The sequence below is a fragment of the Phoenix dactylifera genome, chromosome 12, assembly GCF_009389715.1.
Source record: "Phoenix dactylifera cultivar Barhee BC4 chromosome 12, palm_55x_up_171113_PBpolish2nd_filt_p, whole genome shotgun sequence".
NCBI lineage: Eukaryota > Viridiplantae > Streptophyta > Magnoliopsida > Arecales > Arecaceae > Phoenix > Phoenix dactylifera.
In genome coordinates, this window is record NC_052403.1 from 8,953,808 (window position 1) to 9,014,755 (window position 60,948).

At 38.1% G+C, this 60,948-nt stretch overlaps 3 protein-coding genes across 17 annotated transcripts; 1 reads left to right on the top strand and 2 right to left on the bottom strand.

Moving 5' to 3' along the window:
• Positions 1-7,596: 7,596 nt before the first annotated feature.
• Positions 7,597-10,038, top strand: LOC103722031 (polygalacturonase QRT3-like). The gene is made up of 3 exons (XM_039132571.1): positions 7,597-8,010; positions 8,443-8,679; positions 8,798-10,038. The coding sequence occupies exons 1-3, from the start codon at positions 7,714-7,716 to the stop codon at positions 9,830-9,832; spliced, it is 1,569 nt and encodes a 522-aa protein (XP_038988499.1). The 5' UTR covers positions 7,597-7,713; the 3' UTR covers positions 9,833-10,038.
• A 676-nt stretch (positions 10,039-10,714) lies between these two features.
• Positions 10,715-25,611, bottom strand: LOC103722030. Of its 13 annotated transcripts, XR_003388518.2 has the most exons (5): positions 25,117-25,611; positions 24,474-25,024; positions 22,052-22,331; positions 12,382-12,484; positions 10,804-11,013 (listed from the first exon to the last, which is right to left on the bottom strand). XR_003388518.2 is itself a non-coding variant. In XM_008812448.3 (3 exons), the coding sequence occupies exons 1-2, from the start codon at positions 25,554-25,556 to the stop codon at positions 24,514-24,516; spliced, it is 951 nt and encodes a 316-aa protein (XP_008810670.2). In that variant the 5' UTR covers positions 25,557-25,611; the 3' UTR covers positions 10,804-11,013; positions 24,474-24,513. The 13 variants fall into 13 exon arrangements, 3 of the variants coding, with proteins under 3 accessions (XP_008810670.2, XP_026666188.2, XP_008810669.2); XR_606400.3 differs by lacking the exon at positions 12,382-12,484 and having other exon boundaries at positions 10,715-11,094; XR_606403.3 differs by lacking the exon at positions 12,382-12,484 and having other exon boundaries at positions 22,085-22,331.
• A 15,585-nt stretch (positions 25,612-41,196) lies between these two features.
• On the bottom strand, positions 41,197-55,564 carry LOC103722029 (choline-phosphate cytidylyltransferase 2-like). 3 transcript variants are annotated; one of them, XM_008812443.3, is made up of 8 exons: positions 55,155-55,563; positions 50,729-50,842; positions 43,929-44,024; positions 43,587-43,629; positions 43,297-43,452; positions 43,059-43,127; positions 41,659-41,769; positions 41,197-41,576 (listed from the first exon to the last, which is right to left on the bottom strand). In XM_008812443.3, the coding sequence occupies exons 1-8, from the start codon at positions 55,286-55,288 to the stop codon at positions 41,481-41,483; spliced, it is 819 nt and encodes a 272-aa protein (XP_008810665.2). In that variant the 5' UTR covers positions 55,289-55,563; the 3' UTR covers positions 41,197-41,480. The 3 variants fall into 3 exon arrangements, with proteins under 3 accessions (XP_008810665.2, XP_008810667.2, XP_038988500.1); XM_008812445.4 differs by having other exon boundaries at positions 43,047-43,127; positions 55,155-55,560; XM_039132572.1 differs by lacking the exon at positions 50,729-50,842 and having other exon boundaries at positions 43,047-43,127; positions 55,155-55,564.
• Between the last annotated feature and the right edge of the window lie 5,384 nt (positions 55,565-60,948).

Genomic DNA, 60,948 nt, shown 5'->3' on the forward strand with positions numbered 1-60,948 from the left:
CGCTTCGAACGTCGAAGCGCCCCATCGGATCGTGCGGAAAGGCGTCCGCAATCGAAGATCGTGCGGCCCCATCATGAGCCCACGACGCGAGGACGCTTCGCAAAAGGTGTCCCAATAATGAGGCTCTTCGGGAAAGAAGAGACGCCGCCTATTAAAGGCACCTCGAAGCGTTCGATAACTCAAAACGCACAGTAAATCAAAATTTTCGGAATTCGTGATGACCCAATTAAAGCTACTTCCCGCGCTCCAGCTGATAGCCAACTGGAGCTCGGAAGTCGGGGGGTAGTGTTAGGGGAAAAACCCTAAGTCATATCCACGGAGGCGCTCGGCCGAAGAGCGCCGACCGGAAAGCTGTTCGGCCAAGGAGTGCCGACCGGAAAGCCGCTCGGCCGAAGAGCGCCGACCGGAAAGCTGCTCGGCCAAGGAGTGCCGACCGGAAAGCCGCTCGGCCGAAGAGCGCCGACCGGAAAGCTGCTCGGCCAAAGGATGCCGACCAGGAAGGCGCTCGACTAGAGGGCGTTGACCAGAGCGCGCGCCAAGAGGTGCCCCACCCAAAGCTGCTCGGTTAGAAAGTGCCGACCAAAGACAGCGCCAAGGCGCTCTGCTAGAAGGTGCTCGCCTAAAGGGCGCCGACCAGGAGTACTTGAAGCAACCCCGCCACAGGGCGCCCCATTGGGCGACCAGCTCGGCTCGGCACCCTTGCCGAGCCGATGCCTTAACCAAATGTTCAACCTCCGCCTAAAGTCCAAGGGACTTGACAACTCCTACGACTTGCGACCTGCCACTATCTCCAAGCCATCAAGGCATAAGATCTCCGCAGGCGTTCGGCACGACCTGCCATTAATGCATGAGACTCCCTCAAGTCTCCGATGCACTCAGGCATTTAATGAACACGGCCCAAGACGATCTCCGGATCACTGAACCGTCAGAGCGCATGGCTCTACTTGACCGCCGGTTCATTCGGTAATAAATGCACTTACCATCCACAGACCCCAGGCCCGCTACGGCCGGCGGTTCAACCACTCCAACAGGTCCGATCGACCGTGACAACTCCCTAGTTCCGGTCTGATCCGGCCCCGTTCTCCACTATGCCATAAATGGGCCAAATCGTGCCCAATTATCACAGACAGGGACAAATCCCCCGGTTACCTCCCAGGTAACGTAATCCCCTCCTATAAAAGGGAAGCTGGGAGAACCAAGGGGGGGACAACAAAAAACGGAAACAGATCCCCGGGAACGAACCCGCCGGGAAGCACAGACACAATTGAGGACATCATCCTCTTCGTCTTCTTTATCTTACCCAGATGTTCTTGCTGTCTTCTCCATATACTCTCTTCCCTGCTCTCTCCACATATTGGCCCCCTCTGACTTAGGCATCGGAGGGCCGGCGCCGGGGAGCCCGGCCACCGGCTTTTTGCAGGACTTACACCCTCCAGGAGGACGTCGCCGGCCGGCGCACCGCCGTCCGCCCCCTGTAGCAGCGGAGCTCCTCCTTCCCCGGCTTCGCGGCGGCCCCCGGGTCCAATTTCCAGCAACAGCATTGATCATAGACATTAAGAATTTTGGTGAAAAAGAATTTGGAGGTTGATAGGGTTAATTCCTACTCATAGTGATATTGGCTCAACAGTTCTAACCCATTGAAATTGAAGTAAATTCTGTTGGAAGGAAATCAATGTAGATTTTCTAATTAAATTGCTAAGGGAATACAAGAATTACCCCCTTTAAATTAAACTTAGAAATTTTGGATTCTAAGAAGGTTATGGAGATCACGTAGTGACCTTAAACTTGACCAAAGGATTGGGGGTTAGTTATGGTAAGTACACTCTATATAAATTGAGGACAAAAAGATCTAGAGGTTTTGCTCTAGTTCTATTTGAAAATTTAAAATTTGGATTTTCTTAGTCTCGGTGCAAAGTGATGCTTTGGTTAGAAATCATTTTGTGACTTTAAAGAATTTGATGAGTTAGATCAGAGTGCGCAGCGGAAGTGTAGTGGCTTGAGTTATTTTGAAATCGAAAAAAAAAATAATAATACCTTGATCTGAAAGGTATTATTATAGAAGACTTGAGTTAGTTTTCTAGTAGAGGGGAATGTCGTTGATTCTTTGCCTACTGGAAGTAGCTATGGGCTCTCCTATTTTTGATAATTCTACGAAGAATTTTGGAGCATTTTAAATTTAGCATTAATGGATTGATAGCTATGTGATTACGCTTGGGCCTGGAATGATTTAATATAGTTCTTCGACTCCTAGCTATGACATTGTTAATATACCTATTTGAACAGGTTTGCGGTTTTTCTAAGATAAAGGTTGATCATCTAATCACAGGCAAAGTTAAGAAAAGAAAAATGATTATAGAATATTAAGAGCATTTGATACTAAGGATTTCTCCTATTTCTGTCAAGCCAATTATGATCTATGTGTAGAATCAAGAGAAATTAATTTCTTTGGGATATAATTATGGCATTTTAATCCATGGTTGGGAGTTTGAAATTCTTTTGAAGGAGATCAAAAGAACTTACTACGTGTGGTAAATAGAAAGGATAAGTTTTGAGATGCTGTGATTTTTTTTTTTTTTGTATGTCACAATCTTATGAGTAGGTACTCCGAGAGGGAGACTATTTGAGATCTCAGGGATGATATAATGGATGCATATTTTTAAAAGTTTGAGGCTTCAAGTAAGTTAATTTCGTGGACGAAATTTTTTTTAGGAGGGGAGAATGTGAAAACCCAGAAAAAAAAAGAAAAAAAAAAAGGAAAGGGTGACGGGCCGGCCCGAAAAGACCGGGCCCATCCCCCTTATAACGATCGTGCCCTAGGAACGATCGTGGAAGAAGAAGGGTGAAGGGGCTGCGGCGGCGTTCGGCGGCGTGAGTCGATCGCCGGAGGAGACGAGCGCCGGAGATAAGATCTGGCCGGCCGCAGAGGGAGCCTTATTCCTTCGGTGAAAGACCCCACAAAAGCTTGGGATCCGTGGGTTTCATCCGAGCTCGCTTACGGACTTCCTCCTCCGATTTCACGCCGGAAAGGTTGCCGGAATACTCAACGGATGGAGGTAAGCATGGCTCGCTCTTTTTCATTTCATTTGCTTAGTTTTTGGGTCGTGTGGGTGAAGTTTTGGCCGGTGAATCGTCGGAGAAGAGTCCGAAACAGGGGTCTTCTCCGAAACAGGGTACCCCTGTTTCGGCCTCTCTCTTCCAGATTCCCCCGCCGCCGGCCGCCGGGTTGGCCGGGATTCATGGCGGTTGGGGTTGGTCGGGTCTGTGAGGGGGTCAGAGAGGGTTTTCTAGGCTGTGTATGTGATGAGGGAGGGTGGATCCGAGGTCTTCTTCCTCGGGATCCCATCCTCTCCTCCTCTTCCCCTCGTCGGTTGGCCATCGGCGACGACGACGGCGGTTGGGTGCCGTTGGGTGGGGGGCCGAGCCACCATCACGGTGGCTGTGAGGAGCCGTGCGGGTCTTCCGTGGATGATGAAGGAGGGGGAAGGGAGGAATGAGGCCCTGCCTGTTCTTGGGAGAAGAAGAGGAAGGGACCACCTTTTCCTCCCTCTCTTGGCCGGCCATCATCGCCGAAGTGGTGGCCGATGATGGTTCGGCCAATGGTGGCCGAGTTGTTGTCGGGTTGGGGAATGAGAGGGCACAGCCACCATGGCTGTTGCCCTTGGATCAAAAAGATTTGAGGAAGAGAGATGTACTCCCAACCATGAAGAGAGGGATCTTCCTTTCTCTTGGTTTCTTCACCGGGACCGGCTATCGTCGTCGGCGTGGCTGCGATCACGGCTGGCGACGATATAGGCCGGTGATACAAGGGTGGGAGTCGGGCGACCCCGACTGCCCTAGATTTGGAGGGATTGAGATGTTTGGAGACCTGGTGATGGACCCCATAGTAGATGTGAATTATGGTTCAGAATATTTTAATATTAAATAATTTAGTTTGTGATTTATAATTAATGTTGTAGGGGAAGAGTCAGCGGTGCCAGGAGATTTTGATCAGGGGACTCAGCACTCCAGCGCGTAGGTTGTGATTCAGATCCGTGGTAACGTCAGTCTACAATTCCTGTAAGAATCCCTACATCTGAGCACCTCTATTTATGCATTTGTTGGTTTTATCGTTGGATATATTTTTATAATTATGTTGTTATTTGTTTTATGAGCTGATATGACACATATGAGATGTGCATTTTGTTATGAAAATATTGAAATAATTAAATTGGGAAGAATTGACATATTTTTGAGAATTTAAGAAAATATGTGATGTGATTGGAATTTGATTAAACATGTAAAACTAGACATGTAGAATGGGTTGGACTAACCTTGTCATGAGATAGCCTCTACAAGCTTATTCGTAGGATAGCTGCCACGAGCTGATGCATGGGATAGCCTCCACGGGCTTACGCGTGGGATAGCCTCTACGAGCTTATGCGTAGGATAGCCTCCACGGGCTTACACGTGGGATAGCTGCCACGAGCTTATGCGTGGGATTTGTGCAGTCTTGGACTGGGACATGAACTTGGTTAGTCCAAAGCTAGAAGTGAAAAACTTTGAAACTTGGGAATCAGAGTAATACGGAAATGGATCACATAATGTGAAAAAGAATTTATGTATATGAAATGGTTATATATATTTGTTGCTTGTTGAGTTTTTGAATGATGAAATAGCATTTATTTGATGCTTGATTTATTTTATTATTATTACTGTGTGTGGCTGTTGGGATTCTTACTGGGCTGGAAAAGCTCATATTACTCTTACTTTCTTTTTCAGAGGCACTGGATTTGTAGAGTCCATCGGGTGGGACGAGAAATGAGATCAGCATGGAGTTTGACTGCTAGATAGATAGAAATTAATTTATCTTTTGCTTATGGACATTTGAATTTATGTAATCATTCAGTACATTTTGGTTGGTTGGTTTAATTACATTAATCATGGAATTATTGGAATTAATTGTTTATCTTAGGCCTTGCATGATCTTTAGGGCACTGCTCTAGGGCTCATGCGGCCGGTCGCGTACCGGACCCGGATGATGGGTTTGGGGCGTGACACATATCTTGATCCGACTTGACCTATATATTTACAGCTCTAGATAGAAGTCATTTTATACAAAAATTGTACCATTTTAGGGAGTAGGAAGTAAGAGAAAGCGCCACCATGCGCGCCTCATGCAAATGATTCAGACCTGTAGTTAGGTACACGAGCAATGGTCCCAAGTCCAAGAAAACAGCAGGGGCTTTATTTCTTTTGAGGAGCAGCTGAAACAACGTTAACTCACCCCACCTAACTCCATCCACCTCCCATGATTACTCCTACCACAACGTCAAAATAATTAATGCTATTTTCTTGTTACCATTGTAGTTCTTTCCATCCACATTAGCTTATGATGGGATTTTGGTTTAATTGTGACGGGAAACCAACTTGTTGGTGTTGGGTTAATGACCCATGGAGTGCCAACCAACTAAAAATAGTTCACATTTTTTTTCTAGCATAAAGTGTTACATAAGGTGTCATTTTTTTTTTTAATTTCAAGCATCTGTCCTTTTGTATCACAGCTATATATCGATGTCTCTAGCAGGAAACATGATACAAATTTTGGTTTAAAAAATAGGAAAATAACTATGGCACTCCTTGTATTGTTTTAGATGTCAAGGTGCAAAGTGATACATTATTCTGAGTTACTAAAGCACAACAAAGATGGAGAATTGATCCCAACAAATTATTTGTTTGTTTGTTTATTTATTTTTTGGCAAGGGAGAACGATTTAAATTTGAAAACCACGTTATGAAACGTTCAGAAACAACGTTCTTCTCTCAACGGTCAAGTTTGAAACAGTGTTCAAGGCTGATCTAAGGAGGGCTTAAGCAGGGGGACTTCATGTTATGGCTAAACCAATCAATGGACTGACTTTGGATAGCGATGGCCACCTAATTGCACCAAATTATATTAGTGAGCAAAGAAGTCATGTCCATATCTCATCTCCTATGAAGGGGAAAACAAGCATTTCGTGTTACAGCCAACTTTCTAGGAAGAGCAAAGGTTGAATTAAATCACCTCCTCTTTCAACTTTTCAAACATCAGCTAGCTCATATCTGTCTCTTAAAGAATAGACCACAATAGCACCAAGGATGATTTCGGAAGCAAAGCTCATAATATCTCAACCAAAATTAATCACAAAACCGCATGTTTCAAGTTTTGGGACATCAAATTAATTCGCTTCTTAGTTGCATGGGAGACGTGATTCATCGAATTTAGGGTCAAATTAGTTACAAATCGTTTTGTGCTTTTGCACATATCAAACTTGTTCAAAAGTCGAAACAAGAGACTTCAAATTTTTGATTTTTGTTTAAATCACATTTGTATTAGTTTAATTCCTTGCACCTATGACTGTCTTGGATCAGTTTTCGCCTATTTACACTAATCCATTTTTTAACCTTCTAGTCCAAGCCTAAGTAATTTACAACAAAGCATGGAGACCATAATCGCTTTTTTTTTTTTGGTAAGCAGTGACACTTTTGTTGAAAAAAAAAAGAAACCTAGAAAGCTTTGGACTTTGTTATTTGCCACAACATTTTGGTTCTCCCAATTCATCAGTCAGCACACCACCATACCTGACAGAGAGAATAAAGATTAGGAAAGACCTTTGAAGGAAGAAAAGAGAGACAGAGGAGGCAAAAAAGAAAAACAAAAAAGGAATACCCCAGAACAAAGCAACTTTTGTGCCCTCACTAAAGCTGGATAACACGTTCCACGTGTCAAAGCCCACCCATGTCCTCTCTGATCAAGCCACTCCCCATCCAAGGCCCTAAATTCTCACAACAAAACATCTTACCATTAACAAACAGAAGCCCAAGGGGCAAACAAAATTCATATGGGGCGGGCAATATAGAATTATATTATGGGGCGGGATTTTTGTTTTACTATGTTTTCTCTAGTGCCCATTTAAAAAAAAAATCCAAAAGTCAAATAAGAATAAGTCTGCTGCTAATGAAGTCCGTTAATCTCATAACTTAAAAAAAATAAATGCATGATAATTAATTACTTAGCATGTAATATTAGTATGTATTGATACAAAGCATGATTTGAAAATTGTGTATCAAATAAGCTTGCAGTATGTATCAGAAATTCGACTACTAGCTATATAATATGTATTAGTAAATATGATATTATGAAAACCATGTATTAATTTACTTGGAAGTATGTATTAGGTTGTTATATGACTAATTTGCTAGGTATGTATCATTTTGACCATATACTATGCATTGATGAACATCATGTTCTAGAAATTATATATCAATTTAACTAGATGTGTATTGATTTGCTGAATAACTAATTTACTTGATGTATATTATTTGGCCAGGTAGTACATATGTACTATAATTTTTTTGGGTTTCCTCCTGTGCTTTAAAAGAAACATGGCAAAATAGGAAGCTCAATCTATGTTTTTTTTAATGAGCAGCTCTTTGCAGCCGTGTGATCTTCCAAACAAAAGGCACATGAAAAGGTCCACTCTCTTTTTTTCTTTCCCTTGGTGATCCTTTATTCCTCCATTGGGACCCTTCTATTCACATGCACTCTACATTATTATAATCCATGTAGTTAGCATATCACTATCTCGTACACATATAAACCTCCTACCCCCCACCCCATCTCTTTCTTTTATTACTGTCATTCTCTCTTCTCTCATGTCCATTTCCTTCAGCAGAACCACAACAAGAAGGCAAAGGGATGGATGAAGGGAGAGGGCTAGTTGTGTGTCGAGGACCTGCCAAGCTCCTCTCGAGAATGATGGTGAAAAGAAAAGGTGGTGGGTTGCTGCAGCACCATCTCAGGGTTATTGGCCTAATGGGCCTTGTGGGCCTTTTCGCGGTGGCCGGCGTCGACGGCGGCTATCCGTTGGTGGGCGGCGCCGCCAAGCTTGGCCTCTCAAGCAACCCGTTTCGCCACCGCGAGCATGCAGTTCGTCGAATGGAGAGCCTCAAGGCCTCCCTCACCGCCGTGCCGTCCCCTTCGCCGAGTCCCCCGGTAACTCCTCTCTCTCCCTCTCTCTCGATTCCTCTTCTCTTCTTTCTCTTCTTCTCTTCTTCTCTTCCTTAGTCCTCTTGGACTTCTTTGGTTGTGTTTGGTCCGCGGTCTCCGCGGCGTGGTGTCATGAAAGACTTCTGCTGGGGTCATCAATGTTGGTCTCATCATAGACCATTTTGTCGCCGGGAAACACGGTTCCCATGAACTATTTATTCGAAGTTTCTTTGGTTCGGGACTGGAACAGTATAACCCAAGCCATCTCTTTTTCTCATTTCCGCCTCCCAAGATCGTTTCTTTAATTGCATCTCCTTAGTTTAAATAACTAAAATTAAAATATCATTTAAATAACTAATATTTCTATTAGTTTTATGAATCCATTTGTTTTAAAGTTTCTTTGTGAATTGTGAATGATGATGGTAACGAACGGTGCAGATTTCATCGAGATCGCGAGTGTACCATGTGACAGACTACGGTGCCGACCCGACCGGGAAGACTGATTCCAGTGAAGCCATCGGTAAAGCCATCTCTGATGCCTTCCGAGACCCGTCTGATCGTGTTTTGATGGCCGGCGTCGCCGATCTTGGCGGCGCTGAAATCCATTTAGGTGGGGGCTCATACTTGATTAGTTCTCCTGTAACATTGCCGGCCACTGGAGGTGGCAATCTTAAGGTAACATTCCTAATTCATGTCCTTAGTTTTCTTCTTCAAAAAATTGTGCACTTTTTGATGCTTTATTTTCCTTGAAACTACGCAAGACTCGATGTTAATTCGACTTTAATTGGAGCAGATCCACAGCGGATCATTACGAGCGTCCGATGACTTTCCAACCGACCGTTATCTAATTGAGCTATGGGCTTCACGCTCATCAGGCTCAGACTCCACCAATGGAGACTCCAATGGCTACAAATATGAGTACATCACCCTTAGTGGCCTGATGCTGGACTCCAATTTCCGTGGCGGGGGCACCGCCATCGAGAACTCCCTCCGAACGACGATCGATGATTGCTACATCGTCCATTTCATGTCCGATGGCATCCTGGTCCAATCAGGGCATGAAACCTACATTAGAAATTCATTTATCGGCCAGCACATCACCGCCGGAAATGACCCCGGTGAAAAGGATTTCTCCGGCACTGGGATCAATTTGATGGGCAACGACAATGCCGTCACCGACGTCGTCATTTTCTCGGCCGCAATAGGAATTCTAGTCTCCGGCCAGGCCAACACCCTGACAGGGGTCCATTGTTACAATAAGGCAACAGGATGGGGAGGAACTGGCATTTATTTGAAATCGCCCGGGCTAACTCAAACTCGAATCATTAACTGTTATTTAGACTATACCAGTATCGTCTCAGAGGACCCGGTCCAGCTCCATGTATCGGGTTCATTCTTCTTAGGCGATGCCAACGTGGTGCTCAAATCAGTGAAAGGTGTGATCAATGGCGTTGATATCGTGGACAATATATTTTCTGGTGGTGGTAATGGTGTCGATATCGTCCAATTGGATGAATCGAATGGAAAATTTGGAGACGTTGATCAGGTAATTGTGCAGCATAATGTTGTTAAGGGTATGACGTTACGATCGACGGTGGCGAAGGCCTCAATGGATGGGAATGCGAAGGTGTGGACCGTCGATTTCTCACCAGTGCTGTTGCTCCCGGACCGGATCCAGCATGTACAGTACACGCTGCTTGCAGACTCAATGTTTCCAAACCATGCGCTGCGGAACACGTCAGGGAATCAGGTGGTGATCGAGACTGAGGTGGCAGTGGCGGCGAGTGTCCACGTGGCAGTGGATCAGTGTGTAACAAGTATTGGGTGAATTCTAGTTTTAAGCGGCATCAGGGATAGAACACAGCCATTCTGATTAAATTGTTTCTGTTATTTTCTTTGTTCCCACAATTCAAATTGAAAATAACAGTAAAAATCCTTACTGAAGGAAAATAAGTGATGTATTTCTTTGTATACATTGATTCTTCCTTCATTTTATTTTGGGATTTGATATAACAGTTGATGAGGTTCTTTCCATGCTCATTCCCCTGCGTTGTTTCATGGACAATGGCAATGCACTACAACCACTGCAATGGCTAAGATTGTGTACTGTTACTGTTTGAATATACTAAAACTAATTTGCATGTTAATCTTAAATGCATACATCTATTATACAGATTTAAAATATAAGTCATCTATACTTAACCTATTCATACCATCTTCTGAACTTATTTTGATGAGCCATTAAATGTCATTATATTATCTGATAACAATCGATACATTAGAGCAATATTTTAGTCCTGAAAATTATATTAAAAATAAAACAAGCTCCAAAACCATTATAAATAACTTCATGGTTTGACCCCTAAATGTGATTTGAGAGATTCTAGAAACTTTACCATGGTACCAGCCTCTGTTTCACTGTCCGGCTGATCCTATCAAACAAACCACTCAAACAGGCTCAGTTGATCCACATGAGAAGTAGGTATTGTTCAAGAGTTGGTGCCTTGGTGACTTCAGAGGTGACCACGGCAAAGCTATTCTTTTGGGTTAGAGCCTGAACCTCACAAAGGATATGGATGTTCTGAGTAAAAGAAAGAGAGGGAAAGAAAATGGCATAATCAACTATAACACTGCTAAATTTGGAGCAGGTATGAGGCTGCAAGAGCGTGTCGATCGATCTCCGTCCTTCTGATCCCATTCACAGATCTAATAGTAAGAAACTTGAACAGATGAATTTTATTTCTTTTCCCCTTTCCTCTTTCCTTGATGACAAGAAGTTACCCAAGCGTGCAAGAAATGTGCAGTGGAACATTGGAAAATATATATTTGTAGTATCTTGGCTACCAATCAATTTGAAACATATACCTTTCAAATTAGCTTCTCTTTGTTTTATTTGTAGTAACACAATGATAGTTGTACACTACAATGACCTCTGGTCCACAATCAACTGCAGTGATGGTGTTTCCAATCACCGTTCCTCGCTCCATGACAAGCCTCACTCTGAAGAACCTAAGAGAAGAAAGAATGAAACTTCCTTTAGCCTCCATCACATTTATCAGGTGTTTAGCTTTACAAATGGGCAGACCATCTCTGCTAGAAAGAGACAACAAAGAGTCATAACTTGAGCAATCATCTTTCAAAGTTGTAACCAGGAATAACAGCTAAATTTGAAGCTACCAAGCAAGTGGAAAATGCAATGCAATTTCCCATGGTAGGAGAGCTAAGTCCATCAGGAGTCAAAGTTTCAAAGAGAAAATTTATTAGGTACAATGTTGTTGGTAGACAAATATGGACTAAAGAGGTCCTCAGCGTGGAAATTTCTGTCAAATACATGGAAATCATCCAAACATCTGATTAATTAAAAGAGAATAAAAGTAAAAGGGCTCATGATTGGTCCAAGCTTAGAAGGATCAATCCAATTTGGATGCTGTCACAATTTAGGTTCACCTTCCTCTGGTGTTAACTTACAGTATCCTGACATCTCTAAGGTAAAAATAAATATAAAAATAAATAGTTATCTAGTATTGCCCATCAAAAACTAAGCTAAACAACACTCTAAACAATCTCATTATGATAAATTGTCATCTTATGCTATCAGATGGTTGTTTTAGTTGACTGAGATTTGATTCAGCAAACTGAGAATGACAGCGGGAACAGCAAGTCTTGAGCAGAACTAGAATGCCTCCATGCAGTATACAAAGTCCAAGGTTTTGAAATCAGTTGCAGCCAGTGGAGAGGTGTTTGTCAACAATTCCCATTTTATTGGGTGGTGCGGTTGGACAAATGAAAGGTTAGGCTGGTAGAGTTGTTGAGCCTCTCTTCCAACAGAGCTAAGCGGAAAACCACATAGAAGACAACTACTGGAGATCTACCACAGAGATATCTCCATAGTAGTTCACAGAACATGGTCAAAAGAGGCCTATGCAACCAAATGTCTTTTTCTCCTCTCCTCATAGTTGGAAAATTAACATCATCAAGAGATACATGTAAAAAATGGACAAGGCACATAGGAGCTAGTTTAACTATAGAAATTGAGGTCACCTTATAACAAGTTATTCTCTGATCTTTTAAATCAACATAACAGGTTGATTACCACCATCCATCACATCCATCATTAAAGATAATACTTATCGACTTCACCATGTATGTAGAACTAGATAAATACAGCTCAAAACTGGGTACTTAAAAGATTTATAAGCCAACATCATTGGAAACTACATGCAACAAATGGATGGAGTGCATTCAAAATAATCTCTAGAAATTGAGGTCGCCTATAAAAACTCTTTATTCGGTCTAAAGCACAAGAACTCCTCTCAACTTTTGAATCAATACAACTTGTCGATCACTATCCATCACATCCATCATTAAAAATCATACCTGTCCATCACACTGAGTGTGGAACTAGATAAATACAGCTTCAAGTGGGTGATTAGTGATTTATAAGCCAACAAGCGCTGACTGAACACATTTTGGAGGGTCCCTGTGTAATTAAATGTTTCCAAGATTTAGTATTTATCGTTGGAACTTACATGTTATTTATTAATATTAACTACTCAAATAGTTAATACAAGTGCTTCACTCTGAAGAATCACCCTCCAATAAAAAGAAGAGGGTTAAGTAATCTTCAAGAAGAAACCAAGTTCCTAATGTTAAAAGAAACTTGCTCTGCTTTCTGCAAGACCTTTTTACATCATTGCCTTTTCGCATTCCAACTAACATATATCTACTATACGAGAGTAGAATTGATATCATTGGAAAGCAAGCACATGTGTATGGATAAACAATAGATTGCGTAGAATCATTCATTTTAAATTTTCTTCAGCATTATAAGTAGATAATTTTGGTGTCCCCCCCATAACTCGTTGATAGAATCTATTAGTATGAAACATTTTCAGATTGCCTTCTACTTGTCTCGTGTCAGAACTTGATGTCTAATCATCCATAGTACTGGGTAAGTTTTATTTCTATGATGATTAATATTATCAGAATGCTCATTTTAACAACACCCAACAGAAGATATAATGTCATATTAACATGTAAGTTTGTTCATTACAGAACCAAGTCAAAGTAGGTTTGAGTGACTACAGCACTTTCCATTGGGTTCGTAAACCATCAACACTGAAACAATAGGAAAGAAGCTTTTGTACCAGATGGCAATAACCAATTACAACATATCATAAATCAAACTAAAGCACCGCTCAGTTTTTAAAATTAAATCATCATAGTCATCAGATCACCCCAATGGCACCCCTCCCACTACTCCAAACCATCATGCTCAAGGATGGCATTTAATCATTTTCCATGTACAGCATCAAAACTGACCATAAAAAACTTAAGGATGCAAAAGTTGCAACAAATTGTAGCTAACTCTTTTAAAATAAAGTACTAGCCTCATTATACCATTCCACATCATGTGAAACCATGGTGTCATGGATTTCCAATAGACGCCATATGTTCTTAGGTCCTGGTGGGACCGGACCAAACTTTCACACCCTTTCTGAAATCAGATAGTGGCTATTGTATTTCAGTTGAGGCTACCTGCACTTACATGCTAACCATCTCTACAAGGATTTTGCCTCCTGACAATCAGAGACTACTAGATCCCTGCATTTTAATCATTAATATTATTCAACTAGCATTGCGGCAACTCTCAGATTTGAAATTACTATTCATAATTTTCAGCCAATCAAACAATCTTTTCCAACAATCAAATGAAAAATGTCACACGTGTGTAAATTCCCAATCAATCATCATCATCATCATCATTATCATTATTATTATTATTATTATTTAACTGGATTCTCAAACAAATGAATATGTTAGAAAATTTGCCAACCATGTGAATCCTCCACCAAGTGGAATAAAAATATTCTTAACCAGAGAATGAATATGTTAGATGATTTAGGACTGCGTAGATCCGAAGTCACACATAGAGCAATTCATAACAGATGTGGCATCCTAATTGCAAATCACATATAAACAGTTAAGGATATCTACTACTTAAGGCTACTTAAGCATGCATCAATAAATGATCACGAAGGTAATGTCAATGTACTATAAATTAAAGGATCTATAGATACATGATTCATGAAAAGCTTCATCAATAAATGAAAGACTATTACTGGGAATGTGATGTAAAAGAAAATTTTTATGCATCACTTGTTTTCAAGAAGTTCCTCAGTATATTTAAACAAAAGAGACCCTTTAATAAAGATGGGAAAACTTACACCCAAGCGAATTGTTGATGAGTCTAAGATCCTTTATACTTCTATCACCAAGATTAATATCTCAGATCAAATCAGGATCCTATGTCGACTCATTTCTGAAACTTGTCTTGCCAATTTGGAAGGTCTGCTAATCAAGATAGCTGGTACTCATCCATTTATAATGCAAGGGCAAATGGCCTGGTTGATGCCTTTAACTTCAGCACAAGACATACAGTGGCAACAAAAAAGTGGCCAGAACTGCACCTAAGATTGTATAAAACATTTAAGTCTTACTGAACCACATATCAGACCCCAACTCAATCTATGCCTTATATTCTTTAGCGTTTGAGGTCAAGGAAGTGTTTTCATTGGAGATAGGAATTTCTCTAGGCATCACAGTGCAATATGGGCAAACAACAGATAAGATGCTCAATTATGCTTCGATGAGCTTGATGTCTTTGATAAGGCTGCAAATGGGTCAGGTTGACCCGTGACCAGACCCGACCCGACCCGCTTAGACCCGATCCGGCCCATTTTAAAGGATCCATGGGGCCGGCTCGGGCTCTAAAATTGGACCCATTCTATTTCTGGGTCGGATCTGGGTTTACTGAATTCCGACCCGACCTGACTTATTGTTTTTTGAGTCAATTTTGGATCGTTTACTCTACGACTTGATTTGACCCAAATCTGAATATACCGTTAGGGCCCGTAGGCTGGTAGGGGGTGTCTTAATCTCAGATTTGTCATGCGTGAGATCATGACTCCATCTCTGCAACTCCGAATCCGTGACCGTGAGACCGTGAATTCGTCCCAGTCCCAACCTGACTTCAGCCACATCCCTTGATTCCTTCCAATTTTCCATTTCCCAATTGCTCTCTCCTAGTCTCCTTAGTCTCCTAGTTTTGGTAACTTTGGACACCTAGAGATAACATTGAAACCATTCGGGAGAAAATGACATAAAAGCAACAGAAACATGGTTTCTATAATATTCTGGTTCGAAATATATTTCATTCATTTTGGGTCCTTTGAGAACATCTAATTAAGAGAGAACACAATCGGTAGGCTTAAAATTCTTGAGGTTTAAAATAGCTTCTTTGAATTCCAGCGCTTCCTTGAGTTCTCTTAGTCAACTGCAACTACATTTTTTCATATAAATATAATTATGGTACTGTAGGTTGCATTATCTTTTCGTATCTTTTGTGTGAGAAGCTAGTAGACATTTGCAGGTTGCAAATCCAGTTGTATCTAATATCTGGGTGCTGGTTGCATTCACAAATTTTGAAGAGATACAAGTCTACAACCCTTGGAAGAGTTTGCCACACCTCCTTCAAGCCCCCAAAACAAGAGTCTTGTAGTGCAACCATCAAGCTCCCGGATTCAGTGGATTAGGGCACATACTGTTAGTCCTACTCCACAACATTAGGACGTAGTAGCCATGTGGCAGATATCCAAGATCCTTTTGTGATACCACCTAATTACACTTAGACGACACCAAATGCAAAGAAAAAGAAGATGCAGGAAGGCAAGAGCATATCCAAGAAGAGAAGAGGCCAGAACCAATGATTAGGGGATAAAAGTGTGAACTTTGTGAAACATGTGCACTGATGGATGCTTCTACCCATGATCAGTTGTCGAAGCTTTCCAAGGCTGTTTCAGTAAAAGATGACTCATGATGCCCAATTCAGGTTGCAAGCCTGGGTTGAACTTGATATGAAGTGAATTTCAAAAACCTTCAGAACTGGTGATGCAAATTGTCAGGAACCACTTGTAACCAAATTCAATGTGTTTAAAATTTGTTGGAACATTCTTTATCTCTTGTTAACCCTGCTTTCAATTTTTTGAATCTTTTGATGTTCACCATCTGTCTTGAATTTGATAGAATTCTTCAGAGAATTATTTGGCGCAGAACTGCCATAGATCTTATGCATGGGTTTTAAGAATATGAACTTTTGGTCATGGTCATTCAATCACTGTTATTTGATTAGCTTAGTCATGGAAAGTACATATAGTTGCGTAGATCTTGTGGCATATGGTAATGTCCCAAATTTGAACACTGAGTTTTAGCTTCAGTGTTTATTTTCATTTTTGTCCTAGTTCTTCAAGTTTCTAGTCTCTTGATGGCTGGTTAAGAATGCCTTGGCCCTTTTCGGTGACTAGTTGCTTTGTTTCCATACCAAAAATAGGGACAAGACAAATTTTTGGCTGACCTCCTGACCAGCATTTTCTTGTGGCTGGATTCGAACCAGATTTAATTTTTTTGGAGTAGGACCGGATTATACATGGACCCGACCCGAATAACCTGTTGGGTCAAATATTGTAGCCGTAGAACCAATGCGACCCGATTTTTTATTGGGTTGGATATATGTCCAATGTTAGGATCTGAACAAGGAACCGGGTTGGGTCGAGGTCACTCATGACCCGGTCCGACCCGACCCATTTGCACCCCTAGCCCTTGATGAAGACAACTTAATGGTTCATCAAAATCAAGAGTTGTGTCAAGCCCAAATGGCAAAAGCTTACAAAAAGTTGACCTGAATCTGAAACTTTGAATAAGGTACGATTGTTTATCTTGAGAGGACTTGTTACTGCTAATTGCTATGCATACGGTACCAATTGTTTGAAGGCCAAAGGAAGTAGCCTATTCCACCTATGCATGGAGAATTCCTAAAGAAATACTATGCATAGAACCCTATGACTCCCAAAAAGGTGGAGGACAAGAAACCTATTTAGTTGATGGGAGTAATACATGAGCAACTCATGAACTTGGTGAAAGTCATAGAAGGTAAAAAGGTTCAAATCTTTACCATGCTTTATCCCCAAAAGAAAAAAATAGGGACCTTGTTGTAGGAAATATCTAAAAGAGACCAATAGGTGAAATTAAAAGGTTTAGATATGGCGAAAAACCAAGTTTGGACCCCAAACCAAGTAAATTAAATCCATCAATATTGATTTGCTTATGAAGGAACATTTTGTACACTATACTGGAGTACTTGATCAAGTACAACAAGCCCATGTGTCTCTCAAGATTAAAAAAAAATAAAAAGAAAGGATCTAATCCAATGGTATTGGTGATATGCTGTAAAGTGCTATAAAGGCATGAATGTTAACCATCTACAGCAATATCTCAAATTTACCATAATCAAGGTGGATGATGTTAGGTCTTGAACACCGTAACTCTAAAAGTTTTGAAAAAATTTGGTTGCAATTGTATTGTCCATTGACAATGATTACCCGAAACTCCAACAATTAGTAGCATGATTCTGTACTGGATTATTACATCATCGGTCCAGTCTTGAGTCCATCCACGTTGATGCATCCATGTATTCTACACTTCCCATTCCATCCTGGCTGACTTCAGAATTTTATAATCCAAGGATTCTGAGTTTCTAACCCTTTCTTCTTCCACTCCGTTCTTGTGATTTCATAATTTTATAACCCAAGGATTCTAAAATTTCCTTTCTTTTTGAATGTACTATGATCCGAAAAGTATAAATTCCTCATTTCCAGTGCCATAATATCGTGTGGTACAGCAGAGAGCAAGAAACTCAGGCCTGTTTAAGTAAATATCACCATCATGAAATTGAAGTCTAGAATAATGAATTGTATGTTTGGCAAAAAGCAAAATATCCCTCTTGGTACGCCAGCATCAAAATCATGAGGATCTACCAGAGGCTCCGCTAACCTGTCTTTCATGATCATTGAGAAACTATCAGCAGTATTCTCCACCATCTTTGTGAGGATCAACCAAGATAAGGGGCTCAATGGAATCCCAATGATAAAAATATTGCTACAGATCCATAGGCTGCTGGAAAAAGGATGATGATAAAAAGAGAGAAAAAAGGTTTTCAGTGCTTGTATTGCTGCCATGTGTAGGGATAACCACAGAATGACATCCCTGTGTCTCATTTGTCGCCTACTAACTGTTTCCTGGCCATAAGCCTTGCAGTTCTTGTGGTGTCAACAACTCTGCATGCCACCATGTTGAGCAAAGTTGACAGCATGGCAGCCCCCAGGCCTTGTTCATATCTGTTTGCTATGTCCCAATCATGAGCCTGGTCATTAATGTCAAGTTCATGCCTGCTTGCAGCCATGCCGAGAGTAGAGTAAGCATAATGGCTCAGCATCTAATTCACCACTACCATACTGTCTTCTGTAAGCTTCACCATTCATCACCACTGTCATTAACTCTCCTTGTTGTTTGACCAGACCATGATTGCTATATAGCTTCACTCGCCGTGGTATCATAATGTGTTGCTCTTCCATCATGTATAATTTAATCAAACTGTACCACTGCTGCATTGCTTTGGTTCAATCCTCGTGCCACTACTATAACTTCTTTGTCCAAATGTAACCATGCTAAACCACTCCCTTTCTTTATAGTTGATTAACTTATGAGCCACAAGCCACACCTTCATGCTCCAATTCTTTGCTCTACTATCAGTAATGAATGAGAGAGAAGAAAGTACCATGGGCCTTATTACTCTGTTTTAAATCCAAAGGCAAAAACATATGGTTACCAGCACTACACCTGATAGCCATGGCTTACCATATGGTGTTTGCTGCCGTCATAAATTGTGCCCAGCTTGTCATATCATCTCACTGTTTACCTCTCACAGTATTGCACAATACTAGATGTTTTGTCATTTATTGAAACTTTACCATCATTATGTGCCATCTTTCCCTTCTGTCCTATAATTGATATCAAGAATTTTAACCATTGTCTGTGTCCTATAACTACATAACTGAGGGTTGTTTTGTTTTTTTTGTCTTTCTAGCCTATCAACATATCTTACCTGTTGCTCTTAGAATTTGGCCTTCTTTCAACTAAATTTGATGAGTCATATAAATAAAGCACTTGGCCTTCTTCCTGTGGTTCTAGCTGCTTTTTATTAAGTTCTAACACTTAGAATACCTTCATCTTGTGGTGTTAGCCTGCCTTTAAGTCTTAATATCTACTCCATCCTTTATTTTCTTTTTGTAAGATGAAAATAGAAGTAGACTTTGAGGAGGAGAAACAATAAAATTTGCACTTCACCTTAACTGGAACATTAAAGAGACTGAAGGAGAAGTCTTCTAGTTGGTCTTAAGGAAGGTGGGTAGATATAAGAAAATTTAATATTCCACCTCAGTTTGATTTAGCAGCGATCCATGATCACATTTAGAAGTGCCCAATTTATCAAAAAACAATTTTTTAAATAAAGCATGATTAATGCCTTATCACTCACATAGGCATTCCTTAAGGTGAGATATCAACCTTCTTGACCCACCATTCACTTCCACATTCATAGATTCAAATTTATGGGTGACTAGCAAATCTAATATACTAAGAAACCTCTAGAAACCATTCAAACACATGCTAGGGCATCCTTGATCTGAACTAATGTCTGACCAAAACAATCCTTATACCATGTAAATTCTGCATTCTGCATAACAGTCAGCATATTAGTTATAACTTTTTACCTAGAACTCAGAATCGAGTTCCATAAAAAGCATTGGACTCTTGACTTTATGCCCTTTCCAATAAGTACTACATTGCATATGTTTGGGTTCATAAAAAAAATTGAAACATTTGGAAAGTTTGATGTTGGTGTTAAAATGGACTGTTTTGGTTAGGGCATGCAACACGGTGTCCAAAAGGGAAATAAACACATGATTGTCAATGCATAATCGCCTACACAAGCATTCCTTAAGGAGAGATATCAACCTTCTTGATCCCACTCATTCACTTCCACATTCATCGATTCAAATTTATGGGTGATTATCAAATCTAATACACTATATGATCCTTGTAACGACATAGGACGTGATTTTAGAAAGATAATACTCTTAAAACAATTTAGACCATTTGTATACTTGAAATGTACATTAGCCATCTAAGAAAACTACACAAATAGAATAAAGCCCTCCAAGTATGGATATTTTAGGGCCCAATAAGTAAAAGAAAGACTAAAATGGAAATCTTATGCTACCAACCACTTCAAAAATCATCTTATTGTGCTACAACCTGCAAACCCCCCTACCCACCCTCCACCTACTTCTCTATACTCTCCAAATCACAAGCACATGCACAAGGGAACACACTGTAAATATGGTTGTGTGGATAATGATTACAGACCCATAAAACTTATGCACCAATGAGGTAAAAGAATGATCTTCTAAATAATCAAATATTACACCTTAAGGCTCCTAATATAATAAATATTAATTATTAATAGAAAGAAATAAGCATAAATAAATGATAAAGTTTAATATAGAAAGAGCCTGATATATGTCCAATGAGCACCAGTTGGACTAGAATAATTTAATTTTTATTTCAATAAAGCTGATTGAAATGAATAAAACTGATTTCTGTTTTTAGGCCACATTTGAGACAGAAAAAGCACTATTTCATGCAAAGCATAATGCACTTCAGTTTATAACACCAATGTTATTTAAGATAAATTCAATGGCAACATTGGAGTCATGATGAAGTTAAGGGCCTAGATCATGAGCTAAATGATTTTAAGCATAGATCAATTGCAAGGAGCTTCGAGGAGATATTAGCGCATCAATTTGACAGTCCAAAATTTTTCATGTAATAAACCTGTATCTCTCTCGTCTTTAAATGAGTTGCTGCAAGTCAGGCCTGAGCTGCACCCTTCTAGCAGCTTGAGTTACTGCACTAAATGAGTTGTAGCCCGCTAAACAGCTGGGCTGAGTTATAGCTGTAGCAGTCTTGCACACAGGTCCAGCTATAGCCTAGCAAGCAGCCCCTAACCAAGAGAACACTTCATGGAACAAAGGAACATTTTCCCTCCCCCATCTCCTGCCCCTAAATCACTTTATTTGCTCTCATCAGAAAAAGAGTTGGAAACTTTCAAAATCAGTATATACTAAAGGTTAAATAAAACCACTTTTAAAAAGTACATTATCCTTCTTATTATAAGAATGGACAAGCTTTACATGTTAAATATCAATTGGAAATATTCGTAAAAGGGTCCTAGTCATACTTTTAATCTCCTAGATTACCATAGGTAAAGCATTTAATAAAGATCAACTAAATTGAATGAAAGCTCTAACAATTTCAACAAAAATTTTCATCAGATAATACACCAAGGGAAAATAGTCCCCGCTTATTCCAACATAAAATAATTGTTGAACCCTTCCAAGATCACCTTAACACATATCCAGAGACTCCTAGCAAAAATCAGTAACAAATGGTAAGAAACCACAAGAGAATACTAAATACTCATCCAATTACTCCATCAAATTCAACACTCATCCCCTCTATTACGACCCAGAAGATCAACATCGTTACATGCCTTCAGTTTGCTTTAATACCCCTAAACACAATCTCAACCTCCTAGACAAGATTTTCATAATTACCTTGTAGGACCTTATATCATGGGCCTACTCCTCAAGAATTAGGGTTTAATTAACACATACAAGCTTCATTATGATAGACTATGCAAGAATATATCTCGCATCATCCATCAAGATATGTGAAAGGCTTAACAAAGGAGAAAACTTTTGTGGCTAAAAGGTTCTCTTCTCTAAATCCTTAAATTTCTGTCGGTGCTTCTCTAGTCTTGTCTCCCCTCCAGATCAACTGCTTCAAACACTAAATATGCATTTCCATGTCATCTTCTTTTGTGCTTGAACATAGTGCAATAGAAGTTCAAAAGCCCTTAGCATTTCTACTATTGTTTTCTTATTGAATAATTCTAAGAAAAATTACAGCTTCAATATTAGTGAAAAAAAGAAAACGGAAAATGACATCTCAATAAAGATGATAAATAGAAAATTCCCACAATAATTATTTCATAGATTTATTGTACCTGAAAAGTGAGAATTGGTAATACCTAATGAAGTTAAAATGGGTATTCAATTGTCACCTCTTGCCAGAAAGGCTTTCTTGTGAGGACAAGGGCTTGGTTCACCTCTCACAAGATATGGAAGAAAACTAGTCATTCCTTCCGATAGGGTATCATGACTGTCTCTGATGAAGTGAAGGAGAATTTGATTTGCTAAAGAAGTGTAATGTCAAATGGAGCATTGCTGTCAGGAAACATCACCATGTAGATACATATTCACTAGGTGAATTTTTGATCTACTTAATCCCATACTAAGCCATTGGATCATCTGCTTCCACATTGAGAGTCAAAGTTTAGAACAGATCAGTATAATGTTTTACAAGGAAGAAAATTCTAAAAAAAATGAATATCAACTCTATTGAAATAACTATTAACCATCTAAGACAACTAAGCAAATAAATAGGAAGACAAAGTATATTATCCCATTTGAGTCATAGATGTTGTAAGGTTAGATATTGATTGCAAAAATTTAGGCCAATATATGTGTGTTGAATGGTTGAAGAGAACAAGACAACATCATCCAATATGCAAAGGCTCCAAATACAAATATATTTTAGAAGTTAAAAAACCAGAAAACAGAAGCAGATATCCAAATTTAACATAGTAAGAGTCCATTAGTTGATACATGAAGGGTACACATTGCATTAAATTCCTCAATCAAGCACAATCTAAACCCTCATGCACTTGATTTGTTACTCAATGCCCCTGATTAAATATCAAGCAAAATGTACTTGTATTCGATCTTTGCTCCTATGTTGACCATGATATTGACAGTTCTGTCTCAGGTTTTATCTTTCAGGCTCAGTTAATGTTTACACTAGCTGTATGCTAAATGCTTTAATTTGTTTCAAGCGATGCTAAATGTAGCCAAAATTGCCTGAAACTGGTTGAAAGTTATATGTTCATGTTGGTCACAGTTTGCTGAAATGTCATGAGCTTCACATTCTGTATAGATTTGAAACCATTCAAGCTACCAAATCTGACAAAATTGGAACTTCTTGAAAGATTTACAATTCTACCTAGTTCAGTTCTATATGCAATCAATTAGGTTGAAAGATAACAACATAGAACCAATCCTACATATATGGCCTCAAAAATGGTCTGCTAAATGATTACTTCTGATGTAGCAAAAAAAACCCAATCACCAGTAATCTAGTCTTAAGAATATTCCCATAAGAATGATGCAATATGGAGACAATTTAGACTCCTTTAACAACTATCATGTTTGCAGAATATGAAGCTTTGTTCAAAATCAACTATTCGTGTGTGTGTGTGTCTATATATATGTGTGTGTGGGGGGGGGGGGGGGGGGGGGGATTGATAACCTACTCTCTGTTATGGTAAGTTATCAATTTACCCAATTTTCATTGGACAAAAAATACCCTTACTTTTTATGACTCTTGAGAATAGTTTGTCTTTTTACAATCCCGCATTAACTCACCCTCTCAACCCCCCAATTAATACTCTCTCTCATATATATGTGTGTGTGTGTGTGTGTGTGTGTGTGTGTGTGTGTGTGTGTGTAAGGAGAGAGAGAGAGTATTAACTGGGGGGTTGAGAGGGTGAGTTAATGCGGGATTGTAAAAAAACATAAAATACCTTTAAGAGTCATAAAAAGTAAGAATATTTTTTGTTCAATAAAAAATGGGTAGATTGATAACCTACCATAATAGAGAGTAGGTTATCAATCCCCTATATATAGAGAGTAGGTTATCAATCCCCTATATATAGGGGATTGATAACCTACTCTCTCTCTCTCTCTCTCTCTATATATATATATATATATCTTCCTTGAGGTAAATCATAGTGGTCACTACTTTTCCCACCTTCAACATAGACTTCTTAACAAGTTGGAACAAGAGAAGAATTAAAGACTAACTTTCTTCGAAACTTTCATTTTCCAATGTCCTTTAAAATATGAAAGAAGCAGGATGACTATTTCAAGGAAAGCTGAGAAGCTTGCTGCTTCTGAAAAATTTACTAGCTCTAGACAAATGGATTTATGGCTTACAATTTCTAATGGTAACTGAGGCAAGAAGTCCTTATAAAGAACAAACAGAAGCAAACTCATCTAGTGCCATTAATCTTTGAATGAGATAAAAAAAGAACAGTTTCTTCATCCCAAACTAAATAAATTTGAATGTTTCTCATAATAAACCACTAAAATGTTGTAAAAGCAATCGAGATTTCTATATTAGCCATAAATTGAGCTAATAATCATCAGATCACTGCATAAAGTTACAAACAAGATAAAAAGGGAAGGTGAATGATACAAGGAACTATACTTTCCATGTAAACATGTAAGCTTGCATTACCGTCCTATTAAATCAGACAAGGAAGTTCACAACTCAGACCTCTTATATCACATAGATTTCCCAATATAATACATTTTGATATCATGAGAACTCACCCTCGATATATACATCACCAGCTTTCTTCCAATGCCCAAGCTATGAACAAGTGACAAAACCCTCGATACCAATCCCAAACAAACCTTGCTCCTCTTGCTCCAGAGTTCCTCTCACCGCCTGATAAAGCTTCGCCCACGAGCATGACCCCAAAACACCAGAACGCTCCACCGCCTCCCCCCAAAACGTCAAATTGGGACTCAGAGGGCATGTGGTAGCCACCAAATCCATCACGGTCACCGTCCCGACCGCCGCCCGGGGAAAATTGAACGCCAAGTTGTCAACTTTATGCTCATATATCTTCCCATTCCGATCCAGTCGATACCTCGACGTCCCCTGGAATCTTCCCCTTGCCTCCCACGGCACCCGGGGGACCCCCTGCAGCTCCCAACGGATCAAGATCATGTACTCCGATGGCTGCCAAACCCGGAAAATCTCAAGCCCAATCTCCCGAAACAAAATCCGGCCATGCAATCGGAGCGCCCAGAAGATCAATTTATAGTTCTCGATCCCATGAAAGGTATTGAGCGGATCGACGAAGGTGATATCATCCCTGAAAAATCAAGAAAAATCCCGAAAAATCAGGAAAACGGGTAAAGATCCGAACTTTAGGCCTAGTGGTGGGGTGAAGGCTAGGGTTTATACCGGTAGATGTCGTAGTTGAGGTCTTTGGAGAAGAGGGAGGGGAGGTCGTCGCGGAGGGTGCGGACGACGAGGCCGAGGTTGAGATAGGAGTCGCCCTTATTGCTGTTCTTCTCGCTTTTCTTCTTGGTTTCGTGCAACGCGGCGGGGGGCTTGCCGTGCAGCGCCGGGGGCTTCTCGCGCGTAGCATCGTGGACGGGCGGGGGCTCGAGATTAGTTAGTGATGAAGAAGAGAGGAAGGGCCTCGTTGGGGAATTTTGGGAAGGGCAATGGTGAGGAAGGAGGGGAGAGGACGAGATTTTGGGAAGAAACAAGGCCATTTTCTTCTCTCTCCTTTTCCTCTCTCTTTCTTTTTTTTCTTCCCTCAGGCTTCCACGGCTGTGAGAAAGCGAGACTCTTTTTCCTTTTTCTTTCTTTTTTTCCTTTTCCCATCGGGCTTCCATGGCTGAGAGGCAGAGAGAGGGATTCGTGGTTTCGAACGTTGCAACGAGTAGCGTTAGGCCTGTTAACGAGCCGAGCCGAGCCCGGAAGATTTGGGCTCGGCTCGTTTCACAAAATCTCGGGCTCGGTACCGAGCTCTGTATTGGGCTCGGGCTCGAGCTCGTTTGGCACATCAAAGGCTCGGGCTTGAGCTCGTAAAGCCCGTTTCAATTACAAGCTCGAGCCCGAGCCCGAGCCCGAGCCCGGGGATGGGGATGGGGTCCTGGGGATCGGGATTGGGCGAGCGGGAGAGAGGGTGGAGGGGTGGACGAGGTGGAGGAGGGAGAGACGGGGGCAAGCGGCGGCGAGGGCAAGGAGGGAGGCGTCGTCGACGAACTCGAAGTAGTGGGGCTACGGGGGTTGAAGACGCCGGGGGCGAGGAGGTGGCAGAGGTTGGGGCAGGCAACAGCGATGGCAGCGAGCTCGGAGGCGCGGAAGCCCTCGGCGAAGGAGGTAGAGGCGGGCGAGGGAGGCGGCGGCGGCGGGGTGGGCCTAGAGGACGGAGGAGGTCGAGGCGGGCGAGGGAGGCGGTCGGTCCAGGGGGCGGAGGCGGGGCGGCGGAGAGGGTCCTGGGCCTGGGGGATCTGGAGGAGGTCGTCGAGGGAGGCGTGGAGGAGGTCGATCCGGGCGAGGCGGGGCGGCGGAGAGGGTCCTGGGGGATCTGAGCTTGGGGGCGCGGAAGCCCTCGGCGCGACGGCGACGACGTCGAGGGAGGCGTGGAGGAGGTCGATCCGGGCGAGGCGGGGCGGCGGAGAGGGTCCTGGGAAATCCGAGCTCGGAGGTGCGGAATCCCTCGGCGACGACGTCGAGGGAGGCGTGGAGGAGGTCGTCGGGGCCCTCGGGGGAGGCGGGTTGAGAGCAATTTTCAGAGGAGAGAGGTGGCCGGGTGGGGTGGGGGGATCTCGGGGGAGGGTCAAAAATGGTTTGAGTCACGAGCATGGGGGGGGGGGGGTGTCACGAGCCCGTTTGGGCTCGTGAGCTGCTCGGGCTCGGGCTCGGGCTCGAGCTCGAGTTTAAACGGGCTTTATTTTGGGCTCGGGCTCGGGCTCGTTTGACTAACGAGCCGAGCTCGAGCCGAGCCCGAGCCGGGCCCGAGCAGCTCGGCTCGTTAACAGGCCTAAGTAGCGTAGTGGTATCGGAAGGCATACCGCGGACAAGGCTGCGTGGTCGGGTTGACCCGTGACTCCACCGATCTAACCCATTTAGATTTGATTTGATCTGTTTTCAAGGATCCCTAAAACCAGAAACGGATCCGTTCTAACCCATTTAGATTCGATTTGATCCATTTTAAAGGATCTGTAGAGCCACGTCGGATTCTAAAATTGGACCGTTCTATTTTGAGGGCTTTCTTGAATACTGACCCAACCCAATCCGACCCGATCCATTTGAAATTTAGACAAATTTAGGTTTCAACTTTACAACACGATCCGAACCGAATAAACTATTTGGGCATATGCAGGGCGCATCACATGTTTTACAAAAGCATCACATGTTTGCTGCACTGGTTTGGTATTCTGTTTGATGCATTTTTAATGCAGATCAGGTATCACTATCCTGCTGCTTTCTAGTTTATGGAATTTTCGAATTTAAACTGTTGTTTTGCTCTTAGTAAAGAGAAGGCCAACCAATCCAGTAGGTGAAAGGACTAGGAAAACTCATGTAGTTCTGTTTCAGTAGTTTTATGGCCACTTTTAGACCTTAATTACACCGTCAACAGTTATTTAGATCTATGTTTTTTGTTTTAGAAAAGGTTTTAGATCCATACTGAAGACACCATATGCATTTGGTTTTGAATTATGTACCCGTTCAATTTACTTTACTGTCCATAAATTTTTCGGCTTCGAGTTGTATTAGACTATTAGGTATTATAGACTATCAACTTTTGTGGAAAGGATCAATTACCATTTACCAGCATTTGGATATGAATGATATCGGTAAGAGTGTAGTTTCTATGAATCAGGTCCAAATGTTGCTTATGAAGCATCTATTTAAAAATTGAGTCATTACCTAAGGAAGTTAATAAAAGTTCTTGAGAGCTGTGCAGCTTTGATGAGCACCGGCAGGAGCAGGCCCAAAATCATTTGAAATTTTAGGAGTGTACCTTGAGAAGCGTCGTGTGGGGTCATGTCTCAATAAGTTATGAACAAGATAGAAGAGCTACCAACATTTAAGACAAGCATGTCATTTACTTATATGATTTAATTTGAGAAAGTGAATATCCGTTAAATAAGAAATCACAACTTCAGCAAAAAGAAAGATGGTTGGGGCTGGACTCGAATCGGACCCGTCCCGAACCCATCTTGAACCTGAAATTTTTAGGTTCGGACCAAGTTATACAAGGATCCGACCTGACCCAAATGACCCATTGGGTTAAGATTTGTAGTTGGAGATTCAACCCTACTCAATTTTCTATTGGATTCTATTGGGTTGTGTGTGGATCTAACATTAGAACCCAAACAAAGAATCGGGTTGGATTCGGATCACTCATGACCAGTCTGACCCAACCCATTTGCATCCCTAATTACATATTAGATGGGATTTTGCGGGTTAGTCCTTAAAAGACAAATAATTATGGGACTTAACTCTCACTTAAAATCTTGTATTTTCTTATGTTTTAAATCTCATGCTATTTTTAAATTTTCCGAAGGTCCTTCGATCTCTTTGGAAAAAAAACAGGGCTGGCTAAATCAATGTTGTGCCTGTGAGAACCGGTAGGTTGGATTGTGTTAAGAGTGGACCATAGGAGGATGTTTTGGAGGCTAATTTTTCCTAGTAGGTGTAGCTAGGGTTGCTTGGATTAGGCTAGTATGGGCAAAATCTCGACAAAACATGGTTCAAAATTTTGATCTAGCATGAACCTATTAGTCCAATATTAGACCCAAATCAGTTTAGGCTTGGAACCGGTACAACTTGGTTTCCGGATCAATCCAAGTGGGTTTTGGGCTAGTGGGTCTAGTCGCTTGATTAGATCGGATCTAAGACGAAATATGAAATTGGATTGGATCGGTTCTCGGTAGCTCATCCAAGTTTCAGGAAAGCGACTCAGGCTCTGTTTGGAAGAGCTGTTGGCAATAGAGCTTTTAAAAGTAGAGCTTTCTGAAGTAGAGCTTTTATAAAAAGTTGTTTGTTATTTGGTAACTATATTTCTAAAATGCTGTGGCACTTTAACATGTATTTGGTAAAGAAACTGAGAAAGTACTTTTGTACGACAAAATTACCATAAAGCACATTGCATAGTATTATACAACAGAGCATAATAAAATATAACATATATTAATACATAAATGTATGATATAGTAAAATATTATTGTAATGTAATATAATATTATTATAATATAGTAATATAACATTGTATACTATAGCATAATAATTTAATATTATATTAAATTATTTAACATAATATATCAATGTATTATGATGTAATGTAATATAATATTATAGTTATATTATAATACAATAATAAAGATACAAAATATTATAATTATTAGCATACATTAATTTTTCATAAGATGACATAATATTAAATTATTTAACATAATATATTAATATATTATGATATAATGTAATATAATATTATATTTATACTATAATACAATAATAAAGGTATAAAATATTATAATTATTAGCATAAATTAATTTTTCATAATATAACATAATATTAAATTATTTAACATAACATATTAATGTATTATGATATAATGCAATATAATATTATATTTATAGCATGATACAATAATAAAAGTATAAAATATTATAATTATTAGCGTAAATTAATTTTTTATAATATAATATAATATTAAATTATTTAATATAATATATTGATGTATTATGATATAATGTAATATAATATGAAGTCTGATCCACGGCTATGGTTCCTTATCAGGGCTCTAGCAGATTTTTAAGTTTATAAAGAGATAAAGTACGTAATTGTTATATTTTATTATAGGTATTTTTGTCAAAAAAAAAAACTTCCTAACAAAGCTCAAAAAACTTTTTTTGAAAGCTCTAAAATGAACCTTGAGGATGATAGTGGTATTTTGATGATTAATACAATAATCAAGAGTATGTTACAAGTTAATTCGATACATCATTTATAAGTCTGTCACTCTCAGTACATTAGTATAATAAGATAAAGATGCATTTCATTATTTATATGGATGAATCTAACCTTAAGTTGCAGCAAAGTGTGGATTGAGTCGACCCCAAGATTGATTGAGTTGATCCTGGCACATCAAGAAACCATCTGGCACACTTCTGCAAAAATGGCACGGATGAACAGTAGTTGGGTCGACCCAAGTAAAGAATGAGTCGACCCAATCCTCAAGCCTCAAGAAAACAGTTCTCTGGAAACCCTGAGAGGGTCGACCCAAATGAAACTTGAGTCGACCCAAACTTGAGTCGACCCCAAGTTAACATGAGTCGACCCAAAGGCAATGACATTCAAAAATAGGTTCTCTGGAAACCCTGAGAGGGTCGACCCAAGTAAAAGTTGAGTCGACCCAACTGAACCTTGAGTCGACCCAAAAAGATGTTGAGTCGACCCAAGTGAAGGAAGGCTGAAATGCAAGGTTCTGTGGTTCTGAGAGGGTCGACCCTAGTAAATGTTGAGTCGACCCAAGTGAAAGTTGGGTCGACCCCAGTAAAAGTTGAGTCGACCCAAGCACGGGTCTGCAGAAGTACTTTTTGACCTTCCAACAGTGAGTAACGGCTAGTTTTTGAATTCTAACCATTGGGGCTTGTCCAATGGATGAAGGAAACTATTTAAAGTGACACTATTCATAAGAGGAAAGGGACTTTTGCAAAATATCAAAGCTTACACAAGAAAGATAAGTGCCCTAATCTTCTTCATCCAAGTGCTTCATTCAAGACTCAAAAAGGAAGTGGTTGAGCAGACTCCAAGAAATATCAAAAGCTCCATCCACCCTTGAAGAGTGAAGCATTCTTGACAAAGAAGAGAGAAGTCTAATCAAGTGATAACTATTCTCTAAACTTTTCCTTGTAGCTTATAAATGTTATATTTGCTCAACTAGGAGCTTCAAGTTTCTTCTTTCTTTTATTAATCACCTTGTAAAGGTTTGTTGGAGAGCCCGTAAAACCAACGGTGTAGGTTTATTGGTGAACTCGTAAAACCAATTGTGAAGGTTCGTTGGTGAGCCCGTAAAACCAACATAGGTTCTTGGTGATCCCGAGAAACCAAAGTGTAAAGGTTTTTGGATTGTGAGCCCGAAAAACAATCCAACTGTAATCCGCGGGATTATAGTGAATTCCCAAAGAGTCGCTTGGGGAGTGGATGTAGGTGCTTAGGAGAGCACCGAACCACTATACTTCATGTGTGTTTGTATTGTGCTTTGTTCTATTTCACTAACTCATCAATTGACATAAGTAAGATAGTAAAAATTAAGAGAAACCAATTCACCCCCCCTCTTGGCTTGTCACCTTGGGCAACAAGTGGTATCAGAGCAAGGTGCTCCTAAAGTATTTGTTGATCTCACAATCAAGAGTCAAAGATCATGACAACCCAAGTGGAATGTTCTATGAGTGAGGGGCAATCCACAAATAGACCTCCTGTATTTAATGGCACAAATTACACATACTGGAAAGCTAGGATGAGGATATTCATTCAAGCTCTAGACTATAAATTGTGGTATATTATAACTAGAAAACCTCACACACCCACATTAGTATAGAGGGCACTATCATACCCAAACTAGAAATGGATTGGAATGAAAGTGATAGAAGACTAGCACAATTAAATGCTAAAGCGATTAATGTACTTTACTGTTCACTAGATGTAAGTGAATTCAATAGAATATCTACATGCATCTCTGCAAAAGAAATTTGGGATAAACTTGAGGTCACACATGAAGGAACTAATCAAGTTAAGGAGTCAAAAATAAAGATATTAGTACATAAGTATGAATTGTTTAAAATGGAATCCACTGAGTCCATAACTGAAATATTTACTCGTTTCACTGAAATCATAAATGGGCTAAAGAGTTTAGGAAAGTCTTATACTAACTCTGAATTGGTGCGAAAAATTCTCAGGTCTCTACCAAGAGTTTGGGAGACCAAGGTAACAGCAATTCAGGAAGCAAAGGACCTCAACACACTGCAATTGGAGGAACTTCTAGGATCACTCATGACCCATGAGTTGACCATGAGGCAAAATTCAGAAGATGAGGTCAAGAGAAGAAAGACCATTGCCCTAAAGTCTACCACTCCAAAACAAAAAACTGAGTCGGAAGAATCTGATGATGATGATGAATTTGATGAAGAAGGAATGGCTACGCTTGGAAGAAAATTCAGAAAATTTATGAGAGGTAAGAAGAGATTTCATAAAAAGAAACCCTTCTTCAAAGGTAGCTCAAGCAAAGAAAAGGGTAAGGACAAAGAAAAGGAAAAGGAAACACCTATTTGTTATAAGTGTAACAAGCCCAGGCATTATAAGATAGATTGCCCGGAATTAAAGTGGATGGCAAGAAAACTTAAAAAGAAGAACTTCATGGCTGAATGGAGTGAAAGTGAGGAGTCAAGTTCGGAAGAGGAAGATCATCAAGAGACGGCCCAAATATGCCATATGGCCAATGACGATGAGGTAGATTCTGAACTTGAATGTGATTTTACTGTTGATGAATTACATGATGCATTTTTAGAACTCATGGAAGAACACAAAAAACTCATCAATAAAAATAAAGTTCTAAAAGAAGAAAATCAATCTCTTATCAAAGATAAGCTGAAACTATCTCATAACTATGAAACATTAAGTAGGAGACTCACAAATGAAACCAAGAATCTAATTGCTGAAAATGTCAAGTTAAAAGAAGATGCTGAAAAATATAAATCCTTAGTAGACAAGTTTACACTTAGCTCAACCAAATTAAATATGATTTTTGATAGTCAAAAAGCTGTATATGATAAGGCTGGATTAGGATATAAAACAAATAGGAAACAAAAATACTTAAAGAACATATTTGTAAAAGCTAAAAATGAAAATATTACTTATCATTGTTACAATAAATTAGGACATAAAGCATATGAATGTAACTATAGAAAGTCTAGCCACAACAAATTGAGTAATATTATAAGCTTAAATTCAAGAAAGTTTGGGTTCCAAAAGGAACATCAAATACTAACCCTAAAGGACCCAACATAGTTTGGGTACCTAAAGCTCATTCTTGATCTTGATTGCAGGGGTGTCTTGCAGCTAATAAGGTGGATAAACGATAGTATCTAGATAGCGGCTGTTCAAGACACATGACCGGTGACGTAGACCAATTTGTCACCTTGGAGTCTAAGAAGGGTGGAGTAGTAACCTATGGAGACAATAGAAAAGGGTATATCATTGGAAAGGGTAAAATTTTCATTACTCCATCTACCTTCATAGAAAATGTCTTATTAGTTAATTGTTTGAAACATAACCTACTTAGCATAAGTCAATTTTGTGATAAAGGGTTTAAAGTCACGTTTGAAGCATCAGTATGCATAATCACAAATCCTAAAGATAATAGCATTGTACTTATAGGACAAAGGCAAAGAAATATCTACATGGTAGATCTTCATGAATTAGGCAAGAAAAATGGATTATGTTTAAGTACCAATGAAGAAAAGAAAAATGAAACAAGTTGGCTTTGGCATCGTAGACTAGGACATGCTAGTATGGAATTGATATCAAAACTAGTCAAGAAGGAATTAATAAAAGATGTGCCAAAATTGATCTTTGAAAAGGACAAAATTTGTGGACCATGCTCATTAGGAAAACAAACAAAATCATCCTTCCAATCAAAGAATATAGTATCAACAACTAGGCCTTTTGAACTTATACATATGGATCTATTTGGACCCACTAGAACTGGGAGTCTAGGAGGGAAGAAGTATGGACTAGTTATAGTAGATGATTTTTCAAGATATACATGGGTTTCATTTTTGGCACATAAGAATGAAGCATTTTCAGCATTCTTGAAACATTATAATTATATCATAAATGAAAAGAAGCTCACCTTAATAGCAATTCGAAGTGATCATGGAACTGAATTTGAAAATCAACACTTTGAAGAATTTTGTAATAAAAATGGTATCTCACATCAATTTTCAGCACCTAGAACGCCTCAACAAAATGGGGTTGTTGAAAGAAAAAATAGGACCTCGGCAGAAATGGCACGTACGATGTTGTGCGAGTCAAATCTTCCAAAGTACTTTTGGGCTGAAGCTATAAGCACTGCTTGCCATATTCTAAATCGGGTTTTAATACGACCTATAACCAAGAAAACTCCTTATGAACTTTGGAAGAATAAGAAACCAACCGCTAAATATCTTAGAGTATTTGGATGTAGATGTTTCATCTTAAACAATGGCAAGGAGGATCTAAGTAAATTTGATGCCAAGTCAGATGAAGGTATCTTCTTAGGATACTCCACATCTAGCAGGGCATACAGAGTGTTCAATAAAAGAACTCTTGTAGTCGAAGAGTCAGTTAATATCATATTTGATGAGTCTGATAGTGAGTCTGCTAGGAAAGAAAATATTCTTGATGATGATACAGGAATTATTAACTTTGAAAAATTAAATCTTGATGACGTGCCAATTCAAGATAAGGAAAATGATCGCGTGCCACCACAATCTCAAGACTTGCCAAAGGAATGGAGGTATGCATATGGACACCCTAAAGACTTAATCATTGGTGATCCATCTCAAGGGGTAAGAACTCGATCCTCTCTTAGAAATTTAAATGATTATCTTGCTTTTGTTTCAAGTTAGAACCTAAGACTTATGAAGAAGCTGAAAAAGATACCAATTGGATAAATGCTATGCAAGAAGAATTAAATCAATTCAAAAGAAGTAATGTATGGACATTAACTGAGAGACCAAAGCATAACTCTGTAATTGGAACAAAATGGATCTTTAGAAATAAATTAGATGAAAATGGGGTAGTTATAAGAAATAAAGCTAGAATTGTAGCTAAGGGATACAATCAAGAAGAAGGGATAGATTTTGATGAAACATTTGCTCCCGTAGCTAGATTAGAGGCTATTAGATTACTTCTAGCTTTTGCATGTTTCATGGATTTCAAATTGTATCAAATGGATGTAAAAAGTGCATTCTTAAATGATTTTATAGAGGAAGAAGTATATGTAGAGCAACCTCCTGGTTTTGAGAATCATGAATTGCCAAATCATGTGTTTAGACTACATAAGGCATTATATGGATTGAAGCAAGCACCTAGGGCTTGGTATGATCGATTAAGCAAATTTCTACTAAATAATGACTTCAGTAGAGGAAATGTAGATAAAACACTTTTTCTCAAAAGAAAAGACGAAAATCTGCTAGTGGTACAAATATATGTAGATGACATAATATTTGGTGCCACAAATGATAATCTTTGCAAAGAGTTTGCTAATTTAATGCACGGAGAATTCGAGATGAGTTTGATAGAAGAACTAAGTTGCTTTCTCGGATTACAAATCAAACAAACTAAAGAAGGTATCTTCATTCATCAAACTAAGTATACAAAGGAAATATTAAAGAAGTTTGGGAATAAAAATCACAAGAGAGTAAGCACTCCAATGAATCCTACTAGTAAGCTAGACAAAGATGAGAAAGGAAAGAGTATTGATAGTAAGCTTTATAGAGGATTAATTGGATCCTTGCTCTACCTTACTGCTAGTAGACCAGACATCGTGTTTAGTGTATGAATATGTGCTAGATACCAATCAGATCCTAAGGAGTCACATTTAAGTGCTGTTAAAAGAATCCTTAGATATTTAAGAGGAACTACAAACATAGGATTATGGTACTCGAGAGACTCCTATCTAGATTTGCTTACCTACTCAGATGCTGATTTTGCTGGATGCAAATTAGATAGGAAGAGCACTAGTGGAACATGTCAATTTTTAGGAAATAACTTAGTATCATGGTTTAGCAAAAAGCAGAATTCAGTAGCATTGTCGACGGTTAAAGCTGAATATATAGCTGCCGGCAGTTGTTGTGCTCAAGTACTATGGCTTAAGCAACAACTAGAGGACTATGGAGTTAAACTAGATAACATTCCTATAAAGTGTGATAATACTAGTGCCATCAACCTTACTAAAAATTCGGTTCAGCACTCTAAAGCCAAACACATTGAAATAAGATATCATTTTATTAGAGATCATGTGCAAAATGGAAACATATCTATTAAGCATGTATGTACTGAGAAACAATTAGCTGACATATTCACAAAACCTTTGAGTGAAGATAGATTTTGCACGCTTAGGAGGAAATTAGGCATATGTGATCCTTTTTATTGAGGAGATATAAAAGGGAGCCAGCAGTCTCATGATACACTCCTCCCATTTCTAAAAACCCATGAAACATTAGTCAAACTAGTCATCTATAGATTTCTTACTCATGTATCATTATTCCAGTAAGAATTTGTAAGGATTGGAAGAAAGAAAATTTTTAAAAGAGAAAAGAAAGAGAAAGAAAGATTTCTGAACTTGGGTCGACCCAACCCAGAATAGGGTCGACCCAATGTTGAGTCGACCCAAGAAAAATCCAGGGTCGACCCAACGACGGAACCCCACTGTTAAAAGGGAGACCCGTGAGCAGTCTAGGGCACTGTTTTCACTTTGTCCTCTTCCGAAAACCCTATTCCCCACTCTCAAATCTCCTCCAATCATCTCCAAACAGTAGATTACATCAAGATTTTGAAGAAATGGGACCCAAGAGAGCCGTAGCCAAGCGATCCGGGAGGGTTTCACGGATCACCCGTGCGGATAGGGCTGCTACAGAGCCTTCTACAGTGTCTCCACAAGGTGAGACACGTGTAGAGCCTCCCTCCCCTTCAGTTCAACTTGCGAAATTTGCGGGGAGACCGGTTACCACGGGGAGAAGGATCCACTCCGAGTTTTTGGATCAAGAAGGGTTCCGTTTGGGGGAATGGATCCGAAGGCAAGGATGGGAGTATCTTTGCTCCCTAGATGTGGTGATCTACCCAGGATTGGTCCGTGAGTTCTATGCCTTCCTCAAAACTGGAATGGGAGGGCTTATATCTGAAGTTCGAGGAATAAGTGTTAGGGTTTCCGAAGAGAGTTTAAGTGAGTTGCTTCATCTCCCCTGCGAAGGAGCAACTCCAGAAAAGCCCGAAAACAAGTTGAGAGTCTTGCAGTTGATTCTTGAGAATGAAGACTTCGATTATTCTGAAAATGTAATAGCAAACTCTCTTTCAGCTGAAATGAGGTTGTTGCACAACTTCATAGGTCGGATTTTATTTCCGAAGAGCGGGAGATTTGATCTCATTTCTGAGTGAGATCTGGTTGTCATGGAGCACATTATTCAGGGCATTCCCCTGAATCTCCCGGCTATGATACTCAGGCAGATGAGAAAGGTTATATGCAACTCCAGAGTCTCCCTACCTTATGGTATGATACTCACCCTGATCTTCCGACAACATGATATATCTGTAGAGGGAGAGATCTCCAGGCATCTACTATTCACTGACACATACACTGCACGATCCCTTATTCACATGAGTTATGAGAAGGTGAACGGACAGTGGGTACGTGCTGGAGCTGGGATTCAGGGTGATGCACCAGAGGGTGATGCACCAGAGATTGGAGACCCCATTCCTGAGGATGAGGAGCCTACGGATCATCCTACAGCACCTTCAGAGGCTGGACCTTCGTCATCTGTTCCGGCGGGATACACAGATGAGTTTTGGAGTAGGATGACTGAGCTTATGTCAGCTCAGGCGAGGACTATCACTGATGGACTGACGAGCAGACTGGATATTATGACTGCTGAGATCAGCGATCTTAGAGAGCAGATAGGAGCTCTACGGAGAGAGAGAGATGTTCATGGACCATCTGTGCCTCAGGCAGCTGAGTCAGAGATTTTGGCACAGAGTCATCCAGCTCACCGAGCTCCACGCCAGACTCAGTCCCATCAGGCTTGACCTCCCCTCGCCACTTATGCTAGAAGGATGAGGACTAGATCACAGCCATTAGATACCCCCTAGGCTGATATTAGCATTCTGATTAGAGCCTACGATATGTATCTAGTTCTCATATGTATTTTGTGTTGATCATGTACTTTGTACCTTGATTGAGGAACATTGTATTTATTTTGTTTTGGCATTATTGTACTACAATGTTCCATTTTGATCAATAAAACTGAAATATTTGTTAATTATTGTGTCTATTCCCATGCACCTATTTGATGATAACAAAAAGGGGGAGAAGCAAGGAAAGAGAAATAAGTTGACAAACAAGTTGAAAATTATAATAGGAAAGGTTATACATTTAAGGGGGAGCAATTTGTAACAATGAAAATGTTAAAGTCTAAAATTTAAATCGAATTTCAGAATTTGGCACATAGAGTTTCAGAATTTGACACATACCTTTCACATTTCGATACATAATCTGAAACTCATGCTTTATCTCAAATTTTTGAAGTTTCATCCTTAATGAAATATAAAAGAAAGGGGGAGTAATTCAAAAGGTCAGATTGGAAACATTTGGATGAAATAGGGGGAGACTTCACTCTCAAATTTGAAAAGCTGAAATTCAGCAACTTGAGCCCTTTTAAAACTAATTTTAAGATAAGTATCAATAGGCTCATACTCTATATTTTGTAATCATCAAAAAGGAGGAGATTGAGGATGATAGTGGTATTTTGATGATTAATACAATAATCAAGAGTATGTTACAAGTTAATTCGATACATCATTTATAAGTCTGTCACTCTCAGTACATTAGTATAATAAGATAAAGATGCATTTCATTGTTTATATGGATGAATCTAACCTTAAGTTGCAGCAAAGTGTGGATTGAGTCGACCCCAAGATTGATTGAGTTGATCCTGGCACATCAAGAAACCATCTGGCACACTTCTGCAAAAATGGCACGGATGAACAGTAGTTGGGTCGACCCAAGTAAAGAATGAGTCGACCCAATCCTCAAGCCTCAAGAAAACAGTTCTCTGGAAACCCTGAGAGGGTCGACCCAAATGAAACTTGAGTCGACCCAAACTTGAGTCGACCCCAAGTTAACATGAGTCGACCCAAAGGCAATGACATTCAAAAATAGGTTCTCTGGAAACCCTGAGAGGGTCGACCCAAGTAAAAGTTGAGTCGACCCAACTGAACCTTGAGTCGACCCAAAAAGATGTTGAGTCGACCCAAGTGAAGGAAGGCTGAAATGCAAGGTTCTGTGGTTCTGAGAGGGTCGACCCTAGTAAATGTTGAGTCGACCCAAGTGAAAGTTGGGTCGACCCCAGTAAAAGTTGAGTCGACCCAAGCACGGGTCTGCAGAAGTACTTTTTGACCTTCCAACAGTGAGTAACGGCTAGTTTTTGAATTCTAACCATTGGGGCTTGTCCAATGGATGAAGGAAACTATTTAAAGTGACACTATTCATAAGAGGAAAGGGACTTTTGCAAAATATCAAAGCTTACACAAGAAAGACAAGTGCCCTAATCTTCTTCATCCAAGTACTTCATTCAAGACTCAAAAAGGAAGTGGTTGAGCAGACTCCAAGAAATATCAAAAGCTCCATCCACCCTTGAAGAGTGAAGCATTCTTGACAAAGAAGAGAGAAGTCTCATCAAGCGATAACTATTCTCTAAACTCTTCCTTGTAGCTTATAAATGTTATATTTGCTCAACTAGGAGCTTCAAGTTTCTTCTTTCTTTTATTAATCACCTTGTAAAGGTTTGTTGGAGAGCCCGTAAAACCAACGGTGTAGGTTTATTGGTGAACTCGTAAAACCAATTGTAAAGGTTCGTTGGTGAGCCCGTAAAACCAACATAGGTTCTTGGTGATCCCGGAAAACCAAAGTGTAAAGGTTTTTGGATTGTGAGCCCAGAAAACAATCCAACTGTAATCCGCGGGATTATAGTGAATTCCCAAGGGGTCGCTTGGGGAGTGGATGTAGGTGCTTAGGAGAGCACCGAACCACTATACTTCCTGTGTGTTTGTATTGTGCTTTGTTCTATTTCACTAACTCATCAATTGACATAAGTACGATAGTAAAAATTAAGAGAAACCAATTCACCCTCCCTCTTGGCTTGTCACCTTGGGCAACAAAGCTTCTCCCAAAAAAATGTTTTTAGCTTTCTGAAAAAACTAAAACAGCTTTTCGAAATTTTTACCAAACACCTTTTTGATCCAAAAGTGTTTTGGAGGGCTAGAAAGTGCTTTTTGGCCCTCCAAAAGCTCCCCCAAGCCCCATTTGGGAAAGCTGTTGGCAGTAGAACTTTTGGAAGTGGAGCTTTTGAAAATAGAGCTTTTTGAAGTAGAGCTTTTATAAAAAGTTGTTTGTTGTTTAGTAACTACATTTCTAAAGTGTTGTGCCACTTTAACATGTATTTGGTAAACAAACTTAGAAAACACTTTTGGTATGACAAAATGACCATAAAGAGCATTGTATAGTATTATACAACAGAGCATAATAAAATATAATACATAAATATATGATATAGTATAATATTACTATAATGTAATATAATATTATTATAATATAGTAATATAATATTGTATGCTATAGCATTATAATTTAATATAATATTAAATTATTTAACATAACATATCAATGTATTATGATATAATGTAATATAATATTATATTTATATTATAATACAATAATAAAAGTATAAAATATTATAATTATTAGCTTAAATTATTTTTTCATAATATAACAAATTTTCTAGCTTTGTGATAAAATTGGTTAAACAATTATTAAAAAAATATTTTGTGTAATTGTTATATTTCATCACGGATATTTTGGTAAAAAAAAAGCTTTCCGAACGAGCCTAAAAGTGCTTTTTTGGAAAGCTCCAAAATGGAGCTTCTCCTAAAAACCTGTTTTTAGCTCTTTGAAAAAGCTAAAATAGCTTCTCGAAATTTTTACCAAACACCCCTATTTCATTTAAAAGTACTTTTAGAGGATCAGAAAGTACTTTTTGGCCCTCCAATAGCTCTCCCAAATGGAGCCTTAGAAGCTCCATTTTGGAGCTTTCCAGAAAAGCACTTTTAGGCCTGATCGGAAAGCTACTTTTTTGACCAAAATATCCGTGATAAAATATAACAATTACACAAGATGTCCCTTTAATAATTGTTTTTAATAATTGTTTAACCAATTTTATCACCTAGCTAGAAAATGTTATATTATGAAAAATTAATTTACGCTAATAATTATAATATTTTATACATTTATTATTGTATTGTACTATAAACATAATATTATATTACATTATATCATAATCAATTATTATGCTATAGTATACAATATTATATTACTATGTTATAATAATATTATATTACATTACAATAATATTATACTATATCATATATTTATGTATTAATATATATTATATTTTATTATGCTCTATTGTATAATACTATGCAATATCCTTTATGGTCATTTTGTTATACAAAAAGTATTTTTTTAGTTTGTTTACCAAACACATGTTAAAGTTGCACAGCATCTTAGAAATATAGTTACCAAACAGCAAACAGTTTTTTATAAAAGTTTTACTTTAAAAAGCTCTACTTCCAAAAGATCTACTGCCAATAGCTTTCCTAGATGGAGCCGTAGTCATCCCGGTGTTGTAGCAAACAAAACACTTGGAAGTAAAAAGTTTCAATATTTTAGGGTAACTACGGTAACACAAATAAGAGTCAGCTTCCATTTTTTGTAGATAGTGGGTTGACAAATATAATATAACTAAAGTAAACACCAAACAAAATCATCCATAACTCACAGTAAACTGGTGGCAGCACACGAGCTGACAAGTATAAGATTTGGGTGGGTATGGTCATGTGGGCTAATTTCAGCTAAGATATCCTTTTCGTGAGCCATTTTTTCTAAACCCACACCGCAAAAGCATTGTAATTTATACCTAATATATGTTGGCTACTCTTCTTCCTCATCCTCATACTGCAACAAGCTGAAGTCTCTTGATTGCCCCCTCTTCAAGCTCCCCTGAATTCTTTCTTTGATGGCCGCACCCTAACCAGACCCAACAGAGTAATCAATACAAAGGCCGCATTATAGAAAAACTGAAATTATAGCATGTAAGAGAAAAACTCACCATTGAGTGACACCCTTCCTCAAACTTCTCAAGAAAACCAGCAACCCAGCGATCTGCATTTTCCACCCACTCATCGTGCAACAAGCTTGCAGTTTTTGCAACCGTTTGCAACTGAGGGGAACAAAAAACATGAGTCAAATGCACATAAATACTGAAATATTTAATCAACTGATCAGCACATAAATCACCTGCAAAACTTTGACAAATGATGGATAATGAATGGAAATCTGGAAATTCCCAGAAGGTCGCAAAAGGCTAGGCATGCTTTAAAAAATTTAGTGCACAATTTACAGGTTCCATAATGAATCTACAAAACAATGGGGCTGGCCCTAGGGCTCCGATGGAAGTTTGCTTGCAACCACATAAGGTAGGAAGTGATGTGACCATCATAAAAATAATGGAACATTGGAATCAGTCTCTGAACTGTAAAGGATCCAAACATCCAATATGCAGTATCTAGTGCCCACTTCCTTATCAAGGTGATATTATGCAAGAACAGAGCCTGCCAAGGAACCGGGAAAGCTAGTTGGGATGTACGGAAACTAACCTTATTGGTTATACAGTTTAAGCTCATGCAACCAGGAAAAAACTGCAAGACATTACCAGGCCCCAGGTAATAGCAGAGAAAAAAGAAATACAAAATTCAATAGTATCATAAGAACCTCGAGTCCTAAAACATACAACAACTCCTTGCTTGTTTTAGTTAAACATTGGATTGGACATGCCAAATTTCAAGTCTTCTAACCTTTGGATTCCTCATATCTGCATTAATATGAAAAATCTTACAAATCAATACCTACCTACAAGCCTGTGTCAGATTTTAATTTTCTGAGGTCCTCATAATTAACACCGTGTATCATGACAATGTGTTCTAGATCAAACACTTGCCAGTAACTAATACACAAATTATTGAAGAGCTGGAACCTAAACAAATACTCAACAACTGCTGGAACTATTAAGCATGAAATGCAATGAAATCATGTTGTCCAAATGGCAGTCTTTGCTCAAGACTCAATGTAATTGTGAAAATCAAGATTGTTTATTTGTATTGAACCAGGCTCATGTCAGCAAAGAGTGGACAACTTAAACTATGAATTGCAAACAATTTACGAGTTTTATAAGCAGATAGACAAGCAAAAGAGGCTCATCATGACTAATAGATGACAACAGGGCCTGCTCCTACCAAACTTCTATCTATATGGGCCAAGGCCAGAAGAAGCTGGCAGTGGTTTGATTGAAACAAGTCATAATTAGACTGGTGCTGGGCTTTTGCCTCATACAGACCCAGCACATTCAAAGTACTTTTTCTTTTCTTTCATTTTTCCCTAGGAATCTAAATCTTCTAACCTATATATGCAATGTATTCTCGTCCATATGGAGGATAATACCTTCTCCTCTACCTTTTCTCGCTGCTTCTTCATATTATCCTGCAAGTTTTTCAAGCTCATGTTCACTCTCAACCGCTTCTCCTGAAAGAAAATCCAAATTATAAAAGCTCAGTTACCTCATCCATGTAAAAGTTGCCAGAACTTGTAATCAATAGATAAGAGGCACTTATGACAAGAACATAGTCATCAGAGGAAAAATAATCATCTATCTTGACAGCACATGATAATAGACATTTCAAATATAACATGCCTTCACATAGCTGACCCCAAGGTCCTTCCTAGTGTATCCTCGGGCCAAGTTGCGCATTACATACTGGTTGTAGTCTTTAACTATTCTCATTATAATATCAGATGTTGATATCCCATCTGTGCGTTTTGTCTCCTTAAATTTACCAACGGACTTGACCTGCCAACCATAGGCCAATCTAATGATGTTTAAAAACAGATCTTAAGTGATGATAGACACATAGACTTCATAAAAGAGACAGATAAAATAGTGTTCAGATGCATATAGAAAAACAGGTCACTCGGAAAACTCACATATTCATAGACATCCTTGCCAGCTCCACTAGCATCTGCATATCTAATAAAAACAAAGAAAGTGTGTCTTCTCATTAAAATATTCAAGGAATGGATATAGATGATTAGTTAGCAACATTACATCATATACAGGCAATTAAACAAATAGAATAAACCAAACACTCCAAGACTCCTGCCATATATGCCTATACTATACAAGCATATAGAAGCTCTAACAATTAGGAAACAAGGAGGAGTATAATTAAATTTCATAATACATAAAATGCATCAGTATTTAGTTGCTAAAATCCATTAACAAATCATATAGATCATGCAAAATGCATTTGGGTTGAATGACCTTACGGGAGGGAGTCATGTGCTACAAAATCAATCTTGTGCTTCTCTAGGAATTCCTTTGTGATCACCCAAGGAGCATCAGGAATAACTTCATCAACCCATCTGAGGAGGAAAAAAAGGAAAGAAAACAAGATGAATAATTATAACATAACTGCTTCTAGATTCCTAAAAATGCAAAAAAGAAAAAAGTTTTCCTCTCATTATTCAATTGCTGAATTGAAAAAAAAAATCGGAACATGTCTTTCATCCAATCCCAGAAGAAGCTGTCTAACAGCCCCAATCTGAGTGCTACATCTTTGAATTGGCAAGTTCAGTAAGAGCCCCTAAGATGTAAATACAACAAGAAAAAGAGAAGGAAATCAAAGCAAAAATAACTTTGGAATATGGCATACAATTCATATAGTCTTTCCACTTCCTTTCTTTTTATCTCTTGTTTCTTGGTTCAATTTTTAGGTTTTATCTGCACAGTAATTGCACATTCAATGTTGTTGCCCTTTAATATGGAAGTTGCTCTGCAAAACCTTCTTTTTATTTGAAGAAGAAAAACTATTAACTTTTGTGAAATGCAAATACCACTGTCACAAGTTAATAAGAAAATATCCTTAGTAACATAAAAAGCAGCAACCCATTGAATATCGATAAGTCTTGAGGAAAACATTATAATAAGTTGACATCTTATCATGCTGTTATCTGTAGAAAAACTCCCCCTCCAACATATTTTACAAGCATGCCTCTTATAAAAAGCAATAGCACGATTCTGGAAGTTGTAAAGCTAAAGAAGTAAAGGCAATATCAATGTCACCTACAATCAACATCCAATTACACAAACAATGGAAATTTGATTAAATATTCTTAGATCCATATGATTAATATGGCGGCACTGCACCTGTGCCATGTCTGATATACATATAAATCAGTTTCTTTGATTAAAAGTTCATATTACAAATAAGTTTCAGTTGAAGATGTAAAGTAACTATTTAAAGAAAACCAAGAAAACAACATCAAGTGAGTGAGCAATCCGGCCGCCCGCTCACCAGAGAGAGAGATTAAAATTCATCAGAAGCATTGATCAGAGGGATGAAATAAAAGGTTAAAAGAAAGAATCAGAACATAGTTAACTTTGATCCATGGGACAAAAATATAAGGTAAGTGAAAAACGAAAGTTCAAATTTAAAGTTCTTACTAGTCAAAGAAATGCACCATAGAGGCCGCATGCCTAAATAAGTACCAGACAGATTTTATGGAAGGGTCATAATACTTAATAACATTGTTGTTGAAAATTTCCAATCAACTAGAGGTGAACAATAACCAGAGTTCCAACAAAATATCAAAAAGAAATTATATGAACGAAGTACTCATGTTCTACAGTTCTTAAAACATCATTAGAACTGAATTCATCTACTTTTGGTAATTCAGAGCTATTGGTTAGCAAAAGTTTTTTTCCTTCTATTGGTGGTAAACTATTCATTTATGCTGCATTTTGCACCATTGCTAATTTTTGTTCTATTTCATTTTTCTGATTGTTCTGGTTTTGTTTTGGTTTTGTTTTCAATGCTATTGGAAATACATTTGGTAGTTAAAAATGTTTTTAGTTTTAAAATAAAAATAAAGTATGCTTAATGATAGTATAACCAAGAATGGCAATAAAACTAGCACCGGTAATAGTGATGTCATGACAGATGGCAATAGGGCCAGTAATGATGGTGACAAAGGGTTGTGGTGGTGATAGCAACAGAGGGTGGTGATGCCAATGACAATGAATATAGTTGTGGTGGTGATGGTAGTATCTGTGGTTATGATGGAGAGGCGATGGAGGTTGTAGCTATCGGGGCTTATGAACTTGGCAACAACAATGGCAGCAACCTGGCAGGTGGAGGAGGTGTAGCCATGTAGGTGGTGGTAATGGCAATCAATGTCGGCAGAATCGTCCCAAACCACCCAATTCGGGACATACTAAGCTATATCAATGGCGGACCGGGATGGTTCTGTCCTTCACATCGAGAAACCAGCGAGGAAGGGGGAGAGGAAGAAGGAAAGAGAGGAAGAAAGAGAGAGGGGGAGGGAGGGAAGGAGGAAGAGAGGGAGAGAGAGGGAGGGTGGCGGATGGACGACGAAGGGCCAGGAAGGAGTACAAAGGGCCGGAGGAAGGGCTCCACCCCCTGATTTCCCTGTTTCATTCGAAACAAGGTCCCGGAGGGGCCCTCCGCAGCCCTCCCCCAACCTTCGTCGGTTGTCCGTCACCCCTCTCTCTCCCTTCTTCCCCCTCCCTCTCCCTCCCCCTTTATCCTGTTCTCCCTCTCCCCCGCCCTCTCTGTTGTGTTGGTACAGCTCGGCATGAAACGGCATAGGGGGCGTGCCGAACCATGCTGCTGGGCAACCGATACAAGCCTCAATACTAGCACAGCTGGACAGGTGGTAGCTGCATAGGTGATGCAGGTGGAGGTTGAGGCAAAGGATTGTAATACCTTATTGTGCTATTTTTGTTTTCAAAAATTTTGAAAGTCCAGGGACCCATTTGGTATTGCTCTTGTTTTCTTTTTGGTTTTCAAAAGCCCAAGAAAAATGAATTAGACTGAAGAACATGTATGATGAAACCCTTTTTTTCAAATTGTTTATGTAATACTTAATACTTTCCAAAGCAAAGATTTCTTGCTTCCAAAAAAGAATGAAAGGAAAAGCAAAGGAGAGCAGAGGTTTCATACAAATACTAGGTTCAACATCAATCTTCATGTGATATTTCACTAATTTATAAAAAGACAAAGATAAAAAATACAATAACAATGCCAAAAGGCCCCATTATTTTCATTTTCAAAAATTGTAGTAATTTTTAAGATAGTTTTCTCAAAACATTTTTCTGCCTGGATTTCGTTTCTGTTTTGAAAACAAGAAACAGTAAATGACAAAAATCAAACAGGCTACCAGCGATTAATACAAGGACTGGAAATGAGGCAGGTTTGCACTGGGCCACCCCCCGACCAGATTTGGTCCAAATATGCAAAGCGAAGCAAACTATGTAAAAGCCAGGCCCGTTTGGTCCAAAAAGGGGCTGTGGAGAAGCAGGAATGGTATTGGCAGTGGTGAAGCAAAAGAAGTGAATTAGGCATAGTTATCAGAATTGAACTTGGCATTTATCCAGCCAGTTCAGTGGTTCAACTGCTATGTAACTGGCCAAACCACAAGCATATTAAAATATTAAATTATATTAAATATAATTATAGATATGTTTAGAATAAGTAATATACTATTACAGTATCGTTATAACTCAGTAACATGTTTCAGTGGTTAAGATACTAAAGTTGCCTTTATCAGGTCCAGGGTTCGAAGCAGCTATTTTATATACCATATCTGGGATTAAAAAAGCTAAAGGAAAGGACCAATCTGGGTCACTAAAACTTGCCAAGTCAGCTGGATCATGTGAAACACAGCCAAATCTGGCAAGTTTCATGAGGTTGATGCGGATCTAGTCTTTCAAAAAACCTGAACCAGACTAAGGCTCAGTTCACCATGTTTCTGATCCTACTAGCTGGTACAGTCTGGGTCTAGTTACTGTGGATTAGAGTTATAATTTTTTTAGCATATGATGCATGTGTTATATAATGCATAACAGTATATATCATATTGCAATTGGGCTTCACACTGGGCCAGGGCCAAGCTAGGGTCCACCTAAGCCCAGTCCAAAGTCATCATGATCCAGACACATTTCCAGGCCTTACTGGTAATATCTTCAAAATACCAAAAATCTGGCTACTAGGTACTTAAGACATTGTAGATCATCATGAATGAAATCAGTAAAATCATCTGGATGTTCTGCAATATATTTTTAGTACAAAGCATAACTAGATTGGCTTTGCCTTGAGTACGTTCAAGTATAGTATTTACCAATTTAACACTAAGATCATTCCACATATACTTAAGCAAATAAAAGAACAGGAGAGTGCCTTCCAAATGGCAGCTTGTTAGGTGGAACCAAACTAATAGTAGAAATAGACTCTTGAAACAAAAGTAGCTTTCCTAGGATAGATCTCCCCAATGTCCTCTTCATGATGCTTACTGCCATGGTCAATTTCCGCTATCACTGCAGCATGAGAACTTTCAAGAAATCCTCTTCCAAAATTAAAGATCCTCCTGTTGTTTCTAAATTCCTCATCCCATAAAAATTTGAATCTCCATCATCCCCCATACCAAAAAAAGAAAAAAAAGAGAGAGAGAGAAATTAAATGAGAATATTTTCCCTTACCTGTCTGCTCACCGTTAACATATGCAAACATCACATAACCCATGGAGCTAAACATGTTGAAACTAGTTGACTTGCCATAATACATTTTGGTTGAAAAATAGTTCGATTAAATGCAATGTCTAAGTTTTGGCTTCTCAAGCTCATTAAATGTAGGATTTTAAACATTCAGAATATTTTAAAGGAGAAAATAATCAAGAGAAATAAATAAGTTGAAGATAGATATGCATGAAAATTGATTATTAAAACATAAAAAAAAAACAAAGCGCATGACAAATATGGAAGTTCTCTATGAGCCAAATATGCAAGAACAGCCCTACAGCATTTTGAGGCCATAAACATTGAAAGACTATTTATGTAATGTTTTTAGAAAAATATTCACCATGAAGCTTTTCAACTATGTACAGATTCCCAAATAATCACTTTTAAGAACATCACTTCAACAAAAAAACTAGCTAATTGCACAACCTATCTATACTTTTTTCCAAGATTCACAATCTCGATACTGGATTGTATTCCAATGGGAGACCAGTATAGTATGGTACTAGAGTTGTACCGTAACATACAGACCTGTACTAATATATGAAAAAAAACCCAGTTTTTTTCTTTTTGTTTTCAACGTTTTTAAGCTTCCTTAATTAGTTTTGAGCGGAAAATAAGATTTTCTAAGTTCATTTTTATGTTAAAATTTAATATACTTTAATGTTTTAAGTTACATGCCTAAAGAATAATGTGACTATATAATACATGTTAAGTTAACCAAGTATAATATTGAAAATGTTGGATACTTATATTAAAAAATTGAAAAAACAATGTTCATGCATATGCTAAATAAAATCTTAAAAATTAAATTTTAATTTTGGCTAATCTAGCCTCTGATAGGAGGTACCACATATATTTTTTAAGGCCATATTAAGCACTAATAGAATAATTAATCTAGGAATTTCTTCAAAATTGGACTTTTATTCAAGAAGCAATTAATATAACAAGAGTTAATCAGATTATTGTCAACAAAAGATAGCAGATAGCATGCTAGACCGTGAGCATGATACTAATTCTGAAATCTAACCTCTATTTTTTATTATTTTTAAATATATTTTGAATAAAAATAAAATAAATATCAAAAAATCAAAAAAGTTATACTACTAAGATCTACAATACATCATGAAATCATGTGAAACAAAATTTTGACATTACTTCCCCATTTTTTCAATTTTTGCCTATTTATATGATTAAAAAAAATGAAAAGAGAAATCTAAGAAAATACCTTGGGGAACTGAGGATCTGAACTCCTTGCTCACCATGCCAATCCCCCCCCCCCTCTCTCTCTCTCTATTTTACTTCTTCTTTCTCCTCTGTTACATTGCTCATGAGTGAAAAAGAGGGAGAAAAGGGTGTGGTGACCTTTTTTTCCCACGATTATTATGAGGGAGGGGTTCACTGGAACCCGAACCAGGCCCTTACCGAGCTGAATTGCTCGATACTACTTATTTCTAAGCGATTCAGCCCAATAAGGGTTAGTTCACACCGGTTTGGACCCCATTTCATGCCAAGACCACGAATCTTCCCACTTCGTGTTCGGCAAGGTACAATATCGACCAAACCAATTAGTTTGTTCTGTTGCCATATAGCATGCTTTTTTCTAAGTCATGCCACAAGTCAAATGGCATGTGATTACTCATGGGTCTACAAAGTCTAGAAAATCTCCTAAATTATTCACATTGCTGTCATTTACTGCAAGTAGCATAAAGTTTCTATAAATTTCAAGCACAATCTCTCCACAATCAATTGAAAATCAAAGTTCATACTTCCACCACAATCAATGAAAATCAAAGTTCATCAAGGAAAGTGACATCCATTCAGCAGCAAATTCCTACCTGATAATGGATCTCACATTACGACATTCTTCAATTAAATTGTGAAACTTGGCTTTCTAGAGAGGTTAGGATAAAAGTTCCCAATGTTAATACGAGTTCTGGATATTTTTCTTTTCCTTTAACATCCAATATCAAAGCATAGAAGTTAAATAGCTAAGATCAGGCAATTCTCTGTACCTCTTATTATTGTCCCCTTAACTCTATGGTTACCAAAACTGCACAAACAGTTCCAATAAACAATCACCACCCAACTCTAGCTATGAGGCCCATGTATCCACCCATGACAACATACTCATCATTGCGCCCAGCTTTATGGCAACCTGAGTCTACCTAAAGGCAAAAATTTATTATGCTATGATGCAATGTTCACTAAAAACAGCAAAAGACATAGCCGCATTACTAGTAAAATGTTAAAATGTCAATGGTGCATGCAGAAGGAGTGCAACAAGGCATGAAAAGAAAATCCCTAGCAATAGCAGAAGATATACATGCACTTTTACTGATTGAAGGTAAGAAGCTCTTGGTGCATGGAAGAATTGACGAGCATGATAACAAGCAGAAAAAGGGGGGTGGGGGAGAGGAGGGGAGAGAAGCATCTTTTTAGCAGAATATTCAAATTAAAAACAAGTTCATCAAAATGACCCAGTACGAAATCTTGATGTAAGCTTCTAAAAGAATAGAACCAGACAAATTACTTGCAATGACGAAGAGATTCATAACGCTCAGCTTCAGTCATGACAGTCTTCCCTTTATATGTGTGTGTCAATTCATCATTGCAACAACCAACAAGTAGATACGTGTTTGGAAACCTATATCATAAGAATAATCAATTAAAACTCAAATGTGTTTTAAAAGTCAAACATCAAGAATCTAAAGATTATAGAAGATGAAATTCTGAGAATTTACCAAGAAGCATTAGGCAAGAAATTACAGGTGATTAGCTGGTCAATGTAACAAATTCTCTATATAATTGAAAATATTTCTACAATTCTTTTTCTTACTATACCATCATAATTATAACACGCATTCTAAATTATAGTATGCACTACAGTAGTTCAAGACAAAGGGGCCATACAACCAATTTTTCCATAGCTTTTTTTATATCAGTTTGCTAATCCTCCAACTTCGTTTCATTTTTGAATAATCCACAATAGTTTCATAACTTGCTCCTGAAAAACCTCCCGAATAACAGTATTCATCCCTTGTCTCATTAATTTGGATCTATGACCATGACTAGAATTAAAATTTGCAGAGTTAGCTCATTTTTTTGTTTTCAACAATAGAAATTGAACTTTAAAATGCAAAAGAAAAGTCTACTGGACCCTATTTTGGCTTCAAAAATATTTCTTTTCTATTATGTCACTGCAGTAAGTTATTTTATCTTTGGCTAGGAACCAAAGGACTCAAGATTGGTGCAGAAGTACTAAAACAGGGTCATAATGTTGCACCAATTGGTTTCAGGTTTTCTTTTGGTACGACACCTTCTAAAGGGGAAAAATCAAGAAACTATATGTATTACCCTATTCCCAGTTCCTAAACTGCACATTTCATATGCATCAAACAAATAAGTAAAAATTTTTTTAGTTATCCAAATATAAAGTCATGTAACTATATTATTTAGTATTTGAGTGCCATCTAAAGCCCCTTCTAATTTCAATTATTTTCAGTTTCAATCATAAGCGTATTGTGAAAGAAGTTAATGTCCATCAAATCTTCAAAATTCTTCTGTATAATAAGTAATGGCCACGACAAAGATGATTTTTAAAGTAGAAAGACATTTACTTCATGTAAATATGGAGTCATGAAGGCAGGCTTCTATGATGAGGATCTAAAGATCGTTATGCCCAAAAAAAATATATGCAATGCAATTAAATTATAAACAATGTCCGTTGTCTCAATTTCGGACCCCATACCGGTGCCACACTAGTATAGTATTTGAATAGTATGGTATGAAATTTTTTTGACATGCCGAATGTCGGTACGCCACCCGTACCGAGTACCGGTACCAAACCGGTACGGTATGCCCTATACCGTCCGGTTCGGGCCAGTGCGGCGTACCACGATTATAAAATATGCACACAATAATTAGTGCCCAAGTGACAACTGCATAGATGAAACAACAAAATCTTCATAGCTGTTATGTAGTTTGATAATGTCGCAAGAGAACAACTAAATATTGTTGTACACTCAGACAATATGGAAATAAGAAGGTCCAAGGAGTTTTCAAAAGTTGTAAATGTGAAAATACCAATATTCGACAAGCATCTGAGTCTTCATTCTTCTAATATAAGATAAGAGTTGGACTAATGTGACAAATAAGAATCTCATTTAGGCTTAAAGCAAACTACTATTAAAAATCAATTTTGTAAGAAAAACCCTTTTACTATCTCTTATATATATTTTCAATTTTGTAAGAAAAAGAAAAACCCTTTTATTATCTTTTATATATATTTTCAGGAGGTGAGACTGCAAGTTTTGAGCCAATTTTGAGAGCCGACATTACCAATTTCTAATTCAAGGAAAAAAGAACTTTTTTTCCTTTCTTTTGGGGTGGGGAGTTTTTTTTTTTGGGGGGGGGGGGGGGGCACGGGGGGGAGGGAGGAATGTAGTGTTACTAAAAAATAGATGAAAAACTGAAATTATCATGTTTTTAGGAGCTCGAAAGCAATGTCTATATGAGTCCAACAAAGCTTTTACCTTAAATCAGGCAAACCAAAGCCAAGAAAACAAAGCATGGAGCACCTTCCTCCCCCCTCCCCTCTCTCTTTCTCTCTTTGGTCAGGTTAGGGTTTCCCTCTCCCTTCCTCCCTCCCTCCCTCTCCCTCTCTCTCTCTCTTCCTTTCTCCTTTTCTCCCTCTCCCCATCCCCATCCCTCTCCAGCTCACCTTGTGTCAATACATCCCGGAATGGCATAGTAGCGACCCGTACCATGCTAAACCGGTTGTTGGCCGATACCCTCTCTGGTAACAATTCGGCAAACCTTGTTTGGGAGACTAGAGTCGTCACCCATCATAACTATCCCTTCTTCAAACTAATATTGGGGAAAAGCTATTGACCAAAAATAACACTAGCTACCCAAACGAAATGACCCTAAAATCATAGAAATCATTCAAATGATTCTATTTCAGCATGGCGGTAAATTTCAGCCAATTTCAATCAAAATTGGATGAAACCACTAAAATTAGACCAAATTGGTTGGTTTTTGATCCAAACTAACCAAAATGACAGTCAGCATAAGTCCAACTAAAATTAATCAATTTGAGTCACATAGCTTCAATTTTAGTCCAAAATTTACTCCATAGTATATAAATAATCCTTATTAATCAAGCCATCAATCAATAAGTAGTGAACAGATTTTGGGACTTGATAAGCACTATTGCCCTGTAATTTTAGGCATGAGTCTAATCTGATAGTTTCCTTGTAAACCAGTTTGAGATAGGAAAAAAATAATAAGAATCTATTTGCTACTCAAAAAGTGTTAGGCTAGCCTGATTGGATGATCCAAGAAGATCATTGGACTCGATGTGAACCATTTTGGCCACTACGAATATTTAGGAGGATCACCAAACTCGATGTACATCACTTTGGCCACTGCGAGTATCCAAAAGGATCACCAGACTCGATGTGGAACACTTTGGCCACTACGAGTATTCAGACGTATCACCGAACTCGATGTAGAACACTTTGGCCACTACGAGTATTCAGAAGAATCACCAGACTCGATGTAGAACACTTTGGCCACTAGAGCATTCAGGAGGTCACCAGATTCGATGTGGACCACTTTGTCCACTATGGATATTTAGGAGGATCACCAAACTCGATGTGGATCACTTTGGCCACTACGATATGGGTTGGATAGGATTCAATAATGAGATCCATCACATTGGAAAGCCGAATTGCAGCCAAACTTCCGAAGACCATAATTTGGTCATACGATGCCCGATTGAGATGATTTTTTTTTTTGAAATTGGGTATCTTTTCGAAATCTACAATTTTGGGCCAACGGTTGAATCAGACTAAAATTCCATCATTTAGACCTTAAAATGGGATGGTCAAAGCGAAAGTTTCTTTTTTGGGTAATACTTTAACCAGACGTAGCTCTCAATCCGATAAAAATCCGGCAGAGCGACAGGAGGCAGAGTTAATGTAGAAGTCGAGATCTACCTCCTCGAGATTTTTAGCTTTTTTTACTAGAAATGTTTATTTTAAAAAAAAAGTTCTATTAGAATTAGAAAGAAAATGCGACCTAAATTATGTTAGGACGGACCTCACATTATAAAAAAAGGCCATGTACCTCAATTTTTTAAGAATTAATTTAAAAAAAGACTTAAAGCCCTACTTTCAAGATTTCTCCATCTTCTTCTAGTTATCTTCTGAGAGATTTGAGTTGAGCGGATTAAAGAAAATTGTTCTTCTCTCCAATTGGATCAAGTTGGTATCAGAGCCATAATCTTGCTAAGATATCTTCCACAGTGTTCACCTTCTTTAAGTTGATAAATGGCCCTAATCGCACCAATTGCAACTATCAAAGATGAATTATAGGAAATACTAACAACACCAATTTGGAAGTTCTTCACCATCCCATGCATGAAGTCTTTCAGAAGAAAACCGGACCCCAAATTAAGCTTGCATGCAAGGGGATGGGATCTTCAAACGCTTAATGAGGTGAGCTAATTTTTAAGAAAATAATGGTAATAACCACAAGTGCAGCTAAACACCTCACAGCCAAAACAAAATACACATCTATCTGTACCGACATATATGTATCAAGCAATCTAGGAAGAAAGCAGCCAACTGGAAACATGGAATCACCAAAAATATGCAAGCAAAATCCCAATTCCAACAAGAGCTCGGACCGGCAATCTCTTAGATTTCTTAACAAGACACCAAAACGAACGAATTTTCCCACGAAAAACAGTATAAAACCGAAAATTCACGAATCATATAATCACAGATTACACATAAAAACATAAACCCAATTCTACGAAACCAAACATAAAAAAAGAAAACGAACTTTCCCATCAAAAACGTCATGAAACCAAAAACTTCGAATCCTATAGTGAGGAAATCAGAAGGGAACGGGAAATCGAGAAAACAAGCGAAGGGGGTGAGTAGGGTTACAGTTTCTTGGCCTGTTCGAGGGATCGGGCGTGGCCGAAGTGGAAAAGATCGTAGATGCCATCGGCGTAGACTCGGACGGGCCTATCCCCCTCGCCCTCCGCCTCCACCTTCTTCTCCGGCGTCGGATCCGCCATTGGAGTTCTGAAGCCGAATTCCACTGCGAGAAGGGTCACGGAGACGAGTTCTCTGCCGCGTCCTTTGACTCTTTTTTTATTTATTTCGTAAATAGTTAGATTCGTGGGAGCTTCTTTGAAGAGCTCGGAATAACGTTTTTTCCCCTTTCTTTTGCTTTCCCTGCTTTTGCCTTGACGAAGTTTCTGCGAAGCCAATTGGATACAGCATCAAGAGGAGAGAGATGCAGAACCAACTGATAAAGAGGGTGGAGTTTTCTGAGTCGAATCCAAATCTTGAATGCTTAGTGGAGGTTGGGATAGAACCCAAGTTCTTCCCAACGAACGATGGATTGTTTTAGAATTTTTTTTTTTTTAAGAATACTTTTCTAAATATCAAATTTTATATTAATATTCTTTCAAAATTAATATTTGCATGTATACCTTCGTAAAATTTGTTATTGTACAAATGTCCGTAATATAACAGTTGTTCTAACGGTGTTAAAAAAAATTATATTTATATTAATTAAAAATAAAATAAATTTTAAAATTATGCTATTGTCCTTGTCTTCTTCTCCTATCGTAATCACAATTTATTTGTATGTCTACCCAGGATATTTTAGTCATTTTAATTTAAAACTGTTAATTTTTTAACGTCATTAGATAGCATGGATATATATGCAAAAACAAAAATAAAAAAATAGAATGGCAAAACAAATGTTTTACAAGGGCATACATGCAGATATCAAATTTGGAAGAATATTCATGCAAAATCCGATATTTAGGAGGGTATTCATGCAAAAAACCCTTATTTTTATAAGGGAGATGCTCATATGGTTACAACCTGGTGCATCCTTTTTAATCTAGAATTTGTTTGGTTCTAATATATATATATATATATATATATATATATATATATATATATATTAAAATGGCTAATATTTAGTTGAGTATATTTTAAAAAAATACATAAAATATATATTATATTTTTAATGAAGAAAAAGATATTGCTCTATTTTATTTAAAAATTTAAGGGTATTTTTTAAAAAAAAAATTATCTTAATTTTTAATCGCCAAAAAAATTGACTTTTTTTATGTCTCATATAAATTTTTTGTTTTCAGTATATAAGAAAATATTTTTTTATAAGAAAGTTATTTTTCTATCTCTCTTCTTTGAAAACTCCAGCAAAACATAAGATATTTCAGGAAACAATACTAAAAAAATTTAAAGATGCTAAAATTATTTAGTAAATTATAAAATAGTTTTAAAGACTTTCTACATAACTCGCACAATATTATGGCTATTGATGATAATTAATAAGAGGTTCGTATCAAATTTTTCTAGATGAAATTTAGCAAAAGATAAGAACGTGGAAGATAGTAAAAAGGAATTACCATGAAGTATGTTTCGCTTGAGTTGTTGAGAGACATAAAGAATAAATATATTTTTTTTCAAAATTTGAATGAATACTTATCCAATACAGAATTTTGTATTTTAATTTTGTGCATATACATAATTTATATGATAAGAAGGCTAACAACGAGATTACTCCATCTAAGGATAAATCTAGTAGACGAAGATCTTTAACTTTTTTTAAGCAAATCATGATACATGATTACATGAGCAATGTGATACATTATTTTTCTTTCTTGAGGAAAAAATATGATAAAGCAAATTAACATGGACAATTCTATGGTTTATCAAACTATGTGTGCTGCTCAACATGATTTTTTATTATGATATTTAAAAATTTCAAATGGATTTTTAATGATGTATGCCAAAATTTTCCGTCCTCATCAAATTGAGTTTAGCATGAAAATTTGCATTACTAACTCCATAAGATTTCTCTAGAAAGCAGCTCTGGAGGCTTTTTGATTGGTCATTATATTATTATTTAATCAAAACTTCTAAACTTACAAACTATCCAACTCATTTCACAATCTATTAAAATTTAAACTTTCCTTTAAACAAGATAATTATAAGTTATTCTACTAAGTATTCTAATTATATTATTATATAACTTTATTAACATTCAAAGCAAATAATGTTCGTTGGAACTAATATTATGAAGGAAGTTCTATAGATTTGTTACATGACATAAATCTAAGCTATGTTATTGAAAGAGAGGTATATTATTTGTTAGATTCTGTCGATTAATTTTTGTGATGAAATGCTCTTACTTCGAATCTTTATGAATATCTATGAAAAAGATTAAGATGTTAGAAATATAGACTATATATCCATCTCTCATAGGGTGGCAATTCGGCCGAATCAGATCAGATACGGGTCCGGTTGGATATGGGTCAAGTCAAAAATTCATCAACCTAAATCTAATATGTTTATTAAACAGGTTAAAATTTTAAATTTGAATCCATCCTATTTATTAGACAGATAACCCAACCCGACCCACATAACCTATTTATTAAATAAGATAAACAAGTTAGACAGATTTTGAAATAGGTTAAACAAGTCAAGCAAGTTGGGTTAAATAGGTCAGAAATAGATTAAACGTATTTCAAACATGCTAAACATGTTTTAAACAGGTTAAACAAGTCGGTTCATAACTTAACCTAATTATTAAACAAATCAAAATAGATTGAACATGTCAAAGATTTAAACCTGAAACCAAACTATTTATTTATAAACAGGTTTAAACGGGTTAACTCATTTACGACCCAAATCTATTTATGTCAAACCCAAACCTACTTAAAGCAAGTTGTTTGCGAGTCAAGTTGATGGATCAGAGTCCTAAATTACCACTCTTAATCTCTCATCCTTATGTTTTCTTTATTATGAAAGAAATGATAACCATAATATATATATATATATATATATATATATATATATATATATATATATATATATATATATATATATATATATATATTCATAGAAATAGAGGAAGTGATTTATTTATCTCCTGTCATGATGTTTGACTGATTTCAAATCTGCCCATAAGAAGACAAGGTGGTGAAAGAAAAAGCTTTTTGACCAAGAGAGGGACTTCTACTCTTTTTTTTTCTTTTTCTCGATTGGGATGTCCAATGGATATACATACGCCCTTGTATATAGCCAAGACTAGGGACCCTTCACTTTCTAGAATAATCTTTACATATTCCATCCATCAAGAAATATGAAACATTTCTATACAAAATTAAATATATACTTAAATCTACATTAACTTGATAAAGAAATATTTACCAAATATTTAATAGCCTAATAAGAACTTTTAAATGGCTAAAATAAAATGTGATAATGTGATAATGTAGACCACTTTAGAGAAATTATCTTTATGAAATTAAATAATTTTTTACATTCTCTCACTTGGTCTACATAGCACATTAAAACCTATAAAAGAAATGGTAACCTGAATATGGCCAAATAATTTTATATTTCTTTAAATTGTGGATACTTCAACTTAGTTAAGAAATATTATACACAAACCATAGCGGTAATGCTCTAATATGAGCCTTCCATTCCCTCAAATAAGCACTTTATGGGTAAAACGTTATAAATGACTAACAATTATCATTTGGGTCCTACTTGATCATCTTGATGGATTAAATGAATTCACTATTTGATTACGCAATACTAAAAGTGAATTCATTATCATTCTCCGCAAATCAAAAGATACAAATACAGCAAGAGAGAAAATTAACTACATAGCCCCATACTATCCACATGACCCCTAAATTGATTTACCGGTTATCCTTTTGTCATGGGATCTGCAATCATCAAGTTTGTATTGGTGTGCTCAATAATCACCACAGTTTACTTGATGTTCTCTCTTATGCGGAGATACTTGATGTCGATATGCTTACTCCTACTACCAGTTTTATTATTCTTGGAGAAGAACACTGCAGCAGTGTTATCATAGAGAATCTTTATTGGTCTCTCTATAGTACCAATAACCTTAAGACCATTTATAAAAAATTTTAACCATGATGCCTGTGTGGTTGCCTTATAGCACGCAATAAATTCTGCCACCATAGTAGACGTAGCAATAATAGTTTGCTTAGTGCTCTTCCAAAATATAGCTCCTCCAGCAAGAAAAAATATATATCCAAAAGTAGACTTTCTGGTGTCTACGCAATCGACAAAATCAGAATCCGAATAATCAAGCACTTCCAACTGGTGAGTGTGTCTGAATGTTAATTTGTAGCCCTTGGTTCCTTGCAAATATCACATTACTTTCTTTGCAGCTACCCAATGTTGGAAACATGGATTGCTTTGATAGCGCCCCAATAATCCAAGTGCCAGACATATGCCAGGTCTAGTGCAAACCTAAGCATATATTAAACTGCCAAGCACAAATGCATAAGGGATATTTTTTATCCGTTTGTGTTCTAATGCATTTTGAGGGGGGACTGATCCTTACTAAATTTATCCCCTTTAATAATGGGTGCTATAGAAGGTTTACAACCTTGTATGCCAAATCTCTCCAAAATCTTTTCAATGTAGGCCTTCTGAGGCAGTCCCAAAACTCTTTGTTTTTTATTTTTGTGATTCTCTAAGCCAACAACATAAGAGGCTTCACCAAAATCCTTCATTTCAAAGTTTTGGAAGAGAAATTGTTTCGTCTCATGTAGCAAACCCAAATCACCGCTTGCAAGAAGAATATCTAAATATAGGATTAAGAAAATGAATATGCTCCCACTGTCCTTAAGGTATATACAATGATCAACAAGATTCTCAACAAAGCCATATGAAGAAATAACCTTGTGAAACTTTAAATACTATTGTCGGGATGCCTATTTTAATCCATATGTAGACTTCTTCAACTTGCAAACCTTCTGACTGCCATCATTAAAACCTTCAAGTTGCCTCATGTACACCTCCTCTTCAAGATCTCCATTTAGGAAAGCCATTTACACATCCATTTGATGTAACTCTAGATCAAAATGAGCTACTAAAGCTATGATTATCCTTAAAGAATCTTTCTTTGAAACTGGAGAGAAAGTTTCATGATAATCGATGCCTTCTTTTAAAGTAAAACCCTTTGCCACAAGCTTGGCCTTAAATCAATCGACATTACCTGAAGTATCTCTTTTGGTTTTATACACCTGATAAGGAAAAAAATGGATCGTCCAGCTCACAACTAAAAGGCCACCCAGTTTCGGCCCAGTAAACGTCAACAACAATCAGCTAAATCTTCACTTCGGCCCAGAATCAGCTCGACTTCGGAACTCCGCCAAAAGCTCCACAACTTCAGATATTCTCCGACTCTCCCAACCAAGCTCAGGGTACCTTTAGACATTCGTTGACCCGCCCCGACCAAGCTCGAGGTGCCTACCCCAGCAGTACGCCCTAACCCTCGAGCTCGGGGCGCTCCACTGAGCACGCCTCGAAACCCGAAAAGTCGAGCTACTCCTAGCACCCGCCAAGCCGACCTCGTCAAACACATGACAAGACTACTTAACGAGCTCGACCTCGCCAACGATCGTATCCATGTACGGGCCTACGCCCACCTACGTGGCCGTACTTTACAGCACTATCGTATCACGTCTCCATAACCGATCTTCAGCAGTCAGACGACACCTTGACTACTCTGGCCATACCCTGCTGCGACTGTCAACATCCTGCCGTTCTCAAGAACGAGCAGTACTGCACGCCACCAGCCAGCTTAAGCTGCGCGCCATCCGGCTCAGAGCCACGTCCCCTTATGATGAGGGCTGATAGTGCT

Excerpts from the sequence above, each read along its gene's own strand:
- LOC103722031 (XM_039132571.1), top strand. The coding sequence starts at position 7,714 with ATGGATGAAGGGAGAGGGCTAGTTGTGTGTCGAGGACCTGCCAAGCTC. Across the intron at positions 8,011-8,442 it reads CCCCTTCGCCGAGTCCCCCG|ATTTCATCGAGATCGCGAGT; the intron begins GTAACTCCTCTC and ends CGAACGGTGCAG. Across the intron at positions 8,680-8,797 it reads CTGGAGGTGGCAATCTTAAG|ATCCACAGCGGATCATTACG; the intron begins GTAACATTCCTA and ends TAATTGGAGCAG.
- LOC103722030 (XM_008812448.3), bottom strand. The coding sequence starts at position 25,556 with ATGGAAGCCCGATGGGAAAAGGAAAAAAAGAAAGAAAAAGGAAAAAGA. Across the intron at positions 25,025-25,116 it reads CTCAACTACGACATCTACCG|GGATGATATCACCTTCGTCG; the intron begins GTATAAACCCTA and ends TTGATTTTTCAG.
- LOC103722029 (XM_008812445.4), bottom strand. The coding sequence starts at position 55,288 with ATGGCGGATCCGACGCCGGAGAAGAAGGTGGAGGCGGAGGGCGAGGGG. Across the intron at positions 43,630-43,928 it reads GTAGCACATGACTCCCTCCC|ATATGCAGATGCTAGTGGAG; the intron begins GTAAGGTCATTC and ends TGTTTTTATTAG. Across the intron at positions 43,128-43,296 it reads TTGGGGTCAGCTATGTGAAG|GAGAAGCGGTTGAGAGTGAA; the intron begins GCATGTTATATT and ends ATTTTCTTTCAG.